At 43.2% G+C, this 69,910-nt stretch overlaps 5 protein-coding genes across 10 annotated transcripts; 2 read left to right on the top strand and 3 right to left on the bottom strand.

The window, feature by feature from the left end:
• Positions 1-10,698: 10,698 nt before the first annotated feature.
• MRPS34 (mitochondrial ribosomal protein S34) lies at positions 10,699-15,898 on the bottom strand. Of its 2 annotated transcripts, none has more exons than XM_070955057.1 (4): positions 15,739-15,898; positions 13,908-14,231; positions 12,706-12,748; positions 10,699-11,400 (listed from the first exon to the last, which is right to left on the bottom strand). In XM_070955057.1, the coding sequence occupies exons 2-4, from the start codon at positions 14,223-14,225 to the stop codon at positions 11,120-11,122; spliced, it is 642 nt and encodes a 213-aa protein (XP_070811158.1). In that variant the 5' UTR covers positions 14,226-14,231; positions 15,739-15,898; the 3' UTR covers positions 10,699-11,119. The 2 variants fall into 2 exon arrangements, with proteins under 2 accessions (XP_070811158.1, XP_070811159.1); XM_070955058.1 differs by having other exon boundaries at positions 15,792-15,858.
• A 320-nt stretch (positions 15,899-16,218) lies between these two features.
• On the top strand, positions 16,219-25,044 carry EME2 (essential meiotic structure-specific endonuclease subunit 2). Its single transcript, XM_070955239.1, has 9 exons — positions 16,219-16,335; positions 16,601-17,688; positions 18,281-18,417; positions 19,361-19,453; positions 20,712-20,836; positions 21,836-21,935; positions 22,219-22,334; positions 23,452-23,641; positions 24,716-25,044. Exons 2-9 carry the CDS (start codon positions 17,241-17,243, stop codon positions 24,884-24,886), a joined length of 1,380 nt encoding a protein of 459 aa, XP_070811340.1. The 5' UTR covers positions 16,219-16,335; positions 16,601-17,240; the 3' UTR covers positions 24,887-25,044.
• Positions 25,045-25,333: 289 nt separating this feature from the next.
• Positions 25,334-35,256, bottom strand: SPSB3 (splA/ryanodine receptor domain and SOCS box containing 3). 4 transcript variants are annotated; one of them, XM_070955240.1, is made up of 7 exons: positions 35,171-35,256; positions 31,473-31,621; positions 30,202-30,382; positions 29,613-29,800; positions 28,412-28,514; positions 27,561-27,686; positions 25,334-26,926 (listed from the first exon to the last, which is right to left on the bottom strand). In XM_070955240.1, exons 1-7 carry the CDS (start codon positions 35,187-35,189, stop codon positions 26,553-26,555), a joined length of 1,140 nt encoding a protein of 379 aa, XP_070811341.1. In that variant the 5' UTR covers positions 35,190-35,256; the 3' UTR covers positions 25,334-26,552. The 4 variants fall into 4 exon arrangements, with proteins under 4 accessions (XP_070811341.1, XP_070811343.1, XP_070811344.1 ...); XM_070955242.1 differs by having other exon boundaries at positions 30,202-30,379; XM_070955243.1 differs by lacking the exon at positions 35,171-35,256 and adding an exon at positions 34,997-35,105.
• A 459-nt stretch (positions 35,257-35,715) lies between these two features.
• Positions 35,716-56,198, top strand: NUBP2 (NUBP iron-sulfur cluster assembly factor 2, cytosolic). Of its 2 annotated transcripts, none has more exons than XM_070954948.1 (7): positions 35,716-35,794; positions 47,299-47,417; positions 50,785-50,983; positions 51,475-51,629; positions 52,804-52,914; positions 54,319-54,388; positions 55,493-56,198. In XM_070954948.1, exons 1-7 carry the CDS (start codon positions 35,779-35,781, stop codon positions 55,636-55,638), a joined length of 816 nt encoding a protein of 271 aa, XP_070811049.1. In that variant the 5' UTR covers positions 35,716-35,778; the 3' UTR covers positions 55,639-56,198. The 2 variants fall into 2 exon arrangements, with proteins under 2 accessions (XP_070811049.1, XP_070811050.1); XM_070954949.1 differs by having other exon boundaries at positions 35,768-35,838.
• Positions 56,199-56,206: 8 nt separating this feature from the next.
• Positions 56,207-66,886, bottom strand: IGFALS (insulin like growth factor binding protein acid labile subunit). Its single transcript, XM_070954947.1, has 2 exons — positions 66,607-66,886; positions 56,207-60,251 (listed from the first exon to the last, which is right to left on the bottom strand). The coding sequence occupies exons 1-2, from the start codon at positions 66,614-66,616 to the stop codon at positions 58,450-58,452; spliced, it is 1,812 nt and encodes a 603-aa protein (XP_070811048.1). The 5' UTR covers positions 66,617-66,886; the 3' UTR covers positions 56,207-58,449.
• Between the last annotated feature and the right edge of the window lie 3,024 nt (positions 66,887-69,910).

Raw genomic sequence — 69,910 nt, 5'->3', positions numbered from 1 at the left:
GTGGGCATGGCATTACTTGGTGGGCGTGGCTTGGTGGGCGTGGCAGGGGAAGGATACTGTATAATCTCCATTCCCTCCCCACTCCAGGGGAAGGATATTGCAAAATCCCCATTTCCACCCAATCAGCTGGGACTTGGGAGGCAGAGAATAGATGGAGGGCGGGGCCAGTCAGCATTTTTACTACCGGTTCTCCGAACTATTCAAAATTTCCGCTACCGGTTCTCCAGAACTGGACAGAACCTGCTGAAATCCACCTCTGGCCAATACTGTTATAGCCCATTCAGGTAGTCAGTGACCAATACACATGGATGGGATAGTCGCATTGTGTTGGAACTAGATCGATGAGCTGACGGGTCAAAGACAAAGGGGCAAAGTTGCTTTAACCACAGGAAAAAAGAGACCAGTTTACGTCATCATAGTGACCATACATAATTTCTAGACCAGTACATACAGATAGTCCTTGACTTACAACCGTTCATTTAGTGATTGTTCGAAGGTTACCGTGGTGGCGCAGTGGTTAGAATGCAGTACTGCAGGCTACTTCTGCTGACTGCCGGCTGCCAGCAGTTCGATCCTGACCGACTCAAGGTTCACTCAGTCTTCCATCCTTCCGAGGTCGGTAAAATGAGGACCCAGATTGTTGGGGGAAAGAGTCTGACTCTGTAAACCGCTTGGAGGGGGCTGTAAAGCACTATAAAGCGGTATATAAATCTAAGTGCTATTGCTATTGCTATCACTCTTTCTACATCCATCCATCCATCCATCCACCCATCTATCTTCTATCTATCATTTGTCTATCATCTCTTTCTCTGTCTCTCTCTCTCTCTCTCATCTATCAGTCTGTCTGTCTATATCTATCATCTGTGTACCATCTCATGGTGGTGAGTCATGGTGGTGCAGTGGTTAGAATGCAGTATTGCAGGCTAATTCTGCCAACTGCCAGCAGTTCGATCCTGATCGGTTCAAGGACTTCCATCCTTCTGAGGTTGGTAAAATGAGGACCCAGATTGTTGGGGGCAAGAGGCTGATTCTGTAAACCACTTAGAGAGGGCTGTAAAAGCACTGTGAAGCGGCATATAAGTCTAAGTGCTATTGCTACAACGGCAGTGAAAAAGTGACTTATGGCTATTTTTCACACTTACGACCGTTGCAGCATCCCCATGGTCATGTGATCCAAAAATTGAGACGCTTGGCAATGACTCAAATTTTGAAGGCTGCAGTGTCCCAAGGTTGCGTGATCACCTTCTGACAAGCAAAATCTGTGGGGAACCCCAACTCGCGTAACCACCATGTTACTTAACTTAACAACTGCAGGGATTCACTTAGCAACGATGGTAAGAAAGGTCGTAAAATGGGGCAGAACTTACTTAATAACTGTCTCGCTTAGCAACAGAAATGTTTGGGCTCCATTGTGGTCATAAGTCGAGGGCTACCTGTATATCAATCAATCAATCAAGAGTAAAAAAAAACAAAAAAACACAGCATCCCACAGCATCTCAAGGACAAAGGAATTTATTAAGGCATCCTCTTGCCTTTAAAAAAAAAAAAAAGGAAGCAGTGAGGAGAAAGCAGAAGGCTGAAATTGCTTTAATGGCCAGATATTAATAGAGGTTAGGTGTGACCCAGACTCTTTGCACCAAACAGTTAATTAACAATTAATTGTGTTCACTTTGGCAGCACATAAACTAGCAATTAGTTAATAGGGGTGACAAATAGCCTTTTATCTGTGTTTAATCCATGAGAAATAATGTCGAACCTGCTAAGGAATTGCAGCTCCCTCGTTTTTTCGGTGATCTAATCGGACTGTGTAATTTGTTTTCTCATGTCTTGTCACCTTGAGGTCACCGGAGCCCGAACGGATTTAATGGGAAAGGTGGGGGTGGGGGAGATGAGAGAGAATTGCATATCTTCAAGTTCATAGAGATAATATATTTATTAATGGGGCATCCCTAGTTTCAGGCGTTGGGCTGCTGGGGGTTCGCAGGGGTTCGGGAGAACCTCTAGCTAAGATTCTGTGTAGTTCAGAGAACCCACAAAGGACACACCTGTGTATTGTAGATGCTAGAGTGCTCCGTCTGGCAAGATTTTGTCTACGTGTGTGAAAACAATAGACAACTCATGTTGTTCTTGGTTTAGGGCCTGGCAGAAATGCCCACTCGTGGGGCAGGCTGACTAGCAAAATGAATCAGAGCAGGCCTACCAGATGAGGAAATACTGTAAAATTTCATTGCAGTTTATATTTGTTCCCTCTAAGGATCAATTTAAGATCAGGGGTTTCCAATCTTGGCGACTTTCAGACCTGTGGACTTCAACTCCCAGAATTCCTCAGCCAGACTCTTAGTTTAGAGGAGGAGTGTCCAATCCTGGTGACTTTCAGACCTATAGACTTCAACTCCCAGAATTCCCCAGCCAAACTCTTAGTTTAGAGCAGGAGTGTCCAACCTTGGCCACGTTCAGACCTATAGACTTCAACTCCCAGAATTCCCCAGCCAGCCTCTAAAATTATAGCAGGAGTGTCCAACCTTGGCCACGTTCAGTCCTATAGACTTCAACTCCCAGAATTCCCCAGCCAGCCTCTAAAATTATAGCAGGAGTGTCCAACCTTGGCCACGTTCAGTCCTATAGACTTCAACTCCCAGAATTCCCCAGCCAGCCTCTAAGATTAGAGCAGGAGTGTCCAACCTTGGCGACTTTCAAACTTGTGGACTTCAACTCCGAGAATTCCCCAGTCAGCCTCTAAGATTAGAGCAGGAGTGTCCAACCTTGGCCACGTTCAGTCCTATAGACTTCAACTCCCAGAATTCCCCAGCCAGCCTCTTAGTTTAGAGCAGGAGTGTCCAACCTTGGCCACATTCAGTCCTATAGACTTCAACTCCCAGAATTCCCCAGCCAGCCTCTTAGTTTAGAGCAGGAGTGTCTAACCTTGGCTATGTTCAGTCCTATAGACTTCAACTCCCAGAATTCCCCAGCCAGCCTCTTAGTTTAGAGCAGGGGTAACGAATCTTGGCCACGTTCAGTCCTGGGGACTTCAACTCCCAGAATTCCCCAGCCAGCCTCTTAGTTTAGAGCAGGAGTGTCCAACCTTGGCCACGTTCAGTCCTATAGACTTCAACTCCCAGAATTCCCCAGCCAGCCTCTTAGTTTAGAGCAGGAGTGTGCAACCTTGGCCACGTTCAGTCCTATAGACTTCAACTCCCAGAATTCCCCAGCCAGCCTCTAAGATTAGAGCAGGGGTAACGAATCTTGGCCACGTTCAGTCCTGGGGACTTCAACTCCCAGAATTCCCCAGCCAGCCTCTTAGTTTAGAGCAGGAGTGTCCAACCTTGGCCATGTTCAGTCCTATAGACTTCAACTCCCAGAATTCCCCAGCCAGCCTCTTAGTTTAGAGCAGGGGTAACGAATCTTGGCCACGTTCAGTCCTGGGGACTTCAACTCCCAGAATTCCCCAGCCAGCCTCTTAGTTTAGAGCAGGAGTGTCCAACCTTGGCCATGTTCAGTCCTATAGACTTCAACTCCCAGAATTCCCCAGCCAGCCTCTTAGTTTAGAGCAGGGGTAACGAATCTTGGCCACGTTCAGTCCTGGGGACTTCTACTCCCAGAATTCCCCAGCCAGCCTCTTAGTTTAGAGCAGGAGTGTCCAACCTTGGCCATGTTCAGTCCTATAGACTTCAACTCCCAGAATTCCCCAGCCAGCCTCTTAGTTTAGAGCAGGGGTAACGAATCTTGGCCACGTTCAGTCCTGGGGACTTCAACTCCCAGAATTCCCCAGCCAGCCTCTTAGTTTAGAGCAGGAGTGTCCAACCTTGGCCACGTTCAGTCCTATAGACTTCAACTCCCAGAATTCCCCAGCCAGCTTCTAAGATTAGAGCAGGAGTGTCCATTTTCAGACCTATAGACTTCAACTCCCAGAATTCCCCAGCCAGCCTCTTAGTTTATAGCACGGATAACGAATCTTGGCCACCTTCAGTCCTGGGGACTTCAACTCCCAGAATTCCCCAGCCAGCCTCTTAGTTTAGAGCAGGGGTAACGAACCTTGCTGACTTTCAGTCCTGTGGACTTCAACTTCTTAGAATTCTGGGAGTTAAAGTCCACAAGTCTTAAAGTTGCCAAGGTTGGAGACCCCTGACTTAAATGACCAAACATTGGCTGGTTCCTAAACTACACAACTGAAGGAAGCAACTACATACGTGTAAAAGTGTCAGGCACGTTCTCCAGAGACTTTGAAGTACAAACAAACACTTTACAAGTCCAGGAAAATGTCATTTCACAACAATGAAACAGCCCCTTTGTGTATTTACCGATAAACACAGGAAAAAAGAAAAAGATACAGTTTACTGAATTGAGGGGGGGGGGAAATGCCCACTTTAAAGGAGGATTTTTAAACTTCTTGACCAGCAAACCTTTCCAACACATTTCTATGTCCTAAAATTAAAAAAAACATGGCAGGCTAGAGAAAGCCAAGAAGGACCTTACAGCATTTCTTTCCCTCATGCAAATTATGTTTGTTTGTTTTAATCACTCCAAGTTGAACACTACAAAAAACAATCCATAAAACGACTTACCAGGTTGTTGGTTTTTCTTGGAGGGATGGAAGTTGCTTTAAAAGGTTTTCTCAAAAGGATTTCTCAGGCTTGGTTTGACCATTAAATTCCTCACAAGAGGAACTGTCTGCAGAAGCTTCTAGATTACCATGGCAGGTGCTCGTCAGTAATGCTAATCGCCAACACATGTGTGAAGTAATTTTTTTTTATTTTTTATTTTTTGGTGCCCAGGATTAATTCTCCAAGTCTGGTTTTCAGTAGACTTTTTAATCTGGTTATCAGACAAAGCAAGGTGCATTTTTAAAACTGATATATAACAGTATAACAGTAACTGAGTAAGAAGGGACCTTGGAGGTCATCTAGTCCAACCCCCTGCTCACACAGGAGATTCTAGGGATTCGAACCGCCAAACTGCCGACCTTTCTGATCGACAAGCTCAGTGTCTTAACCACTGAGCCATCTAGCCAGGCACTGTCGTTATAACCTCGTTTTGCTTCTCTTTTCTCTTGTGTTTCGTGGGTTTTAGTTCAGCAGTTCGAATCCCTAATGTCGGCCGCATAACGGGGTGAGCTCCCGTGACTTGTCCCAGCTTCTGCCAACCTAGCAATTCAAAAGCAGGTAAAAAATGCAAAGTAGAAAAATAGGGACCACCTTTGGTGGAAAGGTAACAGCATTCCGTGTGCCTTTGGCATTGAGTCATGCCAGCCACATGACCACGGAGACATCTTCGGACAGTGCTGGCTCTTCGGCTTTGAAATGGAGATGAGCACCGCCCCCTAGAGTCAGGAACGACTAGCACATATGTGCAAGGGGAACCTTTTACCTTTTTACTAGTGATTTAAATCGACTTGATTTAAATCAAATCCACCCTGATTACTATTATTTCCATCTAAAACAAAATCTCTTCTCTGGGGAATATATATATATATATATATTCCCCAGAGAAGAGATTTTGTTTTAGATGGAAATAATAGTAATCAGGGTGGATTTGATTTATATATAATTTTCTCTTGACAGCTTTTGCCATCCTCTGCAAACCAGGGGAATTGAAAGAAGGGGAAGGGGTCGAGAGTTTGAAAAGCTTTGCATTAAAACTAGGCAAACTGCAGCCTTCTTGCTTATTCATGGCAGCACTCTGCCACCGCTAAAGAGCCTGTAAGGAGTTGTAATTTTCAGAGCACTTGACACGACATTAATTCATTAACCCTCCAGACAGGCTTCACAAAGGAATTAAAGTATTTTGTTCTCTTTTGATAAACAGCCAAAGGAAGGGAAAGGGAATATAAAGGAGGTTTGCCAAAAAATCAAAGGAATGGCCAGTTACAAATGTGTTCGATTACAATACCAGCAAAGAGGCTTTAAGAAGAAAATGAAAAAAAAATCCATAGAAGAAACAGAGTATTCCTCTTTATGCCTGTCCAGGGAGTCCTCGACTTACGATCACAATTGAGACCGGAATTTTCCTTGCTTAAACACAGCGATTGCTAAGCGAGTCGCGTCCAATGTCATGGTTTGCTTTGCTATAGTTAAATGAACCACTGCAGTTGTTAAGCGAATCATACGGTCGTTAAGCAAATCTGGCTTCCCCCCCACACACATTGATTTTGCTTGTCGGAAGCCAGCTGGGAAGGTCACGAATGATGACCACGTGACCCTGGAAACTGCAACAGTCATAAGTACATGCCAGTTTTCAAGGATTTTAATCAAGTGACCGAGGGGATGCTGACAGTAGTTAATAGCAATTACAATAGTACTTAGACTTATATACCGCTTCACGGTGCTTTATAGCTCTCTCTAAGCAGTTTACAGAGTCAGCCTATTGCCTCCAACAATCTGGGTCCTCATTTTACCCACCTCGGAAGGATGGAAGGCTGAGTCAACCTTGAGCTGGTGAGAATCGAACTGCTGGCGGTCGGCAGAATTAGCCTGCAATATTACCTTCTAACCACTATGCCACCAAGGAAGGAAGGGAAGAAGGAAGGAAGGAAGGAAGGAAGGAAGGAAGGAAGGAAGGAAGGAAGGAAGGAAGGAAGGAAGGGAGAAAAGGAAAAGCAATAGCACTTAGATTTATATACCACTTCACAGTGTTTTACACCCCTCTCTAAGCAGTTTACAAAGTCAGCCTCTTGCCCCCAACAACCTGGGTCCTCATTTTACCCACCTCGGAAGGATGGAAGGCTAAGTCAACCTTGAGCCTGGTGGGATTTGAACTGCCAAATTGTAGGCATCCAGCAGTCAGCAGAAGTAGCCTGCAGTACTGCACTCTAACCACTGCGCCACCACGGCTCATCACGGTAAATTGGTAAATCAACGGTAAATCGAGGGCTGCCTGATTATAACTTCTCCAAAGCTAAAGAGCTCAGTTGGATCAAAAACCTTGTTTGGTCAAAGATTTCCTCATTTTAAACTCTGTTGTACTCGGGATCCAATCTGGGTCGGTCATTGGGACCAGAGATTTAATCCTCCAAGTTTTCGGGACTGTGTTGTACTCAGTTAACCCAATTTTCTCGGTACACACAAGACATCAACTTTTAAATTGAGGTAGCTGGAGCTTCCCAACCCACATTAAAACAAGGTAGTTTTGCAACGAGGTGAATAGAGGCAACTGTAATTCCTCCCTTTTTTAAAATCATTGTGTAAATGATTGCGGCAACGTTCCTCGGTTCTAATAGGATACAACAAAGCAGAGTGATTAGAAAAGTCAATCACACCGGCTTAAAATCCCACATTCGCAGCTTTCAAATTAATACAAAAATGTTTTTTTAATTGTCAGTCTGCCGAGTTTTCTTATCAAATTACTTTCTCATTGGAGAAAATTAAACCTCCTAACAGGGGAGATGGCTGACAGAATGCTAAAGAGGCTTTGATAGAATGAGTGCGTTGCGCTAACTAAATGGAAAAAGGAGCATTGTGTTTAAACACCGATACGCAGATTAAAAAATACAGTGTTATTTTCACACCTCCTCCTCCTGCTTTAAGCATCAATCTTATTAAACCACTCCTTGCTTAATCCAGATGAGGATATTGTGGGGGACTAAGGAACCGGAGGCTCTCCAAGGCTTAGATCCCAGCACCCATCATCCTTGGACGTAATCGCGGGAGCTAGTAACAACTAAAATAAAATATCTCCAGGCCACAGAATCTAGAAGACTGGTCTATATCCTGGGAAGTTCACGAAGGAAGTTTATTTATATATTAAAGAAGAGGTGTATGGCCATCCATTCAAGCTCACTGACTCTGGGCGGCTTAGAGAAATGAAATATATAGAGAGATAATCCTTGATTTATAACAGTTAATTTAGTCGTTGTTTAAAGTTACAGCAGCACTGGAAAAAGATATGAGTGTTTTCACACTTATGACCATTGCAGCATCTCTATGATCAGGGTTCCGATGGTTGCCCTAATTAAATCATGAGCCTCGAGCCAAGCTTCAAAAGAAATCCAGTTATTTATTAGGAGCCTCATGTCAGCACAGTTCCCAAATGAAGCCAACTCTGACCTCACGTAATTTACAGCCCCAATCATGACCCTGTTTTCCCCCTCCCCCCAGGGTGTGTCATCAATCACATTTGCTAACGGAGCGATTTCACGGGTTGTAGAGATCACTCCCCTCCGGCCGCTGTGGGTAACCCTGGGAGACAGCCTTGAGAAAGATATGTCTGGAATGTGCTCTTGTCTTTGGCTGCCGTACTGCTTTGCCGGTTTCCCATCCCCCTTGCCTATGGCAACTAGAGAGCAGGCCAGGGATGCTTTACGAGTTGACATGATCAAAATTTGGACGCTTGGCAACTGGCTCATATTTATGACAGTTGCAGTGTCCCAGGGTCACGTGATCCCCTTTTGAGATCTTCTGACAAGCAAAGTCAATGGGAAAAGCCAGGTTCACTTAACAACCGTGTTACTAACCTATCAACTGCAGTGATTCGTTTAACAACTGTGGCAAAACAGTTGTAAAATGAAGCAAAACTCACTTAACAACTGTCTTGCTTTGCAAGAGAAATTTTGGGGCTCAACTGTAGTTGTAAATCAAGGATTAATGGCACTTCAAAATCTTTTATTAGTCAGCCACAAAAAAAAAAGAGAGAGATTTTTCTGTCCCGATTTCTAAGATGAAAAAGCTCTCCAAAGCTTTCTGAAGGTTCAGTGTTTTGTTTTCTCCCAGAGGAATCATTCAGCAACTCTTCTGAAATTCAGTAACGGTAAGTTAATTGTATATTTAAAAAAAAGAGTCAGATAAGACTGAATGGATGTATCAAGATTATCATTTTTAAAAAACCAATCAAAAGCACAAGACATTATTGGCTTTTTGAGGAAACCCCTATTACCGTGTTTCCCAGAAAATAAGACCCTGTCTTATATTTTTTTGAACCCTGAAATAAGCGCTTGGCCTTATTGCCATGCACTCGAAAGTCCGATCGGGCTTATTATCAGGGGATGTCTTATTTTGGGGGAAACAGGGTATTATGCAGATGAGGAGTCAATCAATGACAACCGCTCCCTGCTTTGCTGAGATGATTGTTCTGCCCTTAAAATGAAATTAAGTCACACATTAAAAAGATTACTGAAGAGGGCCAATTATTACTTTTGCAAAAGAAGTTTCATGAACATTTCCAGCGGGTGTCACCGTAAGAGCTAGAAAGATTCCAACAGGGTTATATATCCAAGTACTTTCTAAGGTGGTGATGTTATTGTTACATGCTCTGGGATAAAGAGTGGAGGCGTTTAGAGACACTAAAACATACATGAAGCACACATGTAAAAACTTAAGTGACGCGGCAATGCAGTGTTGCTCAAGGAAATGCTTCCATACAGGAGTGACACCATTTCTCCACCAAGCTAGTTCATAATGTCTATCTGTTTCACTGGACAGCTCTGGCACACATTCATTGTATCCATGATTTTAACATTTTTTTAATTTTATTTATTTCTATCCTGCTTTTATTATTTTTATAGGGATGCGGTGACTCAGTGGCTAAGACGCTGAGCTTGTCGATCGAAAGGTCGGCAGTTCAGCGGTTTGAATCCCTAGTGCCGTGTAAAGGGGTGAGCTCCCGTTACTTGTCCCAGCTTCTGCCAACCTAGCAGTTCGAAAGCACATAACAAAATGCAAGTAGAAAAATAGGGACCACCTTTGGTGGGAAGGTAACAGCGTTCTGTGCGCCTCTGGCGTTGAGTCATGCCGGCCACATGACCACGGAGACGTTTCTGGACAGCGCTGGCTTTTCAGCTTTGAAACTTAGATGAGCACCGTCCCCTAGAGTCAGGAACGACTAGGGCATATGTGCGAGGGGAACCTTTACCTTTTTTATTTTTACAAATAACTCAAGGCGGTGAACATATCTAATACTCCTTCCTCCTAATACTCCTTTCTCCTATTTTCCCCATAACAAGCCTGCTTCATTCCACCAATACATTTGAAAAGACAGGAAAGAACAATGCCACTTCTTAAAAGTACAGACTGAGCGTACTTTTTTTAAAATTGGCAAACAGTTACACATCATCACATTTTAAGATTGTGACTGGATTTAGGGGAGGAAGCTGGTGCAGTGCTAGGACACAGATCAATCTCTTTTCCAATCAATTATTTTAATTAAAAGGTAAAGGTAAAGGTTCCCCTCGCACATATGTGCTAGTCGTTCCCGACTCTAGGGGGCGGTGCTCATCTCTGTTTCAAAGCCGAAGCTGTCCGAAGACATCTCTGTGGTCATGTGGCCGGCATGACTCAAAGAGCCTTGGTAGTACAGTGGTTTAAAGCACTCTGTTATTAACACAGCTGCCTGCAATTACTGCAGGTTCGAATCTCTCCAAGGCTCAAGGTTGACTCAGCCTTCCATCCTTTCTAAGGTAGGTGAAATGAGGACCCAGTTTGTGGGAGCAATAAGCTGACTTTGTATAAAATATACAAAAGTATGAAGGCTATTGCTTAACGCATTGTAAGCCGCCCTGAGTCTCCGGAGAAGGGTGGCATAAAAATCAAATTAAAAAAAAAACAAAAAGCCAAAAGCGCACGGAATGCTGTTACCTTCCCACAAAAGGTGGTCCCTATTTTTTCTACTTGCATTTTTTTATGTGCTTTCGAACTGCTAGGTTGGCAGAAGCTGAGATAAGTAACGGGAGCTCACCCCGTTACACGGCACTCGGGATTCGAACCGCTGAACTGCCGACCTTTCGATTGACAAGCTCAGCATCTTAGCCACTGAGCCACCGTGTCCCTTTTAATTTAATTAGGAGTCTCTTTAATTTATATTGCCTCATTATTAAAAAGCAAATAGATTGATGCCCTTTCCTTGGACTTGATAGGGAAGCAACAAGAAGAAACACGGCAATGGGAAATAAAAACAAATCTAAAAACAACAAGACAGGATAATGGGGGAAATGTCAATGGAAGATTCGGAGAGCAAAATTGTATTATAATTTTACTTATTGCTGGTGGGGAGGAGTTTCCCCCCACCCAGCCTCAGCGACAGGATTGTATTTCACGGAAACATCTCAGGGCAAGGCAGAATAGGAAAACTGGGCTGTGTGATCACACCTGAGAACATTACAAACCAAGAGCCGTATCCTAAAGTCCTAAAGCCCTCAGACTGGAGTCCCTTCAGCTTGGTTTCTGGGGGACGTATTTTGGAGGTGAACCGTCGACTCCAAATCAAGCATAGGTTCTTCTTCAGTCAGTTTGCCTTCCTTCTGTCTCTGCGCAAGGATCATGGCCCGCAGCAGTGGTGGATAGAGGACATACCGGACTTTCTCCTCTTCCTCAGGAGGGGTAAATTTCTTAAAGGCTTCCTCCTCATGTTTTGGTACCATGCGCCAGTCGTGGTACATTACTTTGTCTATTTCTTTCTCTTCGGTTTCGGGCTTGCCTAAGAAACAATTGAGAAGATGTAGAGAGGTCCTTTTAGGCAGGCAAATCTTGCCAGGATGGGACACAAAGTGAAAAGAAAGATTTGAAAGCCTAGACCAGACGTCTGCAACCTTAAACGCTCAAAGAGCCATTTGGACCCGTTTCCCACAGAAAAGAAAACACCGGGAGCCACAAAAACCCTCCCCGTGCCGGACTATTTCTTGAGTGGCCACAAAACTAGCATATGTAGTCGAATTAAACGTTCTGTTTTCTTCTGAAACTTTTCTTTTCTTGGATTTATCCATGGTTGGCCTACCGGGGATCGAAAAGCTCAATAAATCGCATTCCGGCGGGTTTTGCACATTGGCGGTTGTGAGGCATATTTTGAGTGACAAGGAGTTGCAGCAAAAGGGTGAAAGAGCCACATGCAGCTCCAGAGCCGCAGGTTGCTGACCCCTGGCCTAGACTGCATGCTGTTTTGTTTTACTTGTTATTTCATTTTTGTACTTATTTTTGTGTTTATGTAATACATAGCACCACACGATTGGGCTGTGCATTATATATACACACACAACCACACATATATACAGTGGTGGAATGCTGCCAGTTTAACAACCGGTTCGGTGAGCACGCGCTTCGCACACGCCTAAGGCGCTTGCACTTGTGCTGAAAGTGGAGCATTTAGAAGCTCAGCTGCTTACCTTCCAAGTCAGCAACAGTAAGTAGAACAGCGAGGGGGGGGGGAATCAGCTGTGCTGCGCGATTGGGATGAGCTACAAAGCAGGAAATAAAGGACAGGATAGAGCGGGGGCGGGGCCAACTGATCATCGGCGCTACCGATTCGCCCGAACCGGTCCAAACCAGCTGAATTCCACCTCTGCATATACATATACATACATACATACGTACATGCATACATACATACATATATTAAGTGTTTACCGAGACACCTGGTCTACCCCAACATGTGGGAGGGGGCATTCTGCTCCCTTTTGCCTTTCAGCTCCAATCCAGGAGCCCTCAAGCAGTCGCGTTCACGACAAACCATTTTATACCAAATTTATATTTTGCTGATAAAGAAATATCAGCTCAGAAGGTTAATTCAACTGCCTAACATGTAGGAAGCCCAAGTTCGAATCCAAGTAAGGGTATGGCTAGCTGATGAAAGCTACTTGGGGACGTGTCTGACACATCAGCAGGATCAAGTTAGGCGTTTCCTAATTTTTGACTCCCCCGAGCCCTCACTGCTCTATCTCATGAGAACTCGTCCTTGCTACAGGCTTCATCATGAAATCTTCACCCATAAAAGCAAATCTTCCCTTACCTCTAAACGTCAGATATCCCCAAGCCTTTCCATATTCCATTTTCTGTAACAAAAGAACATCAAATGATTATAGTCCATTCAAGATGAAGGGAAGAGGGAGTGTCTTAAATTTGAACCAAAACTGAAAGTCCATTTTCAAGAAATCCCCCAACCAATGACAGTTGTTGAATGAGGAACATCTTGCCTTTTGAAGTGAGGTCGGCTCTAACCCTCTTTACCTTCTGTAAGAACTTAAAACCCTGGCTCTGTCGGTTGGCTTGAGGCTCCAACGAAAAACATTCACGTTGATAGATTTATGACACATCCCATCCTCTCTTCTCATCCTACTCCCTTACTCCCCATCTTTTTAGCTAGGTTGATTTTTTTATTTATATCATTAGGTTTTGTACAGTTTTCTCTTTTAATATCCTAAGCGGATCAGAGTTACCTTCTTATAAGATGGGCACAGGGGTGAAATCTATTTACCTTCCTTACCGGTTCAGAAGTGCGCGCTCCGCTCGCATGTGCATCATGTGCAATTTTGGACCCTCTGCACCTCCACAAAGCCTTCTGCGCATGCGCAGAGGGTCAAAAACAGGTCACTTCCTGGTTAAAACCAGGAAGTAACGACGTCTAGGCCGGTGGGCGGAGCTCCGTGCTGCCGCCGCTATCTGTTCTCCGAACCACATGCCACCGGCACTACCGGTTCACTCGAACCGGTCCAAACCAGTAACATTTCACCCCTGGATGGGCCGCTAATAAATTTTATAAATAAAATGAATGAACGAATAACCTGTATACAGGCAGTTCTCGACGTACGTCCATAATTGAGCCCAACATTTCTGTTGCTAAGCGAGACACTTGTTAAGTGAGTTTGGCCCATTTTGCAACCTTTTTTTTTTTTTGCCACATTTGTTAAATTAGTAACATGACTGTTAAGTGAATCTGGCTTCCCCGTTGATTTTGCTTGTCAGAAAGTCACAACAGCTGATCACATGACCCCAGGACCGTCATAAATATGAGCCGGTTGCCGAGCATCTGAATTTTGATCCCGTGATCATGGGGATGCCACAACAATCCTGTGAAAAACAGTCATAAGTCACTTTTTTTTTCCAGGGCCACTGTAACTTCAAACAGTCACTACACGAATTGTTGTAAATCGAGGACCGCCTGTTCTAGGATGCCTGAATTTACTCCTTTCTCCAACCAATGAAAACACTCACCTCGGCCGTATAATCGACTTTTATTTTAGTAATGACCCAATAGCAAGGCTCATCGTATTCCCATAGCCAGGATTTACGGGTGACCATCCTGCCAATGCCAAAGAGGCGCAACCGGGAAAGGAGCATAAAAAGCCTGTTCTCATTCCTCACATCCTCCCAGGCCAGCACTGGGAGGCGCTTGCCTGTGAAAGCCCGGGTCATCTTCTCGTAATCCACCGCATAACGTTGGGAGTCACGAGGTCGGTTTTTTAAAGCCCAGTATTCGCGGATTTTCTTGGCCTTGGCTGCAATCGGGCGATATCCCATATAACGACCCATCGCTGCCTATGGAAAGATAATCCAGAAGAGTTAGCTGTTCAAAGGCTAAGAACGAAACTACCACCTGCCGCAAAGCTGATTGGGGGGGAACTGTCATCCAATCAAGCCTACCTTACAAAGAAGTCAGGAGGATAAAAGAGGAGGCAGAAGACTCCTGGGAATTCCCCCTTGGGAAAGGTAAAAAGCCACACACAGAGAGAGGCACAAAATCTGTAGCTGACTTGATAAATATCAACTCTCTCCTTTTCAGGATTTCAACAATGCTTTGAACCAAAATTAACCAAGGGTTGCATAATCCCATAATGCAACCAAGGGGTGCAGCACCCCTTCTGTCACCTGGGGAATTATATTATTATTGAAATTATATTACTTGTCAGGTTCACTCTCTGACTTGTAGCTTGTGGGTTTCCAAGCATTTCGTTACCAGGATAGGTAACATCTTCAGCAGAGATTAGGGGATGTCAGTGTATATTATATCATCATTGTTATGGCTATTGATGTTATCCTTCCTTTATAGTTAGTTAGTTAGTTAGTTTACTTTATTGCCACTGCACCTCGTACCACGAAATTAAATGCCATCTTCAGGGTACATTATAACTATAAAAATAAAACACAAACATATATCCTTCACATTTTATACAATTGAATTGAAAACCCCTGATATTGCATTAATATTGCACTATATAGTGGAATTCAAAATGGTTACTGCTCTGGGATAGAAGCTGTTTTTCAGCCTATTTGTCCTTGTTTTTAGTGTCCTGTACCATCTGCCAGAGGGTAATAGTTCAAAAATAAAAAAGGTGCCCAGGATGAGATGTATCTTTAAGAATGTTTTGAACTTTCTTAAGGCAGCGGGCGCTAATCACTAAAATCACAGAATGCGTAGAAATGGATAAACTTACAAAAGAGCTACAAGAGAAAGATGACACAGAGTACTACTTAGCATGGCAAAAATGGTATAACTGGTTGGGGAAAAAGTTAGAAATACATTCATAGGGACACTAAAGAATAAGGTCAATTTTGAGACAAAACTTTGAGTACCAATGAAGGAGTGTTAACAATTTTAAAGATGGAACATATATTAATGCTTCACATGTAAATATGCAAATATACAGATATATAGATAAATACGGAAATATAGTCTACCAATGTGACAACTTTAAGAGCAAGTCATAAGACTTGATTGATGTTTGTTTGTTTTGTATGTTGTATCGCTGTATTTATGTTTGTTTGTAGTTTTAACTAATATTTTTTTTTAAAAAAAGTTCTTGTAGCCCAACCACCTGCTCGAGCAGGAGAGACTATATATAAATCAGTGTTTCTCAACCTTGGAAGCTTGAAGATGGGTGGACTTCAACTCCCAGAATCCCCCAGCCAGCACTGCTGGCTGGGGGATTCTGGGAGTTGAAGTCCACCCATCTTCAAGCTTCCAAGGTTGAGAAACACTGCTATAAATGGACAAATGGCTGTCCAGGAAAACCTTGACCTGCTCTGAGTCGGTCGGTCGGCCTACCTCGCGGGGTTGTTGTTGGGGAGACCAAAGAAGCCCTGCAGCTCAGCAGATACCTCGCTCCTTCAAGCAGCCCTGCGCTCCCTTCTCTTGCTCCTGATTCCCCGGCCACTCAAAGGCACCGCTCCGAGCAAGGGCGGTCCCCCTCCCTAAATCCTCCCCCGAGCCTCACTTCCGCCCCTCTTCGGGGCTTTGCTTGAATCCCAAACCTTCGCCCACGCTCCAGCGAGGACGGTGCAACCTCATAGGGCGCTCGGCGAGGAACACTTCCGCCCCGGTATCTTTTTTTTTAGTCTCACATTCAGCCGAGGTTGGTCCGTCCCTATAAATCATCCGGGCGCCCACGCACACTCGCTCCTTTGCTTCCGGCCTTAGACGCTTGGGAAAGGGCGGGCCGTCGCTATAAACGATCCGGAAGGCAACACTTCCGCTCCTTTCCTAAAATGATTTTTTTTCAATTATTTTTTTTTTCCCCGGGATGATCCCGATGGCTCCTCCAAGCTGCTTTGCTTCTCTTCGCTTTCCTTCTTCCCGTGTTTGGTTGCTGTTTTTCCTCTTCGGCGAAATGGGCGTTTTGTCGCGATCCAAGTAGTAAAAAAGGTTGCTGGAAGAGCCTTTTCTCAATAGGGATCAGGATGGATCAGAGGTCTTCAAACTTGGCAGCTTTAAGACTTGTGGACTTCAACTCCCAGAATTCTCCAGCCAGCATAACTGGCTGGAGAATTCTGGGAGTTGAAGTCCACAAGTCTTAAAGCTGCCAAGTTTGAAGACCTCTGGGAGGATGGATGGATGGAGGGATGGAATGATGTGTAACGTATATATCCCGTCTTTGCTAACGAAATGCATTCTCTTATTTTGTTTCCAGGCTTGGAATTGCTGTAGCTGATATGGCTGTGGGAGACTCTGGACACGCGGCTGCCTTTTATTCTCCCTTTCCCCTCCAAGAGATGTCCCACAATGTTCTCTTATCGTAGCCTTACTTAAGCGACCCAGATAAAACACTTGATCAGCTGTTGCTGCATTGGTAGAAATGCCTAGTGATGTGGAAAAGCTTTGCTCGGCTGCATAAGCCACAACAAAAAGTGTAGAGATTTTAGGGGCAGAGGTTCTATAAATAAGTTGGCTTCTATTGACCGTATTCATATCCACAGGGTCTAAATGGGGAGAGATGGCTCTTTTAGTATGACTTAGTTTGAAAAAGAAAAAAAAGCTATTTCTATTAATGAAAGGAGATCAGGTGAGCCTGGCTTTCCGATCAAATTGAGTTTGTTGACTGGTAGCCAACCTTTAATCGGGATACTTGAATGTTTCAGCAATGACCGTTGGCCCTGTTTAATATTGAGGAGAGTGTAGATTTTTTTACCGGCAATACATATATAAGCTTTCTTGCAAATTTCCTGAAACGATGCTCAGCTTTTGATATTTTTACAAACATAGCTTGGGTGATTGCTGCTGATTTAACATTCGACTTGATAATGTAGACTGAAAGAGGGTAAACTTAAATCATGGAGGGGAAAAAGAAGACTGTTGCTCTTGATGGAAAAAGAGCGATCACGTGGGAAATTTCTGATTCTGAAGAAGACGATGATGTTAAGCCAGAATCTTCGACTGCTTTTGCAATTTATTCAGATGTTGGAGGTCAAGGCTGCTCAGACAAACAAGAATTAGAACCGGGCATGGCAAAAGCAGTTCCTTTGCTTATATCATTGACACAAACCGTATCCTGTAATTCAAGGCCCGAGAAAAAAAAGAAAAAGCAGTCCCTGGAAAAAAACAAGACGGCCCAGATAAAAACGGAAGAAAAAAAGAAGAGCATGGACAAAAAAGAAGAGAAAATGAAGATAAAAGAGCAGATTGCAGCTGAGAAAGAGAGACGGAAAGAAGCAGCAGCTGCCTTGAAGTTCCTTCGGCCTGATCAGTGCATGAAACAAATGATTGTCTGTGTGGATTCAGGTAGTATGTTTACATCATGCAGTTTATTCCTTTCCATTTTTGGTTTGGTGTTTTTGGTGCCTTTACATCAGTCCCTGCAGTTTTCTTGGAAAGATTTCAGAAAAAAACCCAGCTGGTTTCAGGACTAGAACTTAAAAACGGTCCCGTTTCTAGCCCAGTGCCTTTAACCATTATACCAAAATGGCACTTTTCTTGGCAAGATTTTTGAGAACAGTCTTCTTCCTAGGGTGATGAGAGTCACTGAGCCAAAGTCACTCCTCTGGCTTTGTGCCTAACGTAGGATTAGGAATCAGTCTCCTAACCTCTGGCCTGATGCCTTAAACCAGAGGTTTCAATCTCATGGCGTCACATTGTTGTCACATGATGTATCACTTTTTCCCCCTTCGCTAAAACAGGGGTGGGCATGGCCAGTGCGTGACGTATCCGGCCTGCAAGTTTGACACCCCTGCCTTAAATTACACCAAGCCATTTCTACATACTGCATTTCCATGTTTTACCAGGAGGGAATTCGAGGGGAAGTGTTTTCACATAGTACCGCGCTGTAGAGTTGAGGTGACACCCAATGATCCAATTTGTTATGCTTTCTCTTCAGGTCTTCTAGAGCACTCTGGCTCTGATATCTTGCTGGAAGTTTTGGATACTTTGGACTGTAAATACCATATTGAGCATCAGGTCATTCCACACAGCATAACCTGGAAGAGAAAAGTCTTCAGCAGTATGTCTGGTTCAGTAAGTATCTCAATCAAAACTCCACTGATAGCCAAAGAAACAAGACTGTGTGTGTCTCTGTGTGTCTTACTTATTCTGTGCTCATCTGCTTTGAAGGTTCTCACCTTGAAGGTTTGCATTCATTTAGGCTTGCCTCTGCAACACATTGAAAAGAGTTGGCCCAACTCCGATAAAACACATTATTGTTGAGGCTCTTGGAAGGGAAATTCAGCAACATATTTGGATTAGAACAGATTTCTCCATTGGAAGTTGAGGACAGCCCTGTGTGAGAAATGCTGCTCTGCTCCTATGGATTACTGATCCATTAACCTGTTTTGCCATAGTAGCTAAATTCCTGCTCAGAGGTTAATAGAAAAAACAGACGCAAAGCGATCAAGGAAGATAATAAATATAACAAGAGTCCCAGAGTCGAATCTTTGTTGGGCTTGTCCCATTTAAACCATTATTTGTTCCCTAATGGATGTGTGTCAGCTATGAAATTCACTGATTTAAATAGTTCTGTGGCTGTTCAGCTAATAAATCAGTCTGACTTGCCAAACTTCCTAATATTCAAAACCCATATATTTAAACCCTAGCTTTAGCTACTAAAGGTTACTGATTTGAAGGGGGTGAGGGCAGTCAAACGTTTCACCATAACTTTGTTTTTTATAATTGTATTTATAAAAATACAACAGTTGTTATAAATTGATGATATCTTTATACTCTTACACTAAAAAGTGGGGTGTGAGCTGGTCTGTGACTGAATTTTAAAACAAAATTATTTGAAATTCATGAAGAAAGGCAAGAGAATGCAAGCATGAGGTGAAAGAGGAAAGTAAGCTAAGAGCATCTTAAGGATCTCTTCTCTGCGTCTGCAAATCACCATTGGGAGCGGATGTTTTTAGTTTGACCTAGCGAAACCGTTTTTTTCTCTTCTGGCAAAAGATTAACTTTATTTCCACAGGACGGTTGTCAAGAAGAGACTGCAGTGGAAAGGGAGGTCCTGCTAGTGATGCAGCCTTCATATTTCCTCAGACAACTTTCGTCATCAATGCAGGTGCTGTACAGTACCTTAACTTGTGAATACGAATGTTTGAATGGCAAGGGTTGGCTTTCCTTCCCTGTTGCTTAATTTTGCTCCATTTTTTTTTTTTACTGGCCCCCATTGTCCGAGTGTGCTTTGATTCTCTGCTTGTTATGCCTTATATGAGGAGGAGGAGAGGAGAGGAGAAGATGGTGTGTTTCAGAGCTTTATCTTATTTCCAGACACCTAGGGAGATGAAGCTTAATAATTGAGAGGAAATGCAATAGAAAGCTAGATTGGCAGCAGGCAGAATCCAAGAGGACAGTACTGGAATCATTAAGCAAAAAAGGTGAGCGGGGCAGTGGGGAGGGAAATGGTGAGCCAAGGTATATGATGGGGGAAAAAGTATGATAGAATAGATTTTATTTCTTACATTACAAAAATCCTACACTGCGGAGACTCAGCCAGGAGAGTAAAATGGTATCTCTGCTCTGTTTCAGTTTATTGTTCAAATTTTTAAGGGAGGTATAATAGTTACTGGCATACTATAGTTGCAATTTGGCCACTCGTGTGTGTAAAGGTCCCCTTGCACATATGTGCTAGTCATTCCCAACTCTAGGGGGCGGTGCTCATCTTCATTTCTAAGACGAAGAGCCAGTGCTGTCCGAAGAAGTCTCCGTGGTCATATGGCCGGCATGACTCAACGCCAAAGGCGCACGGAACACTGTTACCTTCTCACCAAAGGTGGTCCCTATTTTTCTACTTGCATTTTTTACCTGCTTTCGAACTGCTAGGTTGGCAGAAGCTGGGACAAGTAACGGGAGCTCACCCCGTTACGCAGCACTAGGTATTCGAACTGCAGTCTGGTTTTAATTCAGGAAAGATTAGAACCCCAGGAATTGTTTTAAAAGTAAGAACGTTCAAAATCCGGCACCTGGAAATAGAACACAAATATATTCAACTACTGAAGAAAGAAAGATAGCCAAGTGATGGGTATTAACACAAAAGAAGGAGGTTCAAATAACGAGCAACTGTGACAGTATTTATGCTAAGAATCCATCACAATATTCCAACCTCAAAAAGCACATCAGGGAAGGTTCGTGATATTGATAACCATTGGTAAAATAACTCCAGTGCAGTTACCTGGGAGTTTAATATTATTAAGAAAATTAATGCAAGCACATTTGAGGTTGGAGTTCCTTCACCAGTGGAATCCAAAATAGTTTTAACGAATTCGCATGTAAAAAGTGGTAGATGAGTTTTTGATTCTAAAACCTTGTTCTAATTCTAGAACGCAAGTCCTGATGGCCAGCAGAGAGTACCAGATCTTATTCATCTGTGTCCCTTTCACAATCTGGAAGAGCCTTCTGCAGTATCTTACAGTGTGGTTGTCATTGGACTAGACACCTATCAATGGTACATGGGATTGGAAGGGCTGTGTGAGGTGTGGGTCCCAAGGAGCAAAGGGTTGTGCGAGTTGTGGGCGAGCTGCAGGTCCCAAGAAGCTAAGTCTCACAGTGTCCTTGACATACAGAATTGTAGGTCTTCATCTTTGACCCTTATATTTTGTTTCATGACAATCTTGGTTTTTTTTATGATAGTGCAGATTACCAATAAAGATTGGAAACAGATAGTATAAACGTGCTGTTTTACCCCACTTAACTGGGGAAAAATTGATTCAAAGGGTATTAACGTGTAAACAATCTTGCTTGTACTTGTTCACTTGAGGCCGTTTGAGGCAGGGATGTAGTAAGTAAGTCTAACTGGGTTTAGGATTCTGGGATTTCAGCCGTATAGCCGGCTTTCTGGTCAAAGGATAAGCTGGTACTAAATACAGAACAAACTCCAATGCTGACAGGAAGACTCAAAGTGCACCATGTCTCCTGGTTCTCCATTACCTTCTGCCGGATGTTAATTCAGCTTTCCAGTCTTGTTTATAGTGTTGGGATTTCCTGCATCCCTTCCAAGTATTAACCAATCTAATCCTGTTTAGCATTTTCAAGCTCATTTTAAGATTCTTAGGAAGAAGCAGCAACACTTCTAAAGGCAACACTTCAAAAGGCAGCAAGACAAGTTCATTCTTTGCTATTGACTGCCTCAAAATGCCTCGGTGGCTTAAATTAACATACACTTTCCCTGCGTGCACGTTTCCAAACCACAGTAGGTTGACAAAAATAATTTGTGTGTCTTTGAAACAGTCTCGACTCCTGGTGATTGAACAAGTCCCTGCAGGTTTCTCAGTAAGAATTTTGGAAGTGGTTTCATGCTGCTTTCTTCCAAGGAGGGGGAAAAAAAAGAGAGACTGGGCTGAAGTTAGCCAGCTGACTTTGTGCTTAAGATAAAAGAACTGGTACTATTAAACCATTATACCAAAATATTAATTCCCCAATTGGGGTTCTTCTCTGAATTGCCTAGGTATCATCAGCTTCCGCAAGAAGAACCAGTTGCTGGACTGGAGAATGAAACATCGCAGTTTGGTCCAGAACAGTCCATGACACGGCATGAAATTGAAGAGGTAAACAAAGCAATGAGTTTATCAACCAGAACAAAGGGCTGCGTTCTCCCAGGGGCATCCAGGTTCTCCTTCGAATCCCTTGCCCGATTTAATTTACACCCTTACACCACATCAAGGATGATGTAGCAAAAACACTAAAACAGGAATGAGCAGTTCGTCATTGCCTGAACATTAGCCGAGATGGACGGGAAGAGTGTTGAAAGCCTGGAACCCCACCATGGATATGCAAGAAAGGTCAGATGTGTTTTTCTTCTCGTTTTGAGTCTCTGCTTTCTCCTTGCAGGCTCTGGTGGTCTTGCAACTCCGGGGTAACATAAACGTCCTATTCCTGGAAACGTGGCAAGAATTGGCCCAGCATGTTTCCGCGGTGACCAGAGCTATAGCACAGCGTCCTTATAAGTGAGTGTCAGTTGTCAGGTTGCCTTGGCAATGCTTTGGAGCTGTGAAATAGGAACCAAAAGATACTATCCTACAACCCTTTCATAAAGAAACCTAACCTGTAAATTAAGGTTTTTGTGTGAGAAATTTATCTTTGCAGGACTGAAGAGATACCATGAGATTGTTTCTTTTAAAAAAAATATTCAGCGTTCAGTGTTATACGGATACAGCTACTGCTTGGTTTAGAACAAGCCACAAAGTTTTGTTCTGCCTTGCTTGCAAGTGGTTAGTGTTATAGGGTCCATTGATAATACCTACTTCGTGTTTAATAATGTTTTAGCAGGGAACGTTCTGAGCTCCAAATGGTCCCAGCCCAATCTTAGGAATGGGACATCCTGACTGTTGTGGTCCGCCAGCAGCCTACGGAGCTGGCAGCGGAGTCGGACAGCGATGAGGCCGAGGAAGAACATGGGCCAGTCCTAGAGGGTGGGGAAGGCCCGGATGAGGGCTCTGCGTCGGAGGCAGAGATGGGGCCAGGGCCATTGGGGAGTGATGTGCGGACTCCAGAGCCTCCAGAGACTGATAGGAGTGAGGCAGAGGAACAGGAGGAGCCTGTTCCTAATGCATGCATGAGAAGAGCTGCCAGAAGGCAAGAGCAGCTCAAGCAAAGAGGACAACTCGGGAGTAAGGCCAAGAGATGATTGGGTCGTTCCATAAGGCTTAAAACAGACCAGCAACGGCATTTGGGCTTTGCCGGAAAACAACGTTGATAGCTTCGTCTTCTTCTTAGTCTACGTCTTGTATTTATTTTTGTATCTGGGACTTCTAAATGTTTGCCGAGAAAGGCCTTTGGCAGTTTGCCTAATTGGACCAAGGTTTGCGATAGGACTGAGGAATTTGTGTTGGGAGGAATTTGCTTTAATTTAGTTGAACGATGCTGGGAATGAAGTAAAAGTTTGTTTTTTCACCGATTGATTTTCCTACTACTTACTTGGGCCTGGGTCACAACACTGACCAGCATGGAAACTGTCTGACTCAAGACAACCCCTTCGGAACAGGTTATTGTGTGGTCAGTTCCGACATGTTAAGCCAAAACGGTAGCCTGTGTATAACCCGTACTTAATGGCTTCTTTGACAGGAAACATCAGGAAAAGCAGCCTTTCTCCTTTTGTGCCAAAGGCAAGTGGGCTAGTGGTGTGCATATTGGCAAGGACGGGAAAGGGCTCCAAGAGACCTGGCTGAAACAGATCCAGCAGCTCAACCGAGTCAGTCCAGCCATGGCAACAGCTATTGCCCAAGCCTACCCTTCGCCAAGTCTCCTGCTACGGGTCAGTTCATTCCACCAGTTGCTTTGTCTTGGCCAGCGGTCAGCAACCTTAAACACTCAAAGAGCCAAAAAGTTCTGGAGCTGACCGGAAGTCCAGTTCCCCCACCATAGAGTCTCCTCCTAGCGTGGTGTCCTTTTCCCTTTACTTGTCCTAACCAAAAAAGCCCTATCAATTGTGGAGCCGAACTAAAAACCTGTCCCTTGCCAGAGTCTCTTCCTGGAGCACCGTGCTTTTCTCTCTCCTAACCGGAAGCTCCTTGCAAAATTGTGGTGCCAACTGGCGACAGGGAGCCGCAGCAGAGGGATGAAAGAGCTGCATGCAGCTCCAGAGCCACGGATTGCCGACCCCTGGTCTTGGCTGTAGAGAAGGGAAGAGAAATCAAGGGAGGCAATTCTCAAGAATAGGGGCTAAAATCAGGCACTACATCTCTGTTGTCTCAGAGCAGGGTTAAGTAGGCCGCAAGTAAAAGAGACAGACTTCAGAGAAGGGGAAAATAATACTAGTGGGAAGTTTACTCAGATGTTGCAGTGTCAAGAATTACTATGAAGGCTGGATAAAGCCACTCCTAGTAAACTTAATTCCATTCTCTCCGAGGGTCAGTTTCTCATTATTCCAAGCCTATTGAGTTCTCCTGGGCGAGGAAGTATTTCTGGGCTGTTTTTTTTCCCTCCTCTAAATACTTTTGTTTCCCTGCAATACACCCAGGTTTTTTGCTTCTTGATGGCCGCAGGGCTTGTTTTGTTTACATAAGGATACTCCTTAACAAAACAAATTGTAGATCAGATCTTTAATGATAAAAGCCATAAATGAACTCATTAATTCCACTGGACTTTGCCCAATGCTGAGTTTTTCTTAACCCAAAGCCTTGTTAGGGATGTTCCAGATCCGTTCTCGTGGCAAACCAGCCTTGCTTATACCTCATCACTTTTGCTATCAAGAGCTCTTTTCTAGACAATTTAAGTTTTAAAACAGCGCTAGGGAGAAGTGGGGATTGACAGTGAAATAACCTCACATAAGCATAGAGACCAGATTACCAGAAATACATGGCAACTGGGTATCCTTGCTTTCTTTCAGGCCTACCAGGAATGCAAAACAGAGGCAGAAAGACGACTTCTCCTAAGCAACCTCCAGGTCAGAACTGAGGACAGTAAAACAGAGAGACGGATCGGCCCAGACCTCTCTCGCCGGGTCTACCTTTTCATGGTATCTACAAATCCAGAGCTTGTCCTAGATTTAAGTTGTTGAAGCACCTTGTTGTGCTGTTCTGACCACTGGGTCATAGCTCCTTAGCCTTATAGCTTACTGCCAAAGCTACAGGATTTATTGCAGAAACGGCGTTTGGCAAAATCAATAAATGTCCTTGTGCACAAATGTTATCAATGAGCCTATCTTGACAGTGTATTTTTTTAATCTCCATTCTTCTGCCAAATAATTTATTTTATGCTATTATTACATATCATTATGCTGTTTGTTTGAATGTGTAAAGATACCCTTGGCATATTTTTGGGGGTTCATGCATTAAACCATAATGTGGCTTGGTGGCTCTATGCTTGAGAAGAACCTAGCTTGAGTATAAAAGTGTGAATGGGTATTTTAACTGCAGGAAACATAATAAAAAAACAACAACACTGAATCCCTTATTTTAGTGCAATCTTAATCCCAATTAAGTAATCAATTCCGTGAAACGAAAGCTCGGTGTTCGCTTTCATTTAATCAGACGACACAAGGGAGTTGGAAGGGAATCTATTATACTGCCAAATCACAGTGGTTAAATTCAGAAATTAATACTTATCCATGATTTATTACAAAATGATGCAGCTTTGTTCCCTTCATACACCTCCTTTCACAATGAACCACACTTTGTCATTTGCATTAAGCATAGGAGAAACCGAAGGGAATGTAATTGCCCTTGTGCTTATCCATACATTAAAAATATCAAGAGCGCCTTTTCTGGCTACCCACATAACCATAAGTAATCATTAGGGAAAGACCATACCAATACTGGCTTTTAAACTGCAAAATGCCCCACCAGTACGTATCCTTGCAGTTAGTTTTTAATGACACAAATCAAAGAAAGAATTGGCATATTTAAACTTACCTCCGCAGGAAATATACATGGGATGTGAATACCTCTAAATAAGTAAATTACAGCTGGCTGTGAAAGAGGAAATGCAGGACTCAAGATCCAGAAGAAAGCAGGAGCATCCAGAGCTGAAGTTCATCCACATAATTCCAACTACTAGCCTGGTATTACATTTGAATCAGATCATTTAAGAATTAGGGAACCTGGTTAGAATTCTCTCGAGATGAGAGGACAGTAAGGTTGACGGACTAGCCTATCATCACTGATCAAAGTCTGTATATATTTTAATTCATTTGGGTAATAGTTCAATACAGGAGAAGCAATAAGACATGCAATGAAGGTTGAAGAGTTGCAGGGCTCACATGATACCACTTACGCTGTTAACGTTCTCTTCTGAATACCAAAGCACTGAGAATCGAGGAGAGCCATTTGGCTCTGGAAAGACTGCTTGCTCCTCTGCTCCAAAAGACTGGAGCCCTCTGCTGCAATTCACATAGCACATGTGGTAGCTTCTGAGGTTTCCCTAAGCATTCCCTTGGCTGCAGGAAAGGATTACTTATTGATACACTGGGCTGCCAAAAGCCTGACTTTCGAACAACCTGTTCCAGGAAACGTGGCAAACCAGAGTTGATGACCTGCTGGGCCACGTGGTACAATGAAGCTGTGGAAACTGCTTTGTCTCTTTAATGGTACATTGAAAACGGGCTTTAGTGTTCAAACAGGATACAATCAGGAAGGTAAAATGTCACTCGGTAACACTGAGGGAACAGCTTATCCTTCATGACAACACTGTCTTTCGAAGGGGGGGGGGAGGGGGAGAGAAATAAATTAAGTCCTCCACCTGCATCTCTTCCGATGGCGTGCCTCGGCATCCGAGCCACAAGAGCTGTCTGAATCGCTTCCTGAGGAGGTAGAAGAGGAGGAGGAAGAGGAGGAGGAGGAGGAGGACTGGAGCGAGCCACAGTTCATGCTCAACACCCAGCCCAATCTGTTGTGCAAAATCTGCTTGAGTCCCGGAGGGAGGGGAAGCACCTCTAGTGTGTCCACGTAGTCAGGAAGCAGCTGGCGGAGACGGTAGCAGCAGAGGTATTGCAGAGAGGTGGGGGTAGCGCAGGAGCGGATGATTTTCATGCTACTTTTGGCTGCAGTTGAACACACCATCGGGTACACTCTCTTGTTCTGGAGCTTGGTGGCAGCCACACCTGAGTCAAAAGATCAGCAAAGAAGTCCAAGGTTAACAGGCAGACATGGAATTGGGGGGGAGGGGGAGAGAGAGAGAGAGACTGTCTAGGGATAAAGCTGCACTTCCTTTATTCCTTTAGCATTTCTACAATGAGACCTTCCACTTTAGGCCGCAAATTCATTACAGCTGCATGGTTCTGTTGTCCTTTTCTATGGACCCAATAGTGAAAATTGACCGGGCGGTTTTTATAGTCTTCCTAGGAAGCTATACGAGTACCATGGACAAATCCAATTACCAAGTAGCCGACTTATAAATTGTCGTTTTACACATATGTAAAATATGCATTTGCTATTTAAGAGGCCTTTATCTCCAGCAGATACCTTCCCACAGCCAATCTGTTAAATTGGTTTGTTAATACAATTATTCTTTTCTAGTTTACATTATGCTATGCAGGTTAGTTTTCAACAGGTAAAATACTTAGGTGGTCCTTTCCAGGTAGCTGTACCGCAAGATAGCCCCTCTCCCCTATTAAAATAAAGTCTGATTTTGGAATGGAAAACAATCTGTTGCCTTTTAGAGATCCTCCCATAAATTTTATCCATATTTCCCATATTTCCCTAGTTTAAATGTACATCTGGCCTCTTCCACCTTACCTATACATTTCCTGTTTTTGAAAAAGGTTAAGGTTCCATGCCATGTGTCCAGATGCACCCCAATAATGGAGCCCTGCCCAAACCTTGTCGAAAAATTGCTCCGTTCCCCCTTGTGCTGGAGGAGTCCTACAGAGAAAGGGATATTTGCAATTATAACATTGTAGGCTTCTAATTTCTGCAAAGATAAAAAGGACCCTATAAAGTTCATCTAACTCTGTTTAAGATAGTTTGTAATGCAAGAGGCAAAACAAGATTCTCATCAGATAGTTATCTGCTTACCTAAACTCCTCCAGCAAAGTCCATGGTCTTCTAAAACAATCCATTTCCTTTCAACAGTTTTTATTAATGTTTCACCAAAATACTTGTCCCCGTCCCCCCCAAAATGTTCAGCCATTGATCTATTTCCTAGACCCACAAAGAACAAGCCTGGCATGATTTCTATCTGACGGCATTTTAGATATTTAAAAATATGTTTCCTAAAAATAAGCGTCTAGTTCTTCAAATAATTTGGATTTTTTTTCTTTTCTAGTCCCAAGGCCTAGAATGCTTCCTCAAATATTTGTGAAATTATAGTGTTTCAAATCCCAAATCAATTTTGAGATTGTGTATATGATTTGCCATCACTTTTTAGAAATCATTCTCTAATAAAGAGGAACACATTTTCTCTGTGGATGCCAGAAAATGCTCTCTAATGCTAACTGATCAATATTTGCAAATCAACTATTACAAAGGGACAGTTACACACAAAACTTTAGAAAAAACAGTTCTTGTATTCAGGCATCAGCTGCAAAAATTCACCGGTAAATTACAAATCCAGATGTATAAATAAATGAAACCTTTGCTGTTATTACCTGTGTAGGAAAGACCCCAGCTGTCTTCATCTTTTCCCAACAGGCTACAGAATGTGTGACGGAATTTATCCAGGTTCACATCTGATGTTCCAATACCCACCATCTAGAGGGCATGGGATGGATGGAAGGAAGAAAAGCAAGAGTGATCAAATATTACTCCTCATGTAACAACCATTCATTTAGTGACTGCTCAAAGTTAAGACAGCACTGAATTAGAACCGTGGCATAGCCTTATGGTCACATGACTGTAATTTGGATGTTTGGCACTTGGCACATATTTACAACAGTCACAGGAGCCCAAGATCCTGTGATCTCTATTTGTATCTTTCACAGCTGATTTCCAACCAGCAATGTCAATGGGAAAGCCAGCAGGAAGTCACAAGTCAAAGTTGCGTGACATAATTAATAACCCATGGTGATTCACCTAATGACTGCAGCTGGAACTGACAAACTGCCATTGTTAAGTTGGGCATGGTCATGTATTCTTTCTGCTTTTTGGCATACCATGCTGTACGAGCCCAATCTCTGGAGGTTTAAAAATCACAATCTATGCCTTGTACAAAGCAGACTTATATAGCCATTGAATCCAGTACTATTCTGTTCTATGACTTATTTATCATCTGTTTCTTTAGCTAGAAACACCAGAATTTAAACCTCAAAATCTTCCATATACTGAAAAGGCTCCATGGACCATTCAGTTATTTTCCTCCAACAACACAGCCACATCCAGGCAGCAAAGACACTACATGGAAAAACTGTGATGACTGTAGGTGAGACTGTTCACAAGGACAATAGCCTGTATACTCTGTACTCAGCCCATGTGTATATAAGTGGTTTCCTCACAAAAAGGTCCACTTCTCAACCTCGTATCACTCTCCTGTATTGGGAGCATTTGGCGCTTATGCCAGCAAGAGAGTGGCTTTGTTGATACTTGATTATCCTCTGTGATATCTGACTGCATTTTTTTTCTTAAAAAAAAAAAAGAAAGCTTGGATACAAACTGTTTGGAGCTGGTGGAGCAAAATAGATCTTAAAAAAAAAAAATTAAAGACAACAATTAGTGCTACTACAACTACCCACAATGTATTTAATGTAAATGCTGCCCGTGACAGAAACCACTGAAATGTAATTATTGTTGAATTTTATTAATTTTTTTAAAAAACTGATTACAGTACCCATTGTCAGGTTTTATCCAACATACCATGTCAGTGCCATAGACGGGTGAGGTCATCTTGATTTCCCAAAAGTGCTGACCTTCTGCTAGTTCCTTGTTCCCCCGGATGGCAGCAGTACCACAACTGTAATCCATGTGGAAATTTACCTTGCGATTGTCACAAGTCAAGAGAGTATTTGCCGATTTGTTCAATTCATCCCATACCCAGTCAAAATCTTTGGAGAGAAAGACACAGAGAGAACAGTAGTGTGAATGGGGAACACCTCCAACCATTTCACCCCAAGTTATGTCTGTCAAATTAGTCTAGTTCAGTTTTTTTCGAATGTAGTGTCAAGGCCAGTTTAAAGATGTGTGGACTTCAACCCCCAGAATTCTCTTATACGTCTGAAAGTGGCCAAGTTTGAAAAGTACTGATTTAGTTGCTAAAATTATAAACACATCCATGAATATACCGCAGCACATATTATAGCAAAAACTGGACAAGGTTTCTATTCCCCCAAAATGTTCCCCTGTGCATTTGCGTCACTTTCCAAATATATACTCATAAACCTATAGCTCAGTAGAGGCTGAAAGGATCAACAAGACAACAAAAGAAAGAATTCAGAAGCTTTCTCACAATCATCTTCCTCTCCACACTGGCAATCTTTCATACGATGAGCCATGTGGAAGTTAGAGCAATATGGAGTTTCGTTCTGGTTCTCACAGTTGCAGTAAGATTCTCCGGTCACAGGTATGGCTGTGGGGATGGAAGGCAACTGAGAAGGAAATTCTGATTCTGAATCAGAGTCACTGTGCTGCTGGAGAAAGAAAAAAGAATGGTTACACCTTTTCCTCTTATTCTAAGAAAACATTTAGCAACAACAGGGGTCCCTGGGGAAAATGTAAGATTTACGTGTTCTGGATGTCACATAATTCTATGTTTATGTCCTAAAGTCCATGTCTTTAATTTTTAGATGGTCTTTCTGAGGCTGACTAGCATCAAATTAAATCCTGCCAAATTCAAGGTAACTGGCTTTAATGAACTCCAATATTAATTAGGGAGTTAATTACAATGTATTTGATTCTAGGCAGATTGGATTAAAGAAGTGTTAAATACTCAACCCTTGGAGATAATCAAGCACATAAAACAATCATAGCACCAGGTACTGTTTATACCATTATTTTATCCAGGACTAGAACATACATACCGTTAGAGCACCAGGCAAATATTTTATTCAAGCTGTCTTTATACTAGTTACATTAAGGCATAGTTCTAAAAAAAAAAAGTTGACTTTATGCCCTATCGCTTATTCTATCAGCAAGAGCAACTTGTTTCCTTCCATGCTTTGTCTAAATTTACAGCTTTTTCCATTTTAAAAAAACCCTCATTATTTATTAAAAAGGAAGAAGCCATAAATCCAGAATTGGATGGCATTGTTAACAAACCATAGGACTTTCTTGTTCTAGTTAGCCACTTCCATTGTTTTTTTAAAAAAGTAAAAAGTACTGAAACCAGCAATTTAGTATCTCAGGTAAGAAGTAGTTACTTATTTACTTTACCTGGCATAAAACATTAAACATTTCTAGGTTTGATTCAATTCCAACCTAGTTATCAACTAAGGCTATGCAGAGATCCATATTCAAGGGCAAAATGTGACTTAAAGCAAGTTGCATATTTTCCTGGGCTCACACAGTTGCAGCACTGAATCCAAAAACCAGTGTGTTGAAGTTAATGTATTCCTGGCAAGCACTACATATGCGCTGACATGCACTACATATGGTCTCTGGATTCAGTTCATTGTATGAATGTACAATCTGTCAGAATTTACAAGAATCTGACAAAAGTGTCAAGTGTCCAGTGGAATTGTATCTTACAGGCAGTCTTGCAGAAAACAAAGCATACTTCACCTGCCCATCAGTGTCAGATGACCAGCCATGGGTTCCAGAAGCCGTTGTAAAAGTCCGTGAATCTGATTCTCGGCGCACTCCACTCAGAACATAGCGCCAAGCTCTACTATTGCGCATACGTCGCGCCATGGCCTCTTTAGAGAGGTAATCTGGAAGACAAAGCAAGATCTTACTCACAATGCCCTCTTCAAATGAATCGTCTCAATGTGCAACATTTTTTTCCCTTCAGACAAACATTACATATTAAGGTATATTCTGTGCCAAGAGAGAGAGAAGATATAGTAAGCTATATACACAGGAAAAACAATTGAAGCTCCACTTATCAGCTAGTGCCAATTTTATCACACTAGACTTAAAGGAGAAACATGCACTCCACCACAAAAAAGCATCAGAAATATGACAGTAAATAATCTTTGGCCAAGATGAATGAGATCAAAACCAACGGGAACAGAAAAAATAGAGTCTAGAATCCTGACTGTTTCCAAACTGGCTTGAAATAACCCATATTGTTTTAAACCAACCCTCAGATTTTTTTTCTTCTATCAAAATTCTTCTTCAGTAGAAGAGAAGCCATCAAATATACAGACAAAGGCAGGAAATGAGACAGCTGTTCTTAAATAAGTTGGATTGAAGTATTTGTTAAGGATATTGGATCAATCACTGATTCAGTAAGCAGGAAAATGACATGTACCTTCTGATATGTATTTATCTCCAGCTTATTACAATATTCCCCCCCCCCCCATCTATTTCAAGCTCAATCCAACTCAAAAGTTTCAAAGCATCTTTTTTCTATTCTCAGTCCATAGTAGCAGTGATATGGGTCATCCTAACCATTCCTAGATGTGTAAAAAAACGCTCCCACTACTTACTAATGTTTGTTTTCCAGAACTCCTCACTTCCAGCCAATTCACAATGATTATCAGAGAGACCTAAATGTTACTTGAGCTAATAAGTACTCAATATTTAATGTTCCTAGATCCGCCTAAGACAAGCATCATATAATCAACAGCAAACCTTATGATTAAACTGACTCAAATGAATGAGCCAATACATTCTGCTTGACAGCTCAACAACTGAGCTGCCTTAGGAGGAGATTACTACAAACATTCCAGTGTATCTGAAGGCAGTTGTTTTGAAAACTAGGGTGGATAAGAAGGTGCCCAAGCAGAAAATGCGCTAAACACAAACAACAAATGGCAATCTAAGTATCCTAAAGTAAATTCAAAGGCATCAATTGTCTAATATTTGAATCGGCTAGTCCCAAAACTGCCTTTCACTGTAAGAAAATATATTACCAAAAGGAAAAAGCTTGAATATGAATGGGGAAAGAAAAAGATATGAGAATGATTTTGATAATTCTAAAATCAGTATTTCAGGCTATCCAGATTTATAACCTAACCAGCATGCCTTCAGAATGCCAAGGGATAGTCATCAAGCTTAGTCAAGAAAGGAAGAGGTCTCTTCTACACAAGGTTTAGCATCACAGAACAAACAAATAAAAACTATTAAGCATATGGACAGTTTCCCTCTTATTTCAAAACAGAAAAAAAATGCCTTAGGTTAATATCTTTTTTAAAAAAATATCTCACCCTTCCTTTAGGAGCTTAAGGAGTACATACCACTCCTTCCTCCAATTTTTTCCCATAACAATACTGGGTGATAAACTGGGTGAGGGAGTCTTTCAGAGCTTCTGTGTTTTGGAGCTGAACAGATGTCCAGCGTATTATTTTGTTTGATAACAGCATTTTTATTTCTGAAACCACCATCAACAATGACTCTCATATGCAAACAAATGCAAAATAATGGATATCAGCCAGGCTTGAATATATTTGCTGTAGAAAACAGTCACCCACCAACTGCAAACAAAACTTATGTTTACAAAATACAGGTTTTTTGTTTATTTTAGTCCTCACTTGATAGGCAATATTTTCTCAACTTGTTTCAAACCCAGAGGTAGAGAAGTTTCTTGTCAACTGAAAGCAGAATATGAAGTAGCTTTAACAGTGAAAATGTGAAAACCAGAATCAAGCACATATCTCTAACCCTGGCAATTCTCAAAGAGATTAGACAGCCGCTTGTCAGAAATGGTATAAGGTTTCCTCCTTGAGCAGGGGGTTGGAGGAGAAGACCTCCAAGGTCTCTTCCAACTCTGTTATTTTATTTCCCAAGAAAACAATCAATTACCAAAGAGAATGATCAGCTCAAACTATTTCATACCAACTCCATCCCACATTTTTCCCCAAAAAAATATTGGAAAGCAATACTGAGATTCAGAATCTTAACAGCTTTTTTCCTCCCCTCATCCCTTGCCAAGTCAATACTAAACTATCCATGGAAAAAATCATTTCTAAGGGGACTTCAGGCTTCCCTGCCCAGCTTTATTATTATTATTGTTAAAATCCACATGCTCTGTTGAAGCAGGCTAATAAAAAGACCATCACGTACTTGGAGGAGTATTAAATTAAAACCTTTAATAACGTTAAGGTTAGCATTTCAACTCACTTTTCCAAGGGAGGGGGAGGGGCAGCTGCCTCCTTTTGTGTTATACAACTATATATACCGGTACAATATATTCAATATATACAATACATTGTATACAATATATATACTGTATACAATACATACACACACACACACACACACACACAGAGTTTCCCCCAAAATAAGACATCCCCTGATAATAAGCCCAATCGGGCTTTTGAGCGCATGGCAATAAGGCCAAGCGCTTATTCCAAGGTTCAAATAAATATAAGACAGGGTCTTATTTTCAGGGAAACACGGGATAGATAGATAGATAGATAGATAGATAGATAGATAGATAGATAGATATTGTATATAATATATTGTATACAATATATATATAATATATTGTAAACTATATATACATACACACACACACACATATATAAAGATATTGTATGCAATATATATAATATATTGTATACAATATATACAATCTGAGAAGCGAGGGGATGGAAGAGCAGCGTCCAATTAATAAAATTGAGTTAATTGTCCCAAAGAATGAGGAATAGTAGTAACCCAAGGAGAAAGAAGGCGGGGGAGGGAGTTAACATAAGAAGGAAGGAAGGAAGGAAGGAAGGAAGGAAGGAAGGAAGGAAGGAAGGAAGGAAGGAAGGAAGGAAAGAAAGAAAGAAAGAAAGAAAGAAAGAAAGAAAGAAAGAAAGGCTAATTCAGGTCACAAAGGATTAGGCGGGTTCAGGAAGGGCGTCCTCCCTCCCTCCCGCCGGAAACTGGGTTTAAATTATGGGGAAGAGGCGAGACAGCCGCGGGGCCTCCCGAGAAGGCCGCCCTTCCTTCCCTCTTTACGGGGTCCGACGATTTCCCCCTCTCAACCCTCAGGGAAACCTGAGGTATCGGCCTCGAAAAGCCTCATTTACCCAACATCCCGCGCGAAAATTTCCCAGCAAGCTTTGCGAAAGGCGCTTCTTAAAAAAAAGAGAGAGCTTTTACTGTTTAACCGCCCGCCGTCGGGGACTATCGGGTAGGCCGCAGGCTCCGTTTACCTCAGAGGCGCGCGCGCGCCTCCCCCGCGTCTCCTGAGGACAGCGCTTTCCCGCCGGCGTTCCCAATCCGGGCCCGATTTCCCTCCCGGGGGACCCCTCCCGCCTTTCCTTTCACCCCCAAATCCGCGCTACGCGGCCTTCTTTCCCCTCCCTCCGCATCCACCTCCTTCCTACCTGCGTCATCGCGCAGCATCCGCCCCTCCCCTTCTCGCGCGGGGAAGGGGCGGAGCCGCCCTCTCGCTCTCCTCCCATTGGGCACGTCCCGCTTCCTTTGAGGGGGTGAGTGAGGTGTGGGGGGGGGGGGCGGCGTTCGTTGCTTTCAGTCTCGCTCCTCCCCTCCTAACCCGGCCGCGAGAGGAAGGCGCGCGAGAGACGCCCCGCACCTCGGCCTCTTATTGGCTTTCCCAAGCGGCGCGTGGGCGACGGTTTCAGTGACGTCACAACCCCACTACACACACCCCCACCCTCACTCTCTCTCGGCTTGCCGGAGTTGCCTTGTCAAAAAGAAGAGGAGGAAAGCGGCTTCTTCGGGGGAATAAAAGCTGACTGGCTGAGAAAGGGAGACTCGGTCCCGCCCCTAGCGTCGCCTTTCCTCCAATCGCCTTTTGAGGCAGGCATTCGTCCGCGAATGGAATCAGAAGGCGGGCGAAGCCGTTCGCGCTTGCCTTCCTATTGGTGTAAAAAAAAAGGGAGGCGGTCATTCAGGAGAGAGACCTGATTGGACAATGGTGGTGTCACTCCACCCCCCGAGGGCAGCGTGAGGGAAGGCGAAGGAAAGCAACATGGAGGAGGAGGAGGGTGAGTGCGTGAGGGAAGGCGCCAAGTTGGGGGAAGTTCAACAGGTGAAGTTCTGCCTCATCGGAGAGAAACATTTGCCCCGATGAATGCCGGCCTAACGCTCAGACTAGGCCCGGCCCCATGGATCCGGGCGGTGGGTGGAACAGGGGTCTCCCCTCAGTCGGGAAGGGCGGTTTACCCCTATTCACACGGCAAGCTGCGTGACTCGGCCTCACGTGAAGACAAACGCGGGTCAGGCCTCAGTTGGGGGCGGTTGGGTTCAGCGTGGGCTGAGAACCCGGACTGTGGTCGGCAGGGGTTGGTGAACCAGGCGGGGACGCGTCCTTTTCTCCATTTTTTATAGATGTGTCACCTTTGCTTTATTTATTTTTTCTCATAATGGTTATGGCGTTTAATGTGGCTTATGATTATTTGGAGTTTAATGATTTTTTAAAATGTTGTGTTAAAGGCTTTAGACAGTGGTGAAATCCTATTTTTTTTATTACCGGTTCTGTGGGCGTGGTGTGGCTTGGTAGGCGTGGCAGGGGAAGGATACTGCAAAATCTCCATTCCCACTCCAGGGGAAGGATAATGCAAAATCCCCATTCCCTCCCTACTCCTGGGAGAAGGATACTGCAAAATCTCCATTCCCTCCCTACTCCAGGGGAAGGATACTGCAAAATCCCCATTCCCTCCCTACTCCTGGGAGAAGGATACTGCAAAATCTCCATTCCCTCCCTATTCCTGGGGGAAGGATACTGCAAAATCTCCATTCCCTCCCTACTCCTGGGGCAAGGATACTGCAAAATCTCCATTCCCACCCCACTCTGGAGCCAGCCAGAGGTGGCATTTGCTGGTTCTCCGAACTACTCAAAATTTCCACTACCGGTTGTCCAGAACCTGTCAGAACCTGCTGGATTTCACCCCTGGCTTTAGAGCAGAGACTGCAAGAGAAGTAGATGAATGCCGGTGGTCCTTGACTTACGACCACAATTGAGCCCCCAAATGTCTTAAGTGAGTTTTCCCTGCCGCCATTGTTAAGTGGATCACTGCAGTTAAATTAGTAACACCATTGTTAAGTGAATCTGTCTTTCCCATTGACTTTTGCTTGCCAGAAGGTCGCAAAAGGGGATCACGTGACCCCTGGGGACATTGCAACTCATAAATACACGCCAGTTGCTGAGCGTCTGAATTTTGGTCATGTGACCATGGGGACACTGCATCGGTCGTGTGAAAAACGGTCATAAGTCACTTTTTTCAGTGCTGTGGTAACTGAACGGTCACTAAATGTACTGTTGTAAGTCAAGGACTACCTGTAGTGAATAAGTGCAGTGTTTTTCAATCTTGGCAACTCTTTAAGATGTGAAGGTGTTAAAGCCCATATATTTTAAAGTTGCCAAAGTTAAAAACATTTAAAAGAAGAGTTTTAAAAAACTTGAAAATTTAAAAACACAAAGTTGCCAAGGTTAATATTAGTACAATAAAAAAATATATTGGTACCTAGTTATCATCTGCTGAAAATTCCCTAGTCTCTCATCCATATTGTGGATCTGTTCCTTCATTTCTCCCAAAATGGTTTTTATCTCGTTATGATTCTTTACCATGGTTTCCTGGATGGACGGGAGCACTATTTGCATGTCTTTTTGAAATGTATTCATTTTTTCTTGTTGCAACATAGTGTCTATTGTTCTTTGCCTTGATGGGCTTGAAGCAGCCGATGTTGGCTGCTTCAAGATGTTTTCTTGCCAGTTCTAGTTAAGCTTGGAACACTTGTCATTTTCTCTTTTCTTTCTATTCTTATCGTATAAATGTACTCATTCACCTTAACCTCTAATATCAAATCTCTTAGATATAAAAAAGACAATAATCCCAAATAGCCCACCCAAACCCACCCTAACCACGATGCCCCAGTAATCCAGGGAGCCTAGGCACCAAAGAAAAAGCACAAAAGTCTAGTTCACTCAGTCACAACATGTTTCTTCAAGGCCAATAATGTTTTGTAATCCTTAAAATCAATTGGGAGGGTAGAAGGAAAAAGTTTGAGATCAGCAATTATATCCTTATCATCTGTCAATATTTATAATCCAAAAAAGTATTTGTAATCCAAAAGGCCCATCAATTTCCCCAATGCCTCAATATCAAGATCTGCAAATGTTGTTTCACTCTTCTTTCACCTTTTACAGTATTCAGGATCCAGAAAATAGAGGAGAAATCAGAAGAAGTTGAGAAAAAAGTAGATTAGATAAATGAAAAATTAACACAAGCAAATAAAGACCTGGAAGACAGTCATGATGTTGGAGAGAGAAAAGACAGCCTACTTTCTAAGATTCCAGAACATAGAAGAGGACAAAGAGGAAAAGCTGCCAGAAGTGATAATAGAGTTGTTGGCAAGCGCTTTAAAAATTGGAAAATAAGAAATGGATGCTGAGACAGATGAAATATTTAGATCAAATATGAGCTACGCGAGGAGATATAAACTATCAAGAGAGGTACACGTGAGATTTCTTAAAAAAACAACAAGAGATGAAATACTTAAAAAGGCAAGAGATGAACCATTGCAATATAGAGGGAAAGAAGTGGTGGTCCTGAAACAGATCCCTAGAAGGATAAGAGAGCTACAGAAGCAATACCAATTTTTTACAGTGAAACTAATCAAAAGAGATGTAAACTTTAGATAGTTGGTACCAGAAGGAATACTAGTTAATTGGGATGGAAAAAGATACAGATTGAATTCAATAGATAAAGCATTGGAATTTTATGACAACTACTTCAGTACAATTGATGGACAAGGAACACAAGGAGGAATGGAATGTGAGAGGCGAGAGGAACCAATAAGAGAGGAGAGGAGTATACAGCAAGAAGAAAGTGAAACGGAAAAGGCAGAACGAGAAGGAGCAAAAGTGAAAGATCAGAGACAAATAAGGACAACTAGGAGAATAAGATGAAAGAGGAGATATTCTCAATCAACATAAATGGATTGAACTCGCCCAAGAAAAGGAAAAAAATCTATACATGACTATAAAAGTTAAAATTAGATATAATTTGCTTACAAGAAACCCATATTAAAAAACAGCACAGTAAATTATTGGAATGTCCAAAAATTGTAAATTCAAAACTGGACTATAGAAGTAGAAAATCAGGAAAAGTAAGGAAGACTCTTCCGAGGGCTTTCTTTAAAATGGCTGAGGAAACCTGTATACAGGATATATGGAGAGAAACAAATCCAGGAAAAAAACTATACATTCTACTCAAATAGTCACAAATCATGGTCTAGAATTGATATGATATGGATGTCGCCAGAATTGAGAACAAATGAGCAGGAGATAGAGATTGAAACTAATATATGGGCCGACCACAACCCAATAAAAGTCCATTGGAAGGGGCAAAAAATCTATGGGACACTGTCAAAGCATATATCTGGATTAGCTATAACATATATAGCGAGAAACAATAGGAAAAAAAGGCAGCAGCAAAAGATATGAGAAGAAGAATATTAAAAACTTGAATTAGAACTACAAAAAGAACCGCAAAAGTGAAAATTAAAAAACCAAATGGAAATAATAAAACACCAGGACTAGATGGACTACCTGCCGAGGTTTATAAATATCTACAGGACTCACTAAATTTGTGAATGTTAAGAGGGTTATAATGACGTGCAACAATCAAAGAAGATAACTCTACAAGGTTAATACAAAAAATAAAAGTGGACTTGAAGAACTGGAAAAATCTGCAGTTGTCAATGGTAGGAAGAATAGGAACTATAATAATGAATGTACTGCCGAAGCTATTGTTCTTGTTTCAAACGATTCCTATAAAGCTAGAGAAAAAATACTTTTATGAACTAAATGCAATAATTCTGAAATACGTTTGGCAAGGAAAAAGAGCGAAAATAAGACTGGAAATGTTGCAAGAATCTAAAAACAATGGGGGTTTCGATCTGCTGGATTGGGAGCTCTATTATCAGGCCTCGGCACCAGCTTGGGTGAAAGAATGGATGAATCTTAGAAATAGAAGACTGTTACTATTGGAGGGACATGACCTTCAATTGGGATAGCATGCCTTTTTGTGGTATAAAAATAAAATATATAGATACTTGCAAAGACATTATGTAAAGAATGCTCTACTTCTAATATAATAAATAAAATAAATAAATAATATGGGAAAAAGTTAAAGCAAAAAATTACATGAAAATACTAGTCTGGCTTTCAACAATGAAAGCACTGATACATCCAAATGCTGTAAATTTGGGAAAAAATGTAATGTATAATGATATTTTAAATGAGAAAGGGAAACTTAAAATTAAACACTTGCAAATACAATCGAGATATGAAAATCATCTTTTTCAATGATATATGGTTTCTATAAAAAGCCAAGAATGCTTGATCAGATACTATTAGGTACGGATCAAAAGTTAATAAAGAAAATATATAGCTATTTATTAAGCCTTAAAATGGAAGGTTAACAAAAAAACAATGATAGCATGGGCAAAATTTTTTGGATATACTATAGAACTAGATAAATGGCAAAAACTTTGGGATAGAAACTATAAATTGATAATGGCAACTCCGTACAAGGAAAACCTGTATAAAATGTTTTATAGGTGGCATTTGCCACCGGCAAGGCTAGCAAAGATGCTTAAAAACATGCCTGCCAAATGCTGGGAATGCAACCAGATATCGGATTCGTGCTACCATACTTGGTGGACTTGCCCATGGGCAAAAAAAATGTGGATTAAAATTCTCCACCGCCCCAACTGCCACCCCTCTTGATAATGAGAGGGCGGGGAAGGGAAGCAGCCAGGCTACTGTTGCCATTGGGGTGGGATGGGACGTGTTGGGCCGCTCGGCCGGCGCAAAGAACGGAGGGAAGGGCATGTCCTTCCCCCCCCCCTCCAGCCTCGCCGCCTCAACTCATTTTGGTTGCGCGGCAAGCAACCAGAGGAAATGGTGGGACCGGCTGCACATGCGTGTAAGTAGTTGGTGGGGGGGCTTATTTTGCGGGATGGCTTATCGCATGCACTGAAAAGCACGATTGGGCTTATTATCCAGACATGTCTTATTTTCGGGGAAACAAAGAATATTATTACTACTATCATTATATATATGTAAAATGACCCAGACTATACACTGTTTATTAAATACTTAGATAGGTTAAAGAAAAATTTATGAATAATTTTTTTAAAAAAAATATTGGTACCTTAAAAATATCAGTAGTAATTTTTTTGGATGTAGCACATTACTTCAACACAACCCTTGCGTTTCATTGAGTGGAGGTTACATGTTACATACATGAACTTAATTCAGCCTTTTTGCCTTTATTCCAGATTTAGACCTTTTTCCTTCATTTTTTGGGTTGGTGTGGTACACTTAACACGATCACCGTAATCAACTGGTCTGCCCTTCCTTCCCATTGTGCTCTATCGCAATATCAAATTGTCTTTGTATGAGTCTCAGTGTGAAATCACAACCAACCACATGGCAATCCAGTTGCACAAAGATGACTGGCAGAAAATGAAATTGAAGTGGGAAGCTCAAATTATATTTTTAAAATGGCTGGAACCTGTTCTGAACCCATTTGTAATACCTACGGCACCTGCTTAAACCAAACACATGAGATTCCTGGGATATAAATCTGGACAAACCAATATTTACTCTAGCGAAGGGGTTAATTAATTATTAATATGCCTTGGTCATATCCACAATGGGGATATACTGTAAAAAAAAAAAAGCCTTTTTTATAAGAAGAACAGATCAAAATATTTTGCAGTTGCGTCCTATGAAAACCGTTGGAAGACAGTCAATTCTTGCTCAGGAGAAAAATCCGCAGGAATGACTGATGTTTCTGTTTCCTAAAGTTTTGCCTTAATGCAGGGGATGCTTAACTTCTGAGAGACTGCAAACTGTTAATACTACCCCCAGTTTTCTAGAGGAGAATACAGGAAATTATTCATTGACAAGGTGATGTCACCAGTAGGAGAATTAAAGGTGAGAATGAAGCCTCTAGGAGGCAAACCTCTACCATTCTTACTTTGAAACCAGAAAAATAGCCGTGACTTGTTTTTTTTAGCAGAGTTATTTTCAGTAGACAATAAGTGACCAAACAATAAAATTCGGTGAGCCAGGTTTCTCTGATCAGGTAACTTTGCCTGATAGATTGGAACCGCCAGGCATTGCTGCTATAAGTCTAATGGCCAAGTGAGAAATTAAATCTGGTCTTACCGAATTCCAGATACTGTCCTCACTTAAATCCATTATGCCAACGAGTGAGTATATTTAATTAAATTGAAACCCATGTGATTAATTGGAGTGGAAGCACGGGAGAATCCGGAGAGAGACCAGATGGCATAAGCATTTAAAGCACAGATGTCATGCATTTATTTCTCAATTTCAGTTATAGCCTTAAGCTAGTCAGCTGTTCCTGCAATAATTCCTTATCTGTTTTGAGATTTTCCTTACAGGGCTACATGAGAAATAGAATTCATTGAAGGCATAATGTAAACGAAATTAAAATGCATGTTTTTATTTTAATTGTTCATTAAACTCCGCAGTTCAACCCCGAGTTACAAACATTCCCTATTAGTATTCATTATAACATTTCATATCTAATATTTTGCTTAAATATATACATCGTTTACATTGTTTATTTACCCATCAGTCTGGATGTGGTCCATCTGGATCTCCAGATTGTGCTAGTGGCAATTGGCAACAATTTTCAGCAATGAGATAATGGAGCATTTTCCTAGCTGGTGATGTTGAGATATGGGTCCCAAACTCTTAATACCACCAAGAAATATATAATAAAAAAGTCTGGAAAAAATTCTCCACTTCCCTTCAGTGATTCTACCACCCCACTCGGTAGAGGTTGCCCAGTTACTGAATAGCGTCTTTGAATGAATACCAGGATCAAAATACGATAGGTCAATGTACTGTTCATATATTAATACAGTAGTCCTTAACTTATGACCACAATAAGGACTGAAAAAATTGTCGTTAAGTGAGGCATCATGTAACTACATCAATTTTATATCCTTTTCCCATGGTTGTTAGGTGACCATGACTTGCAACCTCCTGTCAACTTTCCCACTAACTTGGTTTATCAGAAGCCAGTTGGGAAGGTCATCATCACATGAAAATGGTTGTAAGACCAGGGATCCGTCATAAGACACTTTCTTCAGCACCATTGTAACTTGTCACTAAACCAATGGTCGTAAGTCAAGGACGTCTTGTACTATCAGAGATATCCTATCCTTTGCTGTTGAATATTGGGTTGTTTTTTTTTTCAGTTCCTGACTTCTAGTTTCCCTGTTGACAACAAAGTCCTAGTCAAGGCATTCTCTGGATGACAGTACATCTGTTTTAAAAGAAAATGGCAGGGACGCACAGAACGTGAAAGCTGAATTTTGCCCCAATGAATGTAGTAGTAGAAAAAGAGAGGCAAATTACCCCAACATTACCTTCGGTGGCTTTTGTGATGAGTTCCGCCAATGTCATGGAAGGTCCCATTTCCGTTTAGCAAACGTCCTGCTGTCCCACTCAATACCTTTGTCCCCCACCAGGGTTTCAGGAGTCCTGTTTTCATTTTTCCGAATACATTTTGGGGTGTTCAAAATTCTCTCTCCAAGGAGACGGTTTCTTCCTCTTATAATGCAGCCGAGTAACTTATTATGATGTTCTTCAGCCTAGCCGTGTTAAAATTGCAGGAAATTCCTGGGTGACTCAACATCTACATACTTATTCACCTTTTCCTTCTCTGAGTCTCTGATCACACACTAGAGGTGTTTACATCTTGGACAGTCTTCATTATAAGGCCCAATGACTGAGAAGCCATGGAATTCTAATCAACATGTTGTCTTGGATCGTGGCTTCCCCCAGATAATAGGAAGTGTTGCAAATACTCTTAGCGGTTGCGGCTATTAAATGAGAGAGAATTGTGAATATGGATAGCAGAGGAGTTGGGCATGCTGGTTCTAAATTGTAAATGTATGAATCTTGATTTTAAACATGCCAGTGAAGGCAAACATCATTCAGTTACTTTCATTCTTCCAATATGGGATGACTTTTCCTCTGAAATGTCATTCAGAAAATTCATTCCAGTGCAGTTAGTCCTCGACTTGCAACAGTTCGGTTAGTGACCATTCGAAGTTAACGTTGGCACTGAAAAAAATGACTTATGACCATTTTTTACCCTTACAAGCATTGTAACATCCCCGTGGTCAAAAATCATATGCTTTGGCAACTGACGTATTTATGGTGGTTGCAATGTCTCAGAGTCATGGGAACACCTTTTACAACTTCTGACAAGCAAAGTCAATGAAGTCAGATTTACTTAACAACTGCATTACTAATTTAACAACTGCAGTGATTGATTTAGGAGAATAAAGGGAAATCATCAAAGCCATTAAAAAGCGAAAGTTAGAGTATTTTGGGCATGTGATGCGACACACAGAAAAATACAGCATCCTTCACTTAATCCTCCAAGGAAAGATTGAAGGCAAAGGAGGCCCAGGCAGAAGAAGAAGATCATGGCTTCAAAATCTAAGGGACCGGTTTGGACAAAACTCAGCAGCCCTTTTTCATACGGGTGTTGACAAAAATAGGATCGCCAACATGATCGCCAGCGTCCGATGACGGACATGGCACAAGGAGAAGATGAAAAAGTGATTGATTTAACAATTGTGGTGAGAAAGGTCATAAAACGGGGCAAATTCACTTTAACAACGGTCTTGCTTAGCAACAGAAATTGTTGTCGTAATTGAGGACTGTACATATTTCAAATCAGTAATGGTGGTCTGGATCAAAATCAAATTATCTGAACTTGGTTCCTACTGAAATCAGTGAAGTAAGTTGCTTGTGACTTAATGGCCACCGATTTCGGTGTGAACAAAATATATTTTTTTTTAATTTGTTTTTATTCATAAACATTTTGAATACAGTGTATTGTCGGTATATCATTCACAAAAGAAAAACAAAACAAAAAGAAATATTAGCACATATCCCGGTAACAATAGTAATAATGTAACAGAATAGTTTTAGCTAAATTTCTCTTTATATTAGCTTACTTATAATTTGGTTAATTATATTGGCATATTTGTAATTATAAACCCATCTTTATATTTAATTCATATAAATAGCAATAATCTTCATCTAATTTCTACCTCTTATCTCTAACCACTCATAAAATCTATTCTATACCAAGTAATATTCTGTGTCTTCTTTGTCTTTTATTTTGAAAGTCTATTTAGAATAAAATCTAAATAGTTGAATTTGGATCCGAACAATCAGCTGGGTTTATTCTTGCTTCACCAGATCAGGCTCTGAGGCAGCATTCAACAGCTTTGTAAAAATGGTTTTAGCTTTGATTAGTCTTGTATAATTTCATACATTCTGCAAACCCAGTTTTTCTGCTGAGTTTATGATCCAGGCCATTATACAGACTCTGAAAATGGGTTAATTCAATAACCTGGTTAAGCTTGTTGGCTATCCACTTGTGCTTAGAATTGTGAGGTTTATCTTTTTGCTTTTTTCCTAGCTAATCTGATATTATTATTATTAATTATTATTATTATTATTATTATTATTATTATTATTATTATTATTATTATTATTTCTAATCTTGCTTATAACACATTAAATATATAGAAGCAGGAAATATAGAGTGGGCATCATTTTAAGAGAACAGTTGCTCTGTTCTCTGATCTTATTCCAAGGAATGGACTTCTTTTCATTTGACCTTGGGTGATATAGTCAAAACATACAAGCTTCGGTGAAAATGTAGCCCATACAGAGAGTGTCCGGGTGATAAATCAGAGAATTAAATGTTTTTGTTAGTTATGCAGTCTCCCTAATCTAAAAATGTAGATGGTTTGATTGTTTTCCCAGTTTGATACAATCCAGATGTGTACCTCTCAGAATTTCCTAGCCAGCAGAGTCATGTGGTTGGGAAATTCTGGGAATTGCACACCCAAACCTGGAGGTTGCCATGTAGGGTAAGGTTGTACGTCAACCTAATTTCTGGCTGACCTTTCCGTTGTTGGCCAACAATAAGGCTTGTGAGTTTATATTCAGAACTATTCATTAGGGTATGCAGCAATCCAGACTTGAAAAGGAAAAGGTGATTCAGAGCATATGCATACACTTGCATCACACCAATAGGTATCTCCTTAGAGAAGTTGCATCTTAGACTTTACAGAGAAGGTCAGAAAAAAAGGTGTATTTGATTGCTTGCAGCATGCCCTAACATAGTGATGGTTAACCTTTTCAGGGGGCACGCCGGAGCCTGGGTTCTGGGTTCTGTCTCACGCATGCCCACCAGCCAGCTGATCTCTACCACGTTCCAGCATACATGTGCACGCCAGCCAGCTGGTCTTCGCGTGAAGACCAGCTGGCCAACGCACATGTGAGCGCTGGGACCCGGAAGAGAGCAGCTGAACAGCTGGCTGGCGCACAGGCGCACGACGGAGCCCGGAAGATCAGTTGGCAACAGCGCACGTGCCCACAGAGGAGGCTCTGCGTACCACCTCTGCCACGCGTGCCATAGGTTCATCATCACAGCCCTAACATATTAGACCAGCTTTCCAGTTCGGTGGCCCGCTGATGTATGACAACTTCTATTTTTCATGCAGGAATGATGGGAATTGTAATCCACGGTGCAAGTTTTGATGGATTTCAGGAAGGCTGTTAATATACTAAGTTGTATTCGTTCAGGTTAAACTGTAACTTTTCTTTGGCTTTGACTTAACGCAGTGTATGATCCAGCCAGCTGCAGCTTAGTCAAACCACAATTAACCACAAGTAGGTTAGTGCGGGATGTGACTCCATTCTTGACCTCCTGTCACTTTTACAGCCTACAGAAGAGCTTTGTTGCGTTTGCAGTTTCTGGCTTCTTTGGGAAATATAAAAGTGGCCATGTCTACTGTATTCGGGGCTGGTAAATATTGCCCTGCTGGATGTTTGGGAAAACGGAAAGAGTTGCTTCCCGAATTGCGGACGTTTGTGTTTTAGGGCTCATGAGTCTGCAGCATGGCTCTTAAGTTTCATCTCTTTTGAAATATCCTAGGGACCCCAAACGCTACCGTTACAAAGAGCATTTTATTGCCCTTTCCACAGTGGAAACTTTATTAGCTTTTAGTAGCTAAAACAGCCAAGAGTCTTATGCTCTTGTAATGATAAGTACATTTGCTTTTGGGAGTCCTTCTGGGTGCACCAGATTCTTGTTTGATTCTGCTTAAACACAGCTCTGCTTCTTCTTTTTTTTAATTTGGCCTGTTTAAGGAGAAGACCTTACATTTATTTTGCCCCTTACGTTTATTTTGCCCCAGATACCTCAAATCAGGGCATAATTTGACCAACTGAAACAATTAATCGGAATTTGCAGAATGCCACTCCAGTCCCCATCAGAATTGGAAGGAAGGCTCAGCTTGTCTTTTCATTCTGCATCGCTCCTCGTCTCTTATTTTTCCTTTTTTTTTCTATTTCCGTCAGACGTCACTTCAATTGTCTCTGCTTATTTTCTCTTGTTCCTGGCAGAACGAGGCAACTTGGCTGGGGTCCAGCACATAATCCTGGTGCTGTCAGGGAAAGGGGGTGTTGGAAAGAGCACCATCTCCACTGAACTGGCTTTGGCTTTCAGGCATGCTGGGAAAAAGGTAGGTGCCATTTCAAGACAGTACAGTGCCAAAGTTAAAGCAGCTCCTCCCCTCCCCTCCCCTTCCCCCTCCAACTCTAAGCCTAACCCATCACCACCACACAAAAACCTTGGGGCTTCCAGATTTAGCCATGCAACCTGAGGAGTTCAGCCATTAAGGTTTCCTACTTAGAATTATGTCTTTATTACAACCAGGCTCATAATTCCACTGACATGCAGTGTTTTGCTCTGAATTTCTAGTGATTTGAAGGAAGCTTTCCGGGGGGGGGTCAGAAAAAGAGAAATGAGAACTGCAAGTGGCCCACCCAAGCCCTATGATGTAGGCCAGGGCTCTCCAAACATGGCAGCTTTGAAGACTTGTGGACTTCAACTCCCAGAATTCCCCAGCATGGCTGGCTGAGGAATTCTGAGAATTGAAGCAGGAGTGAGCTCCTGTGGGTTTGGCAGGGTTCGGGCGATCCTCTAGCCAAGGATCACTGGGGTTCAGAGAACCCCCAAATGCCACCCCTGGCTGGCCACGCCTATCCTAACGGATGTTTTGGACGTCCAGAAACGGGCCTGTTTCTGGCCTCCGGAGGGCTTCCGGAGCCTAGGAAGGGCGAAAAACAGGAACAGGCTTGTTTCCAGCTTCTGGAGAGCCTCTGGACTCTGTGGGAAGCAGTTTTCGCCCTCCCGGGGGCTCGAGGAAAGCCTCCAGAGCCTGGGGAGGGTGAAAAACATGCCCCCCCCCATGGTGCAGGCAGCCGACTAGGCCATGTCCACCATGATCACACCCACCCAGCAACGGGGCAGCAAACCCGTTGCTAAAGGATCTGAAGCCCACCCCTGAGTTGAAGTAAGTTTGGAGACCCCCTGACGTAGGCTGTATTGCAAATTATTTCTGGCTGAAACCTGGAGATCTACAGACCTCTTTGATCTACATATTAGAGCAAGGCTGTGATTTGATACCCACTTATTTCCCTGTATTCTGCTATGACTACCTCACAGCTGGTTGGATTGGGAAACGGAAGGTTTCCAACATGCAAACATAGGAAGCTTTCTTTCCTGTCGGACTGAAGGCGGCTTAAGGAAGCGGATGGCATGAGTCATTGAGCTCTTGCAGAGTCACCTCCCTCTAAGGCATGGTGGACACCGTGAGGCATTAAAGCTGCACTTTGAGTCCTGGGTTTTTTTTTTCCTCCCCTATAGAGATCGTGCTGATTCAGTCGGCCAAATTAAGTGGCATGGTTTCCTGCTGTTTTGAAGTGGAAAACATACAAAGCCTCTGCGATAGGTCCTAAAATAAGCCTGGCATCATGTAGAAAAACGAATTGAACTCTCCAGATCCCCAGTAAAAGGAAAATCTCTGCCCTGCCTACTCCAGGCCTTAGCTACTAAGGAAATGAAACAAACAAAAATGTTCAAAAGTTACTATATGTACGTAGCTACTTACCAAGCACGTTTAATTATATTAAAGTGAACCAAAATATCTTTACAATCCCCAAGGCATGTCACAAATTTTGAACGCCCCTAATGTTGGAAATTGAAAGCTGAAAAATTTGACACATTCTACGAAGTACAGCCTCTGAGAGATACCGCATTTTTCGGAGTATAAGACGCACCGGACTATAAAACGCACCTACCTTTTTTGGTGAGGAAAACAAGAAAAAGAAATCTGCCTCTGCCTCCCAGCAATTTTGCCTCGTAACAGCAAACAGCCTGCTTTACTTTCATTTTCGTTTTCAGCATAGCTTGATTAGCACAAGACAAAAAAAATCTGCTCCTAGCAATTTACCTCCTTGCAGCAAGCAGCAGAGCCCTGCGCAAAACAGCTGAGAGTCGGGAGGCCGATCCAATCAACCTGTGCTAATTAGGCTGTGCTGAAGCAGAAAGGAGCTGTTTCTTCTTGCTGCTTGCTGCAAGGAGGTAAATTGCTGGGAGGCAGAGGCCAAAGGGTGGGGGCCAGTGGGTGAGCGGGGCTACATTCGGTGTATAAGACGCACGCAAATTTTCATCCCCTTTTAGGGTGGGGGAAAGATGCATCTTACACTCCAAAAAATACGGTAGATTATCCACGCTCAACGCAAGTCAAAGCAGGGAGCAGCGGGATGTAGGTTTTTTTTGCTATTGGCTATTGTTGCTATTGTTGGGATTAATGGCAGCTGGTCTAATATTGGGAGGACTTTAGGTTTGCCAGATGTTGTATAGAGGAGGAAAAAAAGGTAAACATTGTGTCAGGAGATCTGTGAAACGCAAGAGCTTATTTCATCTACCTTTTGAGCTTTGCATAGACAGGGTGTACCTTTTGACCCAACTGTTTCATAGCTCCCACTCAAGCCGTCTCAGAATGGTTATTTCATGGTTTGGTCTTCTGACTTTCCTCCTCCAGCACACATTTTCCAACCAAAGACAACTCTAGATGACTAGATTTAGTCGGTTTGGTTGATAGATTTGGTTTCTGGAGTTTTAAAAGGCTGTTCCTTATTTTCTACTCGTTTCCTAGGAAAATAAATGGAGGTTGAGATCATGTAGTGTTCGCAGGGAACTACAGTTTGCATGATCTCAACTCTGTGGAATTGCCAGATTTAATTTAAATGACGTGGCCAAAGTCTTGCCAGATTTCAAGTGAGAATGCCAACATTTCGAGACATTCATTAGTCACCTATTTTGAAACCTGTGCTCTCCTTGCACATCATCAAGTATCTGCACTGTGGGTTGGAATCACTAGCAATAGCACTTAGACTTATATACCGCTTCACAGAGCTTTTACAGCCCTCTCCAAGCAGTTTTACAGAGTCAGCCTCTTGCCCCCAACCATCTGGGTCCTCATTTTACCCACTTCGGAAGGATGGAAGGCTGAGTCAACCTTGAGCCAGTCAGGATTGAACTGCTGGCAGTCGGCAGAGATAGCCTGCAGTACTGCATTCTGACAACTGTGCACCATGGATGGATGGATGGATGGATGGATGGATGGAAGGAAGGAAGGAAGGAAGGAAGGAAGGAAGGAAGGAAGGAAGGAAAGAAAGAAAGAGCAATAGCAAAAGCACTTAGACTTATATACAATAAGTCTAAGTGCAATATAAAAAATGCAAATAATTTTTCTGCGGACCACCAAAATTTTCTCACAGACCAGCAGTGGTCCACGGACCACCAGTTGGTGACTGCTGGTTTACAAAGTCAGCTTATTGCCCCCAACAATCTGGGTCCTCATTTTACCCACCTCAGAAGGACGGAAGGCTGAGTCAACCTTGAGCCTGGTGAGATTCAAACTGCCAAGTTGCAGGCAGCCGACAATCAGCAGAAGTCGCCTGCAGTACTGCACTCTAACCACTGCGCCACCATTATTCCAGGCAAAAGCCTTGTGAGAACAGGGCTGTTTGTTTTTCTAGGTCGGGATCCTCGATGTGGACCTGTGCGGCCCCAGCATCCCTCGCATGCTCAGCGTGCAGGACCGAGATGTTCACCAGTGCGACAGTGGCTGGGTGCCAGTCTTCGTGGACCAGGACAAAAGCATTGCTGTCATGTCCATCGGCTTCCTCCTAGAGAAACCAGATGACGCCGTGGTGTGGAGAGGACCAAAGAAAAACGGTACGGCATGTTTCAGCTGCCACCCTTCCAAAGCGAGTACAGATAGTCCTTGACCTGTGACCACAACTGAGCCCAAATTTTCTAATGCTAAATGAGTTGTTAAGTAAGTTTTGCACCGTTTTACTATCTTTCTTGACAACAGTCGTTCAGCGAATACCCGCGGCTGTTAAATTAGTAACACGGTTGTTAAGTCAGACTGTGGATTCCCCATTGACTTTGCTTGTCAGAAGGTCACAGGAGGGGATCGCATGACCCCGGGGGCACTGGAACCGTCATAAATATGAGTCAGTTGCCAAGCGCCTGAGTTTTGGTCACGTGATGCTGCAATGGTCTTAAGTGTGAAAAAGAATAAGTCACTTTTTCAGTGAGGTTGTAACTTGGGTCATTAAATGAACCTGTTGTAAATTGAGGTCCACCTGTATCACTTGGGTGAAGAAATATGGAAAGGCATCTCTATCAGTGATACTCTTTTGCATATTGTGTCTTTATAGCTTTAATAAGGCAATTCATCGCCGACGTTACCTGGGGAGAACTCGACTTCTTGATTGTGGACACGCCCCCTGGGACTTCCGATGAGCACATCTCCACAGTAGAATCCCTGCGGCCCTTTAAACCTCTTGGGGCAGTTTTGGTGACCACACCTCAGGTAACAGGCACTCACTGCCACTGGCTTTGGATGTTCTTTGGATGTCACCAGTATCCTGCATCCAGAGAAAATGGAACATTTTACCTGTATAACCAAAAGTGGATTCCCCAGATGTTGACATCCTGCATTTTGTTTCTCAAGACTAAGAATTGAAGAGTTTTTTTTTCCAGTGCATCTACTGGAGCAGCAAAGTGGTGCAGTGGCCTAGAGGTGGTGCTCTCGCTTCACAATCGGGGGGCTGTCAGTTCGATCCTAGGTTGAGGCAGATATTTCTCCCTCTGGGCAGGATGAGAATATATCTGCTGAACAGAACTCCGCACTGGCGAGAGGAAGAGCATCCGGCCAGTAAACGCTCAGCTCCATTCAGTTGCCCAGACTCCACCCCACAAGGGATTATGGGATCATTAAAAGAGGATGAGCTGCTGGAGCAGCATACAGATTTCAAGGCAGGGGATGAGAGGCTCTGAAATCGGCAGATGCACTGCCTGCTAACTAACCCATCATGCTAAACTCTGAATGATGCAATGAACCCCAGTTGGCCGGGTTCAGTCAGTTGGCCTGATTCAAACCCAAACAAATTAGACTTCCATGAAATGTGGGAAGCCAGCAGTTATCTGGGTGATTTTGACAAACACGTTAGTGAATGCCACGTCTCCCCAACTCTCCATGCTACACCATGCTTTTGGAACGGCTGAATCTCATTTTTCTGCCCTGCCATTTTGTGTTCCAAAGCTCACTGTCTGAATAACTTCCCTTCCAAGATGATCCTTTAGAACAGTGGTCCCCAACCCCCGGTCCGCGGACCGGTGCCGGGCCGTGGAGTACCTGGCACCGGGCTGCGCAGCGGCCGGGGGACATGAACGCTGCAGCGCAAAGGCTCCTGGGCCGTGCGCAAAAGCTCCTGGGCCGTGCGCAAAGGCTCCAGGGAAGAGAGCCCCGCGCAGGTACGCACGTGTGGGCCAAAGCCCCCACCCCTGCGCGCGCTCAGCGGGCCACGGTAAAATTATCAAAGGCTGATTGGTCCGCGGCGATAAAAAGGTTGGGGACCACTGCTTTAGAAGATACACGTTCCAGGGTAGCTGCCAAGGGTGGCTGGCGAGTGATCATTTCTAACGAAAGCAGTTCATGCTTCGGAGCTTTTCCCCCTTAACTGACTTCCTTTTCCTTCCTGTAGGCAGTGGCAGTGGGAGACGTAAGGCGAGAACTGACATTCTGCAAGAAAACCGGTCTGCGCGTCCTCGGGATTGTGGAGAACATGAGCGGCTTTGTTTGTCCCCATTGCTCGGTGAGAGTTGAGTGCCAAGCAGAGGTGGTATTGAACCGTTTGGACCGGTTCGCCCGAACCAGTAGTGGAAATTGCAAATGGGCCTGCCCACCCGCCCTGGCTCTATACCATTCTATTTAGGCACATTTTTGAGGCTGGGTGCATGCATTGAAGGCACGTGCACACCAGCAAAGCATATGTGCGGAAGGCTAGGCACATGCGTGGATGCACGCATGCGTGGACGCACGCTCACATTTGCGAACCAGTAGGGAAAGTAAGTGAAGACTACCCCTAATGCCAAGCCTAGATTGGACCGTGGATCTACCATATTTTTCGGAGTATAAGACGCACCTTTTCCCCCCCCAAAAAAAGGGTGAAAATCTGGGTGCGTCTTTTACTCCGAATGTAGCCCCGCCCAGCTTCTCAAACGGGGGTTTCAGAGGCTGAAAAAAGCATCAGAAAAGAAGCTTCAGGAAAAAAGCCTCCAAACAGAGCTTCAGAGGCTTTTTTTCTGAAGCTCTGTTTCGGAGGCTTTCAGAGGCAGGAAAAAGTTTTTTCTGAAAAAGAGTTTCAGAAGTTTCAGAGGCAGAAAAAAGAAGCAAGGCACAGAGCTCACAACCAAGGAACCTGTTGCTAAAATTCACCTCTGGGAACAGCCGATTGGGGGCATTCCAGGATCCACCTACCAATCAGCTTTTTTCTTTTTTTTCCTCCCCAAAAACTAAGGTGCATCTTATACTCCGAAAAATATGGTAATTGCTGAAATTAGTGACAGCTACATGTCTATGGAGATTCTCAGTCATCCAAGGTCATGGTTGTCCCAACGGTGTTTTTTCAAGAGGCAACTGGACTTTCTGGTTTTTCTTTGAGGAGGTTTCGCTTCTCATCCAAGAAGCTTCTTCAGCTCTGACTGGATGGTGGGGAAGGATTGGATGGAGTGGAAGGATTTATATTCCTTGCAGACAGCTGGTCATTTGCATCCTTTTTCATTGATGCCACGTGGGGGTTGATCTGTGTCCTTCCATTCCCCGCCATCCAGTGGCTCCAAAGGCAGCATGAGCTGAAAAATCCTCGCTTTTAAAGACTTGCAAGTTGTATTTTGACAGCAAGAACTCTGTAAATGATGGGTATCCTTGGCTTGAATTTAAACTGGACTAGTGCAGAGTAACTTCTCAGTTGCAGTTGCTGGAAAACTCTGAGAAGGTATCTGCTGGGTCTTTTTGTGGCATACGGGATGGATCCAACTGTCCTTTGTAGCTGCCCTCTTCTTGCATTTAGGAAAAGAAGGCCATCACTTTATGAAAGTGTGCAAAATGATATTCTGTTTTTCCAGCAGCTGTGAACTTTATTTCCGTCCATCTTCCTTCTTAACAAATAGAGCCTTTGTTGTCACCTGCTTTTATAACAAGTTTTCTACATTTCCAGGAATGCACAAATATTTTTTCCAAAGGAGGTGGAGAAGAACTGGCCAAACACGCAGGTGTCCCATTCCTAGGTGAGTATTTTTTCACTGAATATTAACTAGTAACTAGCAGACGTTAACTGCAAACTTCACTCTCCAAGGTTGTCTCTGTGGAGAACAGTCATAGTTTCAACATCATATTGTCCGACCGCCAATTGGTTACCTTGCAATTTCTCCCTAGAATTACAGCTGGGGGAATACAGATTTCAAGGGGTCATTTGTGTATTTTTATGTGACTTGCTGTGTTCACACAGCACACCAATATAATATTGTGGTGTGTTTGGTTTTATCTTAGCAAGTTGGATGGACGTAACCATTGTGGTTTATTGCTTAGCATAATTTGCAAACCCTGCCAGTTATGACTTCTAGACACCATGCTTAAAGCCAGCCCTAGCTTAGCATAATATCTAAACCAGGTTAACGAGAAAACAGGAGATGTAGACCAACAACCAGGGCATTAGAAATGAAAAAAGTGAAATATTAACTTTCCTTTGGAAATACCCAGATTGAACAGCCAAGAAGCAGATTCTGATAGAGAGAGAGATCCAGGAGAGGAATTTGGGAGGCAAGTTAAAAATAAAAAAAGCATAGCAACTAAAGTATTGAAGCGGACAAGGGACGATGGATAGATGATTTTTCTTCTGTTGTTTTGAATTGCTTTCCCTTTTCTCTCTATTTGTTTATTTGTTTATTTATTTATTTAGGTAGGTAGGTAGGTAGGTGACATGATTAGAAGTTAGGTAGGATAGAAAGAAAAAAAATTTTTTAATAAAAGGTGATATGATTAAAAGTTAGAATAAGTGATAGAAATAAGAGAAGGAGGAATATTAGTGTATACGCTTGTAAAATAAAACAAAAGTAACAATAAGGGAAACACAGAATAATTGAATAATGGCAGATTGCAGCTTACCACAATTATGTATCATTATTAGAAATATATAAGTTGATTGAATCTAATAATTGTGATTAATTTTACTAGTTTTATTTCTATTAGAGTGTTGGACACCCAGGTGCTACACTGTTCACACATTGATTTGATGTGTTTGTAAAAAACTAAAAACTTTATAAAAAAAACTTAGCTTTGGAGGATGGAAGGAAGAAAAGCATTGTTCACTTTGGTATTTTTCATTTCAACAGGCTGCGTCCCTCTGGATCCACAGCTTACCCAAAGTTTGGAAGAAGGCAGAGACTTTCTCCAGGAATTTCCCAAGAGTTTAGCCTTCTCGGCATTGACTGATATTGCCAAGCATCTTCTGGCTGAGGCCTCCACCTGTAGCTCCTGAGGCAGCAACCAAGAGTGGTGTTCCTAATGGCCAACGTCTCCTCGTTGCTCAAGCAGAAGTGAATGAATCTGACCAGGAAGTGGGAAGACATCTTTGGAGAGCAACATTCTGCAGCACCAGACTTCAGTGGAGTAAATCATGATCCCTGAAATGGGTGTTGGTGCATTCTTCCCCTGGCAAACGAGGGACTCACTGGGTGCTTTGGAGTGATCTATCCTGCAGTTAATTTTGTCAGCCCTTGAAATTTGTTTAATTTCACCCATGAAGAATCCTGGTTCAACGTGGTACTGTTTTACACATGAGAAAATAGCATTTTGCATACATGTTTCTGAGAGAGAGAAACAGAGAGACACAGAGACCGACAAAACTGTGGGTGCTTACATTCTGCATCTCATCCTCTGCTACCATCCATTGAACCCTTTTCAGTTGGCGCATGTCAGTGAATGATCAGTGAAACTCAAAAGCTGGCATTCTCTTTTGCTGTGCAGAATTGATCATGACTCAGGATTTTTTTTTCTTTAATAACTGAATTATCGATTAAATTTTCAACGGCAATCAAAGCTTGTCCATGTGTATTCCGCTTTATTTTTTCATATACAAGTAACAACCTGTATGTGTGCTGTCTAAGGTTTTATATATATATACACACAGTGCCAAGTTCAGATTGTACGACAGGAGGACTTCCCTTAGGTACTCATTTAGAAAACCACAACAGCCTGATTTCACTGTATAGGAATTATCGAGAAACGCAGTTTGTGGATTCTTTGAAAAGATTACTTAACCTTTCGTCTCTATTTTAAGCGTCTCACTTCCACATTCTGCATATTTACCGTATTTTTTTGGAGTATAAGACACACTTTTTTCCCTCCTAAAAGAGGCTGAAAATTTAGGTGCGTCTTATACTCCGAATGTAACCCCGCATGGTGCCCAAAATGGCTACCCGGAACAGCTGCCTTCTCTTACCCCTTCCATGCTTGGCCTGCTTTAATCACTGGAGCTCCCTCCGAGGATCAGCTGTGCTTTTTAAGCTGTTTTTCAGCCCCAATGCTAGCGAAGCGGTCTTCCGTGCTTTGCCTGCTTTTCTAATTGCTGTTCCCTCTGACAATCAGCTGTGCTTTAGAAGCCGTTTTTCAGCCCCAACCTCAAAACCAGCGAATGAACTAATGTGCTGGGACTAGCCAGATGAATACCTGGTAGGCAAGAATTCCCCTCCCCCCCTATTTTCCTCCCCAAAAAGTAAGATGCATCTTATACTCCGAAAAATACAGTATGTTGTACTGTTGTTTGTCTCTTACAAAACAGAAATAAAAGTGTCCAGGAAGACATACTGCTGTTACTTATCCCATAACATATAACCTTTCATTTTTACAAAAGAATCCTGAAATGTTTTCATTTTCTAGCTTCTATGATAGCGAAAGGGGAAATCCCTATTATTTCCTCCTAATTTTCATCTGTATGAAAGCAATGGCTAGAAATTCTTACGACAGAACTGAGGCAGAGGCTCCAAGAGGACAAGGAAAAATGATCCGTGAGTGGTGAGGACACAAGAGAAACTCTAGAAAAAATGGAAATGCTGGTAAATTAAGGTTAGGATATTTCAGGAAAGACAAGAACACACTAGAAGGGAGAATTGGGATCCAGAATTTAACAGTATATGATCATTTGCTTTTCCCAACCAAATATGGGCCACGGTGGTGCAGTGGTTAGAGTGCAGTACTGCAGGCTACTTCTGCTGACTGCCGGCTGCCTGCAATTTGGCAGTTCAAATCTCACCAGGCTCAAGGTTGACTCAGCCTTCCGTCCTTCTGAGGTCGGTAAAATGAGGACCAAGATTGTTGGGGGCAAGAGGCATAAGTATATAAGTGTATAAGTATATAATGGTATATAAGTGTTAAGTGCTATTGCTATATATACCTCTACATGTTCAAAGTATTTCTATCCACGGTCTTTATGGCTAGGCATGTAGGGATTGCTACCGTCAAGCACAGCTACAGCACTTTGGAAAGATTATTTCCTTGTAAATCATGTGAACATGACACAGTGAAACTACTCGATGGCAGTGTTCGCATAATAAAACTTAATCAGGTCAATTAACAAATACATTCGAGAAAAAAAATGTTTCCAAGTGATAAGTCGGCATTATGAGAAAACAGCAGGGCAACATCGATATTCCCCACCCAACTCCAGAGCCAGTAGAAAAAAAAAATACATACTTTATAAAGGGGGAAGAAGGAGGAAAAGGCAAGATTAACCCGCTTACTGGAATATTTGAGTCCTAAAGGCTTAAATATATCTAAGGAAGTTAACACTGATGCCACTCTGTGATTCAGGACATTATTTGATATTCACTATTTTCCTTAATTAATTTTCCTAAATCTTAGGGTAATTTCTCCATTAAATCAAACTCGACTGGGTGATTGAATGAAGAAAGGAAGTCTACGCAGATTTTGGGGGAGCAATATACAAAGTTTTTCACCTTCTGAATTGTAACTTCTCAGTCTGATCTACAACTCTAGAAATGCCTGCTGGACTTCCCAAGCAAGCACTAAAAAAAAGGTCTGGTCCGATACTGTGTTTGAGGCCTGTTACTTGTAATAGACCTTTTTTTTTTTTTAATTTGATTTATATGCCGCCCTTCTCCGGAGACTCAGGGCGGCTTACAATGCGTTGTGATGACTTAAGTTGTGCTTGATTCCCAATAGCTTCTTAAGTCCAAACACATTGAAGATTTGAGTTTGTACTGTTCCCCTACAAAGGAGAAAATGTTTCTTGGAGAAAAAAGTTTCTTGGAAAGCAAGATGACCAAACACTTTAACAGTCCACAAAATGGTCTCCTTGAATATCTCGTAGATCAAGTCCTACCACTTCTGCTGGGCTAAGGCAAGTGATATTGTTGTAGGTGTATTCAGGGGCTTCTCCTTCTGTGATGGACTGCGTGTACCGCAGAACCACGCCGGGTTGCTGCAGAGCAAAGTCTCGAAGTTCCTTGAGCGAGCAATTGCACGCCCATTTGTTCCCTTCTAGCCACAGCTGGACCAACGTAGGCGAGGGGCCGAGCCAATCCACTGAGAAGGTTCTCAGAGAGTTGTTCCTGATGTTCAGGTAGGTCAGTTTCGAGAAAGATGCAAAGACGCCGCTGTCCAACGTCTCCAAGACGTTGTTGGAGAGATCGAGCCAAGAGAGACGCAACAATGGGGTGAAGGCTCCGGGAGAGATCTCTACCAGCTGATTGAAAGAAAGAAGGAGATACTCCAGGCTCCTGAGGCCTGCAAACTGATTTGGGGAGAGGCTGCTCAGATGGTTGTGCTTGAGATCCAGATCAAGGAGCTCGTGCAAATCGTTCAAGCTGTGATCTTCGATGACGGAGATGGCGTTGAATCGCAGGAAGAGCCTTCGCAGTCTGGAGAGGTCAGAAAACATCTGCGGCCTGATCCTTGTGAGGCAGCAGTTTTCCAGATGGAGGCTGTGCAGTTGGCTAAGACCCCTGAAAGTGAAATCGGGAAAGGTGGTAAGGCAATTCCCAGATAGGTTCATCACCGCCACGTTTGAAAGCCCGAGGAACGCCCCAGGCCTGATCTCCTGAATCTGGTTGTCGTTTAGAGTAAGAACTTCCAGCTGACCCAATTTATCAAAGCTCTTTTCGAGCAAGGTGCGGATCTTATTGTTGCCCAGCTGCAATTCTTCTAGGAACTGCAGGTCTTTAAAAGTCCTGGGGCTCAAACTAGCGATGGAGTTGCTGGAGAGACGCAAGACGTGAAGGCTTGAAAGGCCCAGGAACGTGTCTTCGAAAAGCGTGGCGAGACGGTTGTGGGAGAGATCCAACCATCTCAGAGATTTCATGCCCGCAAAAGCCCGCGGAGCAATGGCGTTGATTTGATTCTGGTTCAGGTAAAGTTTCAGCAGCTTCTGAAGCTTTGTGAAGATGTTACCTTTGATGCCCTTGAGAGAATTCCAACTCAGATCCAGCTCTCGCAACTCGCTGAGGCTGTAGAACAGCTGGTGTTGGAGGTAGTGCAGCTTGTTTCCGGACAGGACCATCTCCCTTAAATTGGGTAGGTCATGAAAGACTTTGTCTGGTAGGACCACCAGGGAATTCCACCCTAGATTCAAGTACCAGAGGTTGGAAAGCCCAGCAAACACCCCTTCCTCGATCTTGTTGAACTGGTTGTTGTTGAGACGTAAGGAAGCCAGGTTCTGAAGGTGGAGGAAGATATTGGGTGCCAGCGACTTCAGCCGATTACGTTCCAGGAGCAAAGAGTAGAGTCCTTCCAAACCATGGAAGGCGTGTTGTTCGATCCCCGATAATTGATTGCCCTGAAGGTTAAGAAACTCCAAGTTGGAGAGGTTCCTAAAAGCAAGAGCTAGCAAGGTTGTGAAATTGTTCCCATCCAGCCACAACATCCTCGTACTTCGTGGCACGTCTTCCGGCAAGGTGGTAAGGTTGCGTGCGCTACAGTAGACGCTCAGATCATCGTTGCAGTCGTCAAAGCTACAAGCGCATAGGTTGGGGCATTTCTGACCTTCAGGACTTGCGCATTCTTTAAGCATTCTTGCTTCAGGATGCAAAGACATTGTCCCCAATGCCCATAGAACGGTCAGCATGGACGCTGCTCCTGTTGGATAAATAAAAGGAAAAAAAAATAAGAAAGCTAACAAAACTGGAACAAAACAAGCAGCGGATGTAGAAGGACGCGAAGAATTTTTAGCACATCTCAAGAACAGGGTGGTTGTTGTTGGGAGGCAACTATCAGATCAGTAGCGTGAGGGCCACATCGAGGGTGGGCTGCTAGGAGTTCAGGAGAACCTCTAGCTACGATTCTGTGCAGTTCAGAGAACCCCCAAATCCCACTCCTGGCTGGCCCTGCCCACCCCTCCCCTCCCCTCCCAAGAGTCCCCACACGGCCCGTTTTGGATGAAGGTCAGTGCAGGGCATGTGTGGAGGCTCGGGGAGGGCGAAAAACAGGCCTACCGAAAGTTTGGAAAGGCCGGAAATGGGCCCGTTTGCGGCCTCTGGAGCCTAGGGAGGCCATTTTTGCCCTCCCGGAAGCTTGAGGAAAGTCTCCGGAGCCCGGGGAGGGCAACCCCCCCTGCTGTGGTGCAGGAGGCTGACTAGGCCATGCCCGCCATGGCCACGCCCACCCAGCAACCAGGCAGAGAACCTCTTGCTAAAATTTTTGAAGCCCACCCCTGGCCACATCTCAAAAAGAAGCCATGGGTTCTTTTGAGGAATCCCTAGCCTTGGCCTTCCACTACCACCGTGCTCGTCATCTCGTCAACTTCACAAGCAATACTCGGAAAAAGAAAAGAATGGGCAACCTCTTTGGTCTGTCCTCTCTTGCAGATTAAGGATGTGAATTAGGGGTCCCAAGGAGAAGGTAATGGAAAGGAGGAAGCACACAAAAATCACAGCAGCTCCGTTTTCCCTTAAGAGCGGTCGATCAATAGGGCTCAATACTCACTTTGTCCTAGTGAATCTAGCACAGGGGTGTCAAACTTGATTTCATTGAGGGACACATCAGGATTGTATTTGACCTTGGAGGGGCAGGGTTGGCGGGACCGGGGTGGAGGTGGCCAGCTCGACATCACTCATGTTGGGGGCACCTGTGGTGACCAAGTGCTAAGGCAGGAGTTCCTTCAGACCTTCACTCACTCTCATTATAATCTCCTTCCTTCCTTCCTTCCTTCCTTCCTTCCTTCCTTCCTTCCTTCCTTCCTTCCTTCTTCTTTTTCCTTCGCTCTTCATTCCCCTTTCATCTTCCTCCCCCTCATTCCTTATTTTTCCTTCCTTGCTCTCTTCCCATCTTCTGTTCTTTTTCTTTGTCTTTCCTCTTTCCCTTTCTCCTTTCCTGTCCCTTCTTGTATGCTCAAATGCAAAAGGGGAAGAAACATTTCTTCTTTTGTTTTGTTTTTAGATTGTTTTGCTAGCTCTCTCCCAGCGAAAATGGAGCTCAGGGGAGCCACGTGTGTCCCATTCCCTCCAGGCCCCGTTTTCGGTTGCGATGGCCTCCTGCAGCTCTCTGCTAGCAAAAATGGAGCTCGAGCTCCAAGCTCCCCCTCCAAGCCCTGGCAGAGACACCGCGGGCCAGTCCTTTGCTGTTTCCAGGGTGATCCCGTAGGCCAGATCTAAGCACCCTGTGGTCCACATCCGGCCCATGGGCCTTGCGTTTGACACTCCTGATCTAGCACAATGGTCTATATAGTCCTTCCCTTCAGATCTCAGGACAGAGAAACAGAAGTTCCTTTATGTGATAGCCTCATGAAGAAGGTCTTACATGATGTTCATACCCTCACCAGGGGTGAAATTGAGCAGGTTCTGACAGGTTCTGGAGAACCGGTAGCGGAAATTTTGAGTAGTTCGGAGAACCGGCAAATACCACCTCTGGCTGGCTCCAGAGTGGGGAGGGAATGGGGATTTTGCAATATCCTTCCCCTGGAGTGGGATGGGAATGGAGATTTTGCAGTATCCTTCCCCTTCCATGCCTACCAAGCCACACCCACAGAACCGGTAGTAAAAAAAATTTGAATTTCAACCCTGACCGTCACCTTCTTTATATATAGGATACACACACACAGTGTGTATCCTATGTTCTATTTTCAGTAGAGCATTTGAGCCCCATGGAATTACATCTGGCTACCCACGTCTGATGAATCCCCAAAGAGGATAAAATTAATGGCGTGGTGTCTCCTGGTATTCAGTGTAACAGGAAACAACAACAGGACTCACAACAGCAATGCTTTTTTTCCAAATACTATTGTTTGCAGGGAAGGAAGCTGCCCTTCTAGAAGGGAGCAGTGAGATTTGGTGCATGCATACGATTGTTTAAAATGTACAGCCAATAAGAAATATTGAGGGTTACCCCACTCATTCTTCCAAAGTGATCTAGGGAAAGAATCATAAATAAAACCTTACTTGGCATTAAAAAGGTAAAGGTTCCCCTCGCACATACGTGCTAGTTGTTCCTGACTCTAGGGGGCGGTGCTCATCTCCGTTTCTAAACTGAAGAGCCAGTGCTGTCCGAAGACGTCTCTGTGTCATGTGGCTGGCATGACTCAACGCAAAAGGTGCACGGAACGCTGTTCCCTCCCCACCAAAGGTGGTCCCTATTTTTCTACTTGCATTTTTTTTACGTGCTTTCAAACTGCTAGGTTGGCAGAAGCTGGGACAAGTCATGGGAGCTCACCCCGTTATGCGGCGCTAGGGATTCGAACCGCTGAACTGCCGACCTTTCGATCGACAAGCTCAGCGTCTTAGCCACTGAGCCACCGCGTCCCTTCTATTTCTGTTTCCTGCTATTACTACTTTTTAAAATGAATCCCTGCATGTTATATTAAAAAAAAAAAATGTTACGTTAAAAAAAAAACTACAATTAAGGAAAAGAAAGAAACGGAATATTTTTTGACTTGTGACTTATTTTATCAATGGCTAGTTGACAAAAACAGGAGCTAGAAACAGGGAAATATATGAAAGGATCAGCAATACAAGGAAGACGTGTTAAATTGGTTAAACAAATAGCATGACTATTATTGGTATTAATATATATTGATATCAATGCGATGAATATTTCTGTAAACATTTTGAATATCACTTCCTAAAATGATTTGTCAACACACTGTTCAATTGAAGTTGGAATTTTTATATACTATAAAATAAAATAAAAACATACTACCAAAAAAACAAACAAACGACTGAAGGCTGGAAACTCAACAGAAGCACTGAATCTCTTTTTAAAAAAAAAAAAAAAAAAAAAAACAGGACGCAATTTGAGAAACGGTGAACTAAACGGAAGTTCTAAATTTTGAACAAAAAGAAAGACGGAGTAATAATTGAGAGAAAGAACGCCAGCGACTTCTCTTACGAGGCATCTTTATGAAAGCGCTGGAATGAAATCCCATCTCTTCTCGCTCCTTCGCACACGCAAGGACTCGCACATAAATATGTTACTACACCCATGTGATTTGTCTGAAAGTTATCAGTGCGACAGGGCGAAAAAGAGACTTTCAACCCGAATGCATAAGGATAGTTTAAGGATAGTTTAAGGTCAAGGTAGATGTGGCTGGATGGAGTGACTGAAGCAGTCGGCGTGAGCTTAAATGGACTCCAGAGGATGGTAGAGGACAGGAAGGCCTGGAGGAACGTTGTCCATGGGGTCGCGATGGGTCGGACATGCCTTCGCAACTAACAATAGCAACAAAGGAAGGCTGAGCGCCAAAGAATGGAGGCCTTTGAACTCTGGTGCTGGAGAAGACTCCTGCGAGTCCCTTGGACTGCAAGGCGATCCAACCGGTCAGTCCTAGAGGAGATCAATCCTGACTGCTCTTTAGAAGGCCAGATCCTGAAGATGAAACTCAAATACTTTGGCCACCTAATGAGAAGGAAGGACTCCCTGGAGAAGAGCCTAATGCTGGGAACGATGGAGGGCAAAAGAAGAAGGGGACGGCAGAGAAGGAGGTGGCTGGATGGAGTCACTGAAGCAGTCGGCGTGAGCTTAAATGGACTCCGGAGGATGGATGGTAGAGGACAGGAAGGCCTGGAGGAACGTTGTCCATGGGGTCGCAATGGGTCGGACATGATTTCGCAACTAAACAACAAAAGATTTGGCCCAGAAGGTTGCAGTGATTTGATGGTCCTCCTATATCACTGAATGTACTTATAAAACACTACCACCTCAATATTTCTTTTTTGGTGTAGGGGTTAAGGCACTTAAGGTGGGAAACCGTGAGTCCTCGTCCTTCCTTAGGCCCAAAGTCAGCTTGTTAACCCTGGGCGACCTTCTTTCTTTGCCCTGGGAAGAAGGCGGCGAGGGCAAAACCACTTCTGGGGGAAAAAAATGCCAAGAAAACGGGAACTCCTCAGGAATGAAATAATGGATGCAACTGAATGCATTTAAAACTGAGTTAAAATCAGAAAGAAATGTTGTTTTCAGACAGTAGTTAATAGAAGTTACATTTTTTTACCAGTGGGTAAAGAAGCTGGTTTAAGTTTTATTTGACTTCGATGCTGCCTGAACCCAAATAAACTCTGGATTGATTTATAAGATTAAAAAAAAACAAAGTAACAAATATACAATTTTTTTTTCTTTTAAAAAAATTAAATGTTTAATGCGTGCCATATAACATGCTTAAGCCAATCATTTGGACCGAGTGTGTTGCTGTCATAGGGCTATATCGCTGGCAACATCATCCAAATCTGAAAAGACCATTATTTGGAAAATAAATTTAAAAACCATAGCTATAGATTCCAGTGTCTATAAGCCCAGAATAGAAACTTCTGTGGACGTGAACATTATAGACATGAACATTGGCATCCATTCATGTCCAAGCTATGAATGTGCATGTAAGGTGGCAAGATGCATATTTAACATGCTTGTGATGTAATGGCAATTGGCAGAAACATTCAGAAGGCTAGGAAGACTGAAACTGCTTGAAAGAGAATGGGGGAAATTGATAAAATTACCTACCCTTGCCTTCCCGTCAAAAAAAGCCTCTGCTAGACCAAAAAGAAAGAAGTAATGGATGCAAACGAATGCATTTAAAAGTTTTTAAAGAGGAGTTTTTCCAGACTTAACAAAATATCGCCTATTTAACTTGGGCACCCTGCAACACATCCTCCAAAGTTGGCCAACATTAGGAAATGTACCTTTTGAGAAATAATCATCGTAGTGGAAGCTCCTGTTTTATAGGTTTTTTTTCCCCTCCTATGTGCATAAGGAACAGAAGTGCTACGGAGCTCGTAGCGATTATTTTCTATACATTATTACAAGAGCCAGGTTAAGCAAACCATGCGCCCCATAATACCCAAAGAATTAAGGAAATCACTGTGGCGGTTTTGAAGGTTTCCTATGAAAATGATTTTAACATCCTTTTAGGCAAGAGAATGGATAAACTTTATCCAGTGATGGATAAACTTTTCCAGACCGAGTGCCCAAAGCGCACCCGAACTCCCAAAATGCAATGCGCGTGTGCCCCCTGTGCATGCGCCCTGCCCACCGTGCATGCATGCATGCCCCCCCACATGCGCCCCCTCCCTGCGCATGCATGGCAGACCCGAAGACCAGCTGGCCAGCGGGAGGCATGTGTGCATGCGCAGCAGAACTGAACTGGGGCAACGGCTCGCGTGCCATCAGAGAGGGCGCTGCGTGCCACCTCTGACATGCGTGCCATAGGTTCGCCGTCACGGGTCTATACCTTCTGAGAATATAACTAGTACTTTAATTCCATGCAGGTCAATCTGGCATGATGACATAAGAAGTATATGGTTTTGTTTGAGTTGTGTTGCTTGCTTGCCTTCCCGTTTTTCTTTTGGTCAAATCACCCCTCGTGAAGTTGAGCAAAATCGAACAATCCGTCCGTATCATATATACCCGTTCAGTTTTGCTCTCATATCATACTCCTCTTCCATTTCTCCTTCCCCTACATGCTGCTCTTGCTCATTGCTACAAAACTTGAAGCAGTTTTGCAATATTTTTCTAAAAGAGCCCCAGGTTAAAGGGGGCAATATTTGCAAGATCTGCCCTCCCCCGCCCCCCCAGGGTTTGCCTTTTCTACCCTACAACGCTGAGCTTTGTAACTGGCAACGCACGGCCGCAGGTTAAAACTAGGACCCTTCGCGAAACGAATCCCACTCCCAAAAAAGCTGCACGCATGTTATGCTGCAGCCCGAGAACCGTGGAATGCTTTACCTTAGATACCCGTAAGGGAGGGGGGGAATTGTAAGCATTGTAAGCCGCCCTGAGTCTCCGGAGAAGGGCGGCATATAAATCAAAATTAAAAAAAAAAAATTAAAAAAAAAAAAGGAAAACTGCAGGAACGAACAGACGGATCCTGCAAAAAAAAACAGCAAAATTTCCTCTTTTTCCCACAACAGCCCTTCTTCTGTGGCAGAGTTGGTGGGACTGGCCAGGCCAAAGGAAAACCCAAATACAGAATCACATTTTTTTTTAAGAGGGGAAAAAAAAAGTTCTACCCTACCTTTGCTCATTCTGGTTGCTCTCGGGCTGAAGTGTGAATAGTCAACGGTCTGCGAGCAACCTCAGGTAATGCTGTCCTCTGAGTTTCCACCCCTGATACAAATAGAGCAGTTCAGCAGCTACCACCCTGTGGCTTGTCCAGCTATGTGTGTGTGAGAGAGAGAAGTTGCTTTTAACCCATCATTTACTGGCACGGAGCACGGAATGCCTTCAAGAGCATTCCGGGCAATGCTTACCTGGGCAACGCTTACCTCCTGAGAAGGCATAGTGGTCTCTCTGGGGTTGGCTTGGCAGGGGTCTTCCCAAGCCCATCTGGTTGGCCCCTGTAAAAGTCTAAACTCCCCTTTCAAGTTAAAAACTCCACTTTGAAAACTCTAAATGCATTAGATTTTTTTAAAAAACCCTAGACCTTTTGAATGAATCCAGCTTCATATTGTTTTAACCTGCTGGGACAGCTAAGTCGAGTTTTAGTTTAGTTTACTTTATTGTCATTGCACCTCGTACAACGAAATTAAATGCCATCTTCAGTGTACATCATATGTAAGAAAACGATAAAACAAAAACACACATCCTTCACATTCTATACAATTGAATTGAAAACCCCTGATACTGCATTAATATTGCACTATACAGTAGAGTTCAATATAGTTACTGCTAGAGTGGAGTAGAGTAGAGTGGAGTGGAGTGGAGTGGAGTGGAGTGGAGTGGAGTGGAGTGGAGTGGAGTGGAGTAGAGTAGAGTAGAGTAGAGTAGAGTAGAGTAGAGTAGAGTAGAGTAGAGTAGAGTAGAGTAGAGTAGAATAGAATAGAATAGAATAGAATAGAATAGAATAGAATAGAATAGAATAGAATAGAATAGAATAGAATCTGTTTCTCAGCCTATGTGTCCTGGTTTTTAGTGTCCTGTACCGTCTGCCAATGGGTAATAGTTCAAAAAAAAAGAAAAAAAGAAAAAAAGGGGTGTCCAGGATGAGATGGATCTTTAAGAATGTTCTGAACTTTCTTAAGGCAGTGGGAGCTATAAAGCTCTTCCAAAGAGGGGAGGGGGCAACCATTGATCCTCCAGGTAATGATGTTAACCCTCTGTAGCTCTGTCCTATCTGCCACTGTGCAATTGGCAAACCGTACACAGATGCAGTAAGTTAAAATACTCTCTTATGGTGCAGCGGTAGAAGGTCACCAGCAGTTTTCCATTCAGTTGTTATTTCCTGAGAAGTCTCCGGTTTTCAGGGTTGATCTTTTGAATACTAGGTCAAAGGGGATGGGGAGTGGGGTGTGAGGGGAGAGGGGTGAGGAAGTCTAGAAAGATGTTAGATGTGGCTTGTGAGTTTCTCAGAAGCATCCAATTGGGGCAGTAGGTGGGGGGGGGCATTGGCCTCATCCAGCTGGGATCTTATGATTGTGAGTCGTGGTTGTGAATCCGACACTGTTGTCGCCCGTCAGCGGCCTATGCAGCTAGTTAGCTGGGGCAGAACAGACACAGAGATATTGGTCTCCAACAATCAACCCTACGGCAAGGAGAGAAGGGACTACCTTGTATTAATTCTCCTTGAAGATATGGGTCCTCCTTAAAGTTTCTTGGAGGGGGAAGGGCCATATCTCTGCCTTTTGTTTGCAAAGGCCCTATGGTCTAACCTCCACCTAGGTTTGCAAAAGACATGGAAGCACAAGAGAGCTGCCATTGGTCAATGGGGCAACTTTAAGAAGCCAGATCGAATGCCTAGATAACAAAATAAACTAGGGAATAGATGCTGGTGCGTATTGTACTCCTTGGCGATTCCCTATCCTGCTAGCTGGAGTGACTATGACAGGGAGGGGAAGCCTACAAGTGGACTACAGTTCCCATCACCCCCTGTTACTAGACATGCTGGCTAGGACTTCAACTGGGTCTGCTGGTTAAACAAATCACTACACGAGGGGTCTTTGGAGCTCACTGAGCTTGGCTGTTTCCTGGCAGATGTTTCATTACCCAGACTAGGTAAGATCATCAGTGCTAGTAAGGAGCGGGGGGTCTGCTCTCAGTTGATATTCTAGTGGGTTGCCCTAGGGTGGTCTTGGAAGTTCTCTGGTTGGGCTGTTTACTGTTGGCTTGCTTGGCAGCTCCTTGATGGAAACATCTGCAAAAAAACAACCAAACTCAAGAAACGACCATGGACTCTTCATTTCAACCCTGAGCTTCAAATCTTCTCCTCTGTTGGAATCACTACCAGCAGTGGGTTTCAATATTCTTGCCACTGGTTCGCCGTGCGCATGCGTGCCTTCCACTCATGCGCCTAGCCTTCCGCGTATGCGCTTTGCTCACTTGTGCGCCTTCCACGTGTGTGCCCGGCCTTGAAAACGTGCCTAAATAGGACGGCATAGAGCCGGGGCGGTGGATGAGCTCACCCGCGATCTCCGCTACCAGTTCGCCAGAACCAATATGAACCGGTTGAATATCACCTCTGATCGCTACATGCAAACCAGATACATAGCCCAGTTTTTAATTTTTTTGGGAGAAGAGCAATTTGAATTTCCTAATTCTTACCAGACTAATAAAAATCCTTAACTGAACTTTTTGTAGCCTTTTTGTAACGCAAAGATGGCCGCATCCTTTTCCCTACTAAACAACTATTTAAAGGGGGTAAAATTGTTAAGTTTCCACTTCTAGTGGTAGCAAGAAGTCAAACGTCAACCCTTCAGCCACCATTAGGAGGAAAGGCAAATTCTCCTGGCTTCGTTCTTCCTATAGTATGGATCAGGGGTGAAATCTACTTACTTTCCCAACCGGTTCGGAAGCGCCTGTGCCGCGCGCACGCAGACCGTCTGCGTATGCGTAGAAGGTAAAAAACAGGTTACTTCCTGGTTAAAACCAGGAAGTAACGACGACCGGGCAGATAGGTGGTGCCTCGCACCACCATTGCTACCGGTTCTCCGAACCACAGGCCGCCACTGCTACCGATTCTCCGAATCACTGGCCGCCATCACTACCTGTTTGGCCAGAACTATTAATTCAGTTATTAGTAATGATCAAAAGGAATATTCACAAAGTTGGAGCTCCATGGAGATGCCTTCTCTATCTCTGGCTTGCCTTTCCTTGACTATATGATTAGTGGACTGGAGGCTAAAATATATGAAGAACGGTTGCAGGAACCGGGTATGTCTAGTTTAATCAAAAGAAGGACTAGGGGAGACATGATAGCAGTCTTCCAATATCTCAGGGGCTGCCACAAAGAAGAGGGAGTCAAGCTATTCTCCAAAGCACCTGAAGCAGGGTGGGTTTCAAAATTTTTTATTACCGGTTCTGTGGGTGTGGCTTGCTGGGCATGG

The sequence above is a fragment of the Pituophis catenifer genome, unplaced genomic scaffold (assembly GCF_029215685.1).
Source record: "Pituophis catenifer annectens isolate HBS135680 unplaced genomic scaffold, rPitCat1.0.hap2 SCAF_16, whole genome shotgun sequence".
NCBI classification, from domain to species: Eukaryota; Metazoa; Chordata; class Lepidosauria; order Squamata; family Colubridae; genus Pituophis; species Pituophis catenifer.
The sequence above is the reverse complement of the archived record's forward strand: the minus strand, read 5'-3'. Positions and strand labels throughout refer to the sequence as shown.

Coding starts and splice junctions, on each gene's coding strand:
- SPSB3 (XM_070955240.1), bottom strand. Junction 29,801..30,201: donor GTGTGGAGAGGAAGATGATT/GTGAGAAAGCTT, acceptor TTCTCTCCAAAG/ATTTTGACTGGGTATGGGAT. Junction 28,515..29,612: donor CCGTCTATGGCACTGACATG/GTATGTTGGATA, acceptor CATGCCCTCTAG/ATGGTGGGTATTGGAACATC.
- MRPS34 (XM_070955057.1), bottom strand. CDS start 14,225: ATGGGTCGTTATATGGGATATCGCCCGATTGCAGCCAAGGCCAAGAAA. Junction 12,749..13,907: donor AAGTCGATTATACGGCCGAG/GTGAGTGTTTTC, acceptor CTTTTGTTACAG/AAAATGGAATATGGAAAGGC. Junction 11,401..12,705: donor GGGATATCTGACGTTTAGAG/GTAAGGGAAGAT, acceptor ATTGTTTCTTAG/GCAAGCCCGAAACCGAAGAG.
- NUBP2 (XM_070954948.1), top strand. Junction 47,418..50,784: donor TCAGGCATGCTGGGAAAAAG/GTAGGTGCCATT, acceptor TTGTTTTTCTAG/GTCGGGATCCTCGATGTGGA. Junction 52,915..54,318: donor TTGTTTGTCCCCATTGCTCG/GTGAGAGTTGAG, acceptor CTACATTTCCAG/GAATGCACAAATATTTTTTC.
- EME2 (XM_070955239.1), top strand. CDS start 17,241: ATGGAGGGGAAAAAGAAGACTGTTGCTCTTGATGGAAAAAGAGCGATC. Junction 19,454..20,711: donor AACTTTCGTCATCAATGCAG/GTGCTGTACAGT, acceptor TTCTAATTCTAG/AACGCAAGTCCTGATGGCCA. Junction 20,837..21,835: donor GGACTAGACACCTATCAATG/GTACATGGGATT, acceptor TGAATTGCCTAG/GTATCATCAGCTTCCGCAAG.